We start from the raw sequence: 69,784 nt of genomic DNA, 5'->3' as shown, positions 1-69,784 counted from the left end.
TTCTGGTGACCACCCCTGTGGACAGACTGAAAAGTGTGTTAATCGCATGATGAGTCTTTCTGCCCATCAGTGATTCTTTTTGTTGATTTGCACGTGACCTTGGAGAACCCGGAGACTCCTGGTTGCCCATGTTCTGTCTGGCTAGACTCACCAGGTGGGGCTGACCGCACAAGGGGAGAGGAAGTGTGACGGCCGGTTCTAAAACAGAAACCCCCGCATAGCCGTCTGCTCACCTAGGCCGCCAGACAGTGAGGCCTTTAACACAGAGCTGGGAAAAGGGCCCTGGACGTGAGCTGCCCGCCTCCGTGGCCCCTGTGCGATTAAGAAAAGACGGGCTTCCCCACAGTGGGAGCGGTGTGCACCAGTGGCTGGTTTGACTGTCGGGAGTCCCCCCAACCTCACCACATGCACTCATCCTGGAAGTGGCTGGTCAGGTACTGCAGAGGGGCCAGCACCAAGCCCAGAGACTCACTTCTGCCAGGTACTGCTCCGTACACCACCCCATTCTGATTTCCCGAGTTCCCCTGCAGCCTTGGTGTCAGCGTGCTGACCAGATCAGCGTCCCTGTTGGTTAAGCACAGGCCTCTGTGAGTTAGTGCACGTGGGTGTGCTTTTGGTGCATTTTGGTCGAATGAGTAATATTTCAGAAGTGAGTGTGCTGTGCGTGGCCTCCACCGTTTCATACTGGGTTACTATGGCACCCATGTTTACTGGCCATGTCTCAACATGCCAGATTTTACCTCCACGATGTCCCTTCATTCCAGCGTCAGTTCACCAAGCCCTGGGGTGGTGTCCCCGTGTTAGAGATGGGGGCCCTGGAGCTCAGAGCGCTTCCTCCTGCTGAGCTCACTGGGCAGAGGCGTCAGGACCACGTCTGTGTGACTGCTGAGCTTGCGTTCTAGTTACTGGGCTTTTCTGTGTCGCGGAAAGAAATGATTTGCTGAAAATTATGAAATTGATATCCTATCCACCTGTGCTGTCAGTTCCCCTGGCATCTTCCTGGGGGAAGGGGCAGGAATGTAGGAAACTGTCCCACAGTGGGTTTCCCGAAATGCCGTTTCCGCAGGACCACGTGTTTGCCGTAGGGCTGTGGGAGTGTTTGTTTCTCCCAAAGGGTCGGTGGATTCAGACCCTGACGGCTCCTTGCCTGTGAGTCAGGGGGCAGGGCAGCCACTCCCTGCTGGGGAGGCCTTCAGGTCCGTGTCTCTGTCCGCAGGGTGTGAGGAACTACAGCGTCCCCGTGGGCTTGGACTCCAGGGTCCTCGTGGACTTAGTCATGGTGGGGTCTGTCGCCGTTTCTGAAAAAGGTGAGAATAAAAGCAGAAACTCACGGGCGCAACCCCTTCGCCTGCAGCTGGCTGCCCCACCAGCTCGCTGTTCGCCTCGCAGACGCTGACGGAAAGTAATCGCAGCTTCCTGGACGCCTGCCTGGCTCCCACACCAAGCGCCTCTACCGTTCATTTTGAGGAGGGAACGCCGTCCCCCCCACTCCTGGCCCCACTCAACACCTTTACAGCATTTTCACTCTTCTCAACGGGAAAAAGAAAGTGAGATGATCTCCCTTCAGGTGGTGAAAGGCTTTCCCTCTGTTCTTAAGTTAACTGGAACTGGAGCTGAGTTTATTTGCAGTATGTCAGTAAATAGTTGGTTTTGGAGAGCCTCCAGGAAATGGAAAAACATTAAGTACTAGACCTTGTTTTTGTTATGAAGCAGCAGCCTCCCGGACAAGACAGGGTGCCCTGAGCCTGCCCGCGAGGCCTAGGGCGTGGCCATGCAGGGTGCAGGGTGCGAGCAGCCTGGGGCCAGCGCTCTGCCAGGCCACCCTCGGGACTTGGGCCCCTGTGGTTCCTGAGGCACCTCTCCCCCCTCTGCCCTGCTCCGCCACACACCCCGCTTGGTGCTCTTGGAAAACAACCTGCTCATTCTTTGGTGGGATCGGTGGTGCCGGGTGGGATCCGCCCACCTCAAACCTGCGTTCATGCGGTGTGATTTGGGGCTCCCACTAGGAGAGCGTTCTCTCTCTTCCCGTCCTCCTAGGAGATAAAAAGAGATGCTGTCCTAAGACGCTCATCCCCAAAGCTCTCTATTTGAAAATTAATCGGCCAAAATCAGGTTCGTTCTTCAGGAGAGGTTCCCAGTAAATAGTTGGGGAGAGATGCTCTGAGTCAATCTTGAGCTTGGTGTTTTTAAATGCTGGCCTTTAAAATCTTCACTTTAAGTGTACTTTTTTTTTCCCCAGCTGTCTGAGCTAATATGTGAGGTATTGTAGTTCTTTATCTTTGCTTTTCCTGTGCACAGTTACAGGTACTTTATCTGTGTCATCAGGGATGGGTCTGCACGTGGGCCTACCACCGGCCAGGAGCCAGGCCGGCAGGCTGGGCCCACAGTGGGCGGGGGGAGCAGACACTCGCAGAACTGCCACGCGTTGTGCTTGGTGTCAGACGTGGAAGTTAGGACAGGCGTCAGTGGGGTCCGAGGAGCAACCCGTGGGCCTCCAGCTGGGTACCATCTCAGAAGTGGCACCAGGGCGAGCTCTGCATGCCCGTTGTGCTCGAGGCAGGTGGGAGAGGAGTGGGAGAGGGAGGGGCCTGTTACCCAGCAGAGCCCTCTGCTGGTGGGGGCCAGCGGTCCCAGAGCCGCGAGGCCAGGGCACGGGATGTTCTGGCAGTGGGAAGTCAGCAAAGATGTCTTCTTTCAAAAGGCCATCAGGAATTTTCTTCTTTAGCTCGGGATGTGTGAAGAAGAAACCATGTTCTGTAAATATCATCATCCCAATTAAGACAACAAACCCCCCTGGCTGGTGTAGCTCAGTGGATTGAGCTCGGGCTGCGAACCAAAGTGTCTCAGGTTCGATTCCCAGCCAAGGTACATGCCTGGGTTGCAGGCTATGACCCCCAGCAACTGCACATTGATGTTTCTCTCTCTCTCTCTCTCTACCTCCCTTCCCTCTCTAAAAATAAATAAATAAAATCTTTAAAAAAAAGGTAAAAAAATTTTTTTAAAAAAGACAACAAACCCACCATACCTACGTTTGTGAAATCCAAGGGGCCCAGAGAGCAGCCCCTCTGCCCTTCCCTTCCTGCTGTTCCCCAGTCCCCGAGGTCGGCAGTTCCTCGTGTCAGTGTACCTGATGCCTTCACCGTGGGAGGCACTGCAGGGGTCGCACGTACTCTGTGTGTGTGGGGGGTGGGGGGTGCAGTTCATCCCATGCCTGTTTTCACGGGAGGGACAGCCACAGCACTTGGGGCCGTGCCGATGACGCTCTCCGAGTGTTCTCCACGGCGGGCCTCCTTCTGTTACTGAGCCCCAGCCGAGGGACATTTAGTGACCTCCAGAGTTGGGTTTTGTTTTTTCCCTTTCAGATGGTGTCAGGATGAGGTGGTGTCTGGTCAGATAGTCTAGTGGGTGGGCCTTTGGGGACTATTCTGAGGGAGGAACTGCCGAACCAAAGGGTGGATGTTAAATCCCGATGGCTGTTGTCAGGTTTCCCCCCAGAGGGTTGCCTGCCTCCCATCCTCAGCCCCGCCTGCCTTGCCGCTCTCCCTACTCCCTGGCTGATAACTGGAGTCACCCATCTCTAATTTTTTACCCGCCTCATGGTGAACACTGGTGCTTCATTTGTCTTTGATTTGCATTTACTTAACTGGCGAAGTTGAACATTCTCGTGTGTGCTGATCATCTGCATGTTTCTTTCTGTGGCCTGTTCATAGCCTCTGCTATTTTTCTGTTGAATTGTCTTTCTCTCATTTCTTTGCATGCTCAGTTGAAGGCTTTTAATGGTAAAAAGCATGATGAGATCTGAATCTTAGAATGACGCATGAGCAGCGAGGCTTGAACTCTTCGTGGTGCTGCTGCTGCTGACGTTAAGTAGAAGTCAGAATTTCTGCACTGCCCTGGGCTTCCTACCCAGAGGAATGTGGAGGCTCATTTGGGAGCCAGAAGGCATTTTAATGTTGACTGTCTTGCCGCATTCTTTCCTCCCGCTTAGCTCCAGATAATACTCTCTTCGTTGTGCCAGCTGTTTACAGATTTGCACCAATAGCGCTGGTGCTGCCAAAGCCCCCCTCCTCCGAGACCTGTGGGTGGACTGGGTGGCTCAGTGCTTTTCACAAGGTGAGGCTGTGCCATCTTAAGTCACTTATCTCTGACTTCAGAGTTTTTATTTTTACTTCAAGGGAAAGAGGTGAAAAAGATTATTTTTATCGTTGACACTGTTGCAGGGCTCCTCCCAGCCCCACCCCCTTCCCTCAGGCTGCTGCTACACTGGTTTCCGTGTCCGTGGGCCCTGCATGTGTGTGCTGTTCGGCTAATTCTTCCCCTTCTTTCATCCAGTCCCCCCTCCCCCCCCCCGACAGCTGTTAGTCTGCTCCGTGTGTCCATGCCTCTGTTTCTATTCTGTTCAGCAGTTAAACACTATTCTTTCTTCATTTGTAAGTAGTCCTGCTAACACAAAGCCCACATAAGTGCAAGCGCAGTTTCCTTTTGTGGCACGTTGGAGAGGTCTGCAGCTCACCCCACTATGTTCCAGCCACTGCGCATGCTCAGCCTTGTTGCTCCTCTCTGAGTCCTGTGAGTCCGTTTTTGGTGGGCTGCCCACAGGGTCACCATGGAAGTTTCTGTGGGAGGGCCAGGGGTATCGGATCCAGGTGTCTCCTTTCACTGTGATGCCATGGAAAGTGCGCTCCTGAACGTCCCCCCAGACCCTGCAGAGAGACTGACACCCTGCGTTGTCTCCTAGGCTGGAGGATTGGGAAGGGAGAAGGCTATGCCGACCTTGAATATGCCATGATGGCGTCCATGGGAGCGGTCAGCCAGGGAACGCCAGTGGTCACCATCGTCCACGACTGCCAGGTGCTTCCTGTGGCCAGGCAGAGCCACTGCCGTGCTCCTCTGAGAGTGAGGGGGAGGGAGAGAAGGGCGGGGAAAGAAAGGGACAGGCAGCAGCAGGCTGGTCTCTGCCTTCCCTCCGTGCTGTCTGTGAGCGGTGCTGGTCCTCAGTGGGGCTGGTCCTCAGTGGTGCGGCGGCCAGGCCTCCTCCCCCCAGAGGGTCTGGGGCAGCATCGGGCTCCTGCTGAGCAGGGCAGAGAACAGGATGGGAGCCCCGTTCTCCGTCAGCTCCTTTACCCACCTCTGTCTGACCAGGTCGTCGACATACCTGACGTGCTCGTGGAGGACCACGACCTCACAGTGGACTACATCCTCACTCCGACGAGAGTCATCACCACAGGGTGCACGCGCCCCAGACCAGCAGGAGTCATGTGGTCTAAGGTGGGTCACTGTGTGGCCTCGAGGGCAGCCACAGCATCTCGCAGCCAGCTCTGGGCCACCGCTTAGAGGTATCTCCTCTCTTACTGTGTTCTCCGCCTGGCATGGCAGTTGTCCCCAGGCCTGGGGTGGCTGGGAGCTGGGGTGGCTGTGAGCTTTTGGATAATTCGGCTTCGGATTCTCTCTCCAGGCAAGGGCCTAAGACTCTACTTTGCAAACCTGTGGGATTCTGAGCAAACCTGTGGGATTCTGATAAGCAGCCAGGTTCAAGGTCTCCTTCTACAAGACATCTAGCTATAGACAACAGAAATGACCAGATCTACTAGGAGGGCTAATGACCCGAATTTACTTGCATACTACCTAAGAGATCCTGTCATTGGAAAGCTAGTGGGCCCTTCAAGGCACGAATGACGTCTGTGGAAGGCAGCACGTTTTCTGGCTTCATGTTCTTCTGAGTGTGCTCACCCCAGGATTTTTTCACCTTGGGCATTTGGAGGGACCTCAAAGCACTTTCCTCAACAACTAAGCTTTAGTCTCATGCAAGAGAACTAATCGTTTTGGTGAGTCGTATCTCATATTAGAAATACTTCTGGTGTTTCTGTTTATCTTTGCCTGCAGCTGCTCAAACACACCTAACTGCTTTAGAATGACAGGGATTTTAAAGATCACCCAACCCAGTCTCTTCCTCTCCAGTCAAGTAAAGTGAGAGCTGGAAAGAATGCAACTCATCCAAAATCATAAAACCAGCGTGTGGCTGATGTTAAATTAAAACCCACGTCTCTTCTTTTGGGTTGGACGCAGATGCTGTGAGAGTCAGATTTCTGGCTTATATTGTGCAAAGCAGTATTCGTAGGGGACATGTCTGTTAATTTAATCATTAAAGAGAATATATATTTATAAGTGACTGATATCTGTATGCTTCAGTAAAGCATGATTGTAGCACATAAAAAAAATCAAATTTGCTTTACATTATTTTTTTAGTTGCAGAAGAACGGAAATTTTTTTTATGTTTGATTAACAAGCAAAATCTTTCATTTCATGTGGCAAGTTGACCAAATGTAACGACTGTTCCTAATTGCCGGCCAGGAAAAACAGCAGCACTGCGTGGACCTGTCCCGAGTGTGGCGTCCAGCCTGCGCGTTTGGCTCACAGAAGCCTCTCTGGCAGCTGTGGGGCACCCGTCAGCCTTAGCCATTCTGCAGAGAAAGGGCAAGCCAGGAGCCGGAGAGTGTCCATTCAGGATGTGGCGGCCCAGTAGCCAGGGGATTTCCCCATTTAGAACTTGGGGGAGTGTGGAGCGGGGCAGGGTGGAGGAGCACACTGACGTTGTCTCTGTCATTCCTCTTATCCAGTGATGGCTTTTGAAACAAACAGCTTTACAGGAAAGCCATGCATGTGTGCACTGCAGTTTCTAAAGCTCCCTTTGCATGTGCCAGTGTGGCCACGCTGTAGACTTTCCGTGAATTTGTAACGTGAGGTTAAAACATTTTCATTATTCTTCAGCTGCTTACTACTGGTATGTGTCCTAGCTCTGTAATGTGTGCAGAAGGACATATTTTTGCTTCACGTGACATGTTTTAGAATGCAGTCTTTCCCTGACTGGTGTGGCTCAGTGGGTTGGGCATCGTCCTGCAAAGTGAAAGGTCGCAAGTTCAATTCCTGGTCAGGGCACGTGCCTGGGTTACAGGTTCGGTCCCTGGTCAGGGTTCATGGAAGAGGCAGCTGATGGCTGTTGCTCTTGTACCTTGATGTTTCCCTCTCTTTCTCCTTCCCTTCCCCTCTCCTTAAAAAAAAATAAAAATACTAACAGAAGAAATAAAACAATAAAATGAATTTCTGCTGCCTGAGCGTAGCGCCTTGCCCCGTGGGCCGGGTTTCCTGAGCGCACTTCCTTCTGCCGAGGGAGCTCTGTGGTTCCAACAGGCGGAGACGCGCAGGGGTGCCCGCCCGGCCGGGCGGCTCGGGAGCAGGTGCTGGCGGAAGCACGGTGCTCACCAGGAGGCGAGGCCCTCGGGTGCCCCCTGCTGCTGCTGGGAGTGGGGTAGCATTTGGTTCTTCACTGCACGTGTGGTCACATTTTTTCTCTGATTGTAATTGCAGTTTTAACTCAATCATCCTTTTTAAGTACTAGATCTAGTAACTTCGGAATCGAAGTATGAGCGGTTTCAGTCATTTTAAAATATTCTGAGAGAACACAAGGATCTGAGCCCTCCAGGAAGGTGGAGTGGGGCACGGGGAAGAGTTGGGTTGGCTGCGCTCAGGGCACCATTGGGGCTCTGGGACCCGGAACCTCTAGAGTGCTGGTCTGTGCACTTAGTCACCTTTCAATGAGTCAGTCTGAAAGAAGGGCCAAGGGACAGACAAGTGGGCAAAAAACTCCTTTTGATCAGAAAAGAGTAGTCACGTCTTGTGGATATCCAGAGCACAGACATGATTTTTGCATGTGTGTCTGAAAAATAGACAGCATCAGAAGGAGCCAGTCTCCTGTGCACAACCTTGCCCTGGCGGCTGCGAGCTGGTGTGCCATTCTGAAGACCGGGGGAGAGGACAAGCACTCCCCGCAGGGGCCTCGGCCACGGCCGTGCCTGGGAGCAAGGGCTCTGACCCACAGAGTAGGCTTTGCTGAGGCGGAGAGTATTATGTGCTGAGCACTGGGAGAGAGAACCAGGTACCCGCGTTCGGTTTGCAAGGAGGCCCTTGACTATGCTTAGGTGTTTGTGTTTCTTTAAACCTTACTCTAATTCATTGACTTTTAACCTGGGGCCTGTGCACTTCTTGTGGTTTGGAAGTCCTTGAACAGACATTGGGAAATTGTATACAGAGTTGCGGGGGAGTCCTGGGGAGGGAACCACAGCGTCTTTCAAAGGTCCCTGACGCCCTGCCAAAAATAAGAACCATTACTCTAAGTTACATAGGCTTCTGAATATAACAAGAACATTGATGCTAGTCAGACTGTTTATTTTTGTAGAAAAACTGCACCTGTCTCGCGTGTGCTGATCTGCACTCTGCCGTGCCCACGTCCTGGGGGGGGGGGGGGTGCCCGTGTCTGGGCCACTGCCTGCCTCTGTGCAACTGGTCATTTGCCAGCTCTGTGCCCAGGATAAAGACAGAAAGGATCATTAAAGATAAGGACCGTCCAAAGGGACAGAAGAGTGCTTTTCTGTTCCTTCTCTGCCTCCTGTTTCCTCTGATAATACTAGACCGATCCTGCCCCAGGCTCAGTCGCCGGGCTCGGCCTAACCCTATAGGCTGAGGTTCCCAGGGTCCCTGCCCCGCCAGGGCGGAGCCGGCAGGCGCCACACCGCGGGCCGGGTAGAGGACCTTCCGGCCTCTTCAGGTGGCCTCCGTGGTTGAGCCTCATTTACTGGTGTCCTTCGTTGCAGGTTTCAGGAAATGTTTTTTAATTCATTAGGCTAGAAGCCAAAGATGTCCTTTGTATAGAAGTCCTATCCACTGAGACTTAACATTTTGTGCAGTGTATATTTTAGACTCATTGCTAGAACTGTTTTGAAAGGTAGTGTTCTGTTTCAGACTTGCCTTGGTTCCGTGTTTTCACCGAGCAATGCTCCTTCAGTGGAGGAGGAGGAGAGCTGAGTGGCCGGTTAAAGACCTCATCCTGCCTGATGGCAGAGATCGGGGGAGGGGACAGGTGTGCAGGCAAAAAAAAAAAAAAAGATTTTAAAAAACACCATTGTCCTGGGGAGGCGCCAGGGGAGCTGCCCTTTGTGGCCCTGTAACCCACATCCCAGTGAGCTTAGCTGCTCCCCCTCTGGGTAGGAGGCCTTCAGTTTTCTGTTTTCTGGGCCTTGAGGAGACGGGAAAGCTGTCCGTGCTTGCCAGCTGCCATGGCATATTTTAAGCCAGGGCGGGGGCGGGGTTCAGAGCTACTGCTGCAGTGGGGGACCCACATCACAGAGGCAGGGGGGACCACTCACATCTGGTCCGCTGGCACACGTGACCTGGCGTGCAGATAGAGACTGCCGCCGAGAGCCCGTGTGGCCGAGGTCCCCGTGGGATTTCCATTTCTCCTCCCTTGGGAGCAAGTGGTGGTCCCTTTCAGACCGCCTGAGAATAGCTGGAACTGCTTTCCTTTTTCAGGTCAGCTGTGAGATGATGGGAAGAATCCCGATACTCAGGAGCCTCCGCTCCCGAGAGAAGCAGGCTGGGAAAGATGTCACACTTCAGGATGAGCACCAGCATGCGGTAGAAACCCGCAGCCCACACACAGCTCCTCCAAGACCCTGCGACCCACTGCAGCCGGAGGTAGGGGAGGACGTGCCTTCCAACTCTGTCTACGTTGGGAACCTCCCCGGGGACGCCCGAGTGAGTGAACTGAAGAGAGCCCTCGGAGAGCGTGGCGTGGCCCCACTGCGGCTCACCTGGCAGGGGCCACAACACAGGGCCTTCCTCCACTACCCGGACCCAGCCGAGGCCCAGCGGGCCGTCTCCTGTCTGCAGGGCTTACATCTGGGTGCCAACACCTTGAGGGTGGCGCTGGCCAGGCAGCAGAGGACCCGAGACCTGACCGGTGGCCATGCTGGAGAGCTACACCCGGTTTCCCGACCATCTGACCTGTAACACATGGAACTTCAGAGACCTGCATACTGGGGCGTGGTGGGGCTGTTGCTACGTGAGCTGCGTTGGCCAAGTTCAGTCCTTTTTAGGAAGTCGTGGCCTTCAGTGCCTACCTGGTGGTCTCCTGTTGAGAAGGGGAAATGAACCAGGAGTACACTTGCTCCATTTAGGGGGCAGAAAGCTCGGTGTGTTCAGTTCTGGTTTATCGTGGTCCTTTAGCCTGTTTGACGTTCCGGCCGTGCTGGTTTCTCTAGAGGCAGCGTTTGAGAGTGTTCAGGGGACCGACCGAGCAATAAACAAGCGGGAGTAAATGGGGGCAGCAATTTAAGAGAGTTTGTGTCTGGATTTGGGGGCAGTGGGGGATGAGGAGGGGATGGACAGAGGGTCCTGCCAGGAGAGGTCCTGGTGGACACCCAAGGCAGGAGCACAGTGGGGCAAACCAGAAACCACGCTTGTGCCCTGGGACCCTTGGCCTGGCGCTGCCGGAGGGGATGGCTGTGTTCGGTTCGCAGGCGCCCAGTACTTCATTCAGCCTCCTGGGGACAGACCCCCGTCTCCACGCAGTCCTGGCGTCAGACACGGAGAGCTGATCTGACGTGGGCCCTTGGTGGAGTGGCCTCACCCCGTCCCCTCCTTACCTTTTAAGCCTTTCTTCTCCCTCCAGGCTATATGCTGTGCGCTCTGGACCAGCGGCCGGGCACACAGTGGGAAGCGCTCTCCGTGGGGGGTGCTGGCCTTGGGGAGGGAGTCATCCCGGCCTACACCACAGACAAAGTCCCGCTAATGCCCCCACACTCCCGTGTGTCCAGTGCCTTATGTTTTCTGAGTTTTTTCCCACCAGTTTCTTGTCCCTAAAAAACAAGCTGGATTTTGGCTGAACTGTGCTTTCTAAACAGAAGCACTTTTGCAGTTGATCCTGGGCAGAAAGTCAAAATAAGCATTTAAGTAGAGATTTTATTTTTCAAATGTATATGCATAGGAAATTTCATTTTTTCACCAGAGGGTCTCACGCAGTGTATTTTAAGTACATTATTATGCCTCAAGAGGCTAGGCAGGCCCTGCACGATCTTTCAGAAAAGTCTTCTCAGGGTACTCAGTCCCCCTTGGAAAAAGCATTTTCTTCCCGATTTTACAATGAAAATGCTGTGGGGACTTCAGAAAGAAAGTCCATCCTGGGGACCTCAAGCAAACATCTCTCCAACGAAGTGGGCTTCTTTGGGAACAGCGAAGAAGAATCACGGTTTGGGGGGCGCGGGGCCTGGCAGACCGCGGGAAGGTCTCGGGAACAAAGGAGAGGGCTGCTAACGAAGAGCCCGTTGGAGGAGACTGGTACGTGAAAGTGTACTCGCATTTCTTTGTTCTTCCCTCCCCTCCCTGTTTTTTACCGAAGGATATGTTTTTATTGACTTTAGAGAGAACCGGGGGTGGGGGGGTGGAGAGACAGAGAGGGAAGTGTAGATTGAATGCCCCCCATACGCACCCCCACTGGGGACTGAACCCACAACCTGGTGTGTGTGTGTGCCCCGACTGGACCGGATGGACGGCGCTCTAACCCGCTGAGCGGCGGGCCAGGGCCGGAGTGACTTTGCATTGACTGGACTATGGCAGCCTCCCATTGGCTGAGCTGTTACTGGGCCAGGAGACATCTCTTCTTCCTCCTGCTGAGGCGGGAAAGCAGAAGCATGTCCTGTCATAGACGCAGGGTATCTTCTTGTTGGGGTCATGCCTCAAGGGACCCATGTCTGAGAGATCCCCCTTCTAGCCTCTGGGCTCCACTCCCGAAGAGGTTCCTGTTGAATGATTTCCACTGTCCTGAGATTTGCTCTTTAGGTGCAGGCTGCGCCCTCCTTTGCACAGCTGGTTTCTGACCACCCGTTCCAGAGCAGCAACCCGACCATCCCTACCCCTTGGTCTGTTTGCCTTTGAGTTTGTCGTTTTGTCCAGAACACATCCTGTATTTGGCATGTTTTTGTTTAGTTTTTGTTGACGTTTTTATTGTTGGTTTGCCACCATTAGAATAGCATTCCAGGGGAACAGGAAATATTTCTCTGCCTAGCCTTTTCACTCCCCACGGTACCCCAGCTGCAAGAACAACTCCTGGCAAATGCATGGCAACTCAGGAAAAACGTAACCTGCGAGCGGATCCATCCACGCCGAGAGAGGGAGAAGCTGCATCCTGCCCCTACCCCCCGCAGCCCTGTGTCCAGCGGCGCTTGACGCCAGCCGCTCGGGCTGCTGAGCCACACACGTCAGGAACGCTCCCTCCGGGCCAAGCTGGGTTGCCTGGGTTTTTCTGTCACTCGCAGACAGAATAATCTAGATTTATTGGTATTTCAACTTTATCCTTTTCATGCTTGTGGAAAATGAGAGTAAGGAACACTAATGATCACATGCCTGAAATATAGGCACCCCAAATGTAATGGCCTGTGTCCACCGTGTGCTCCTCCGTCCTCCCGCAGGCAGGCCTTGGGTGGCGTTTCCCAGAGCTGCCAAGAGCACTCAAAGCACTCAGATTGGTTCCCGAGACTCTCGAGTGCCTGTCAGGACCATAACTGTGTCACACAATGATACGGCAAAATAGTGGAAAACGACCACTGGACAAGGTGCTGAGAAATAGAGACATCTTTTAAGTGGCGCTGTCTTGGTTTCTGGGTCCGCCCTGCATGCTCCTGAACGGTGGTGAGCTTTGCCCGCAGATGGGACTCATGCCAAAGCTGCAGCTGCACAGCTTCCAAGAACTCACAGTGGACGCTGGCCCCGGGCACCCGGAAGTGCAGGTCCTGCTGGCGTCTCTGCTCACGTGCCCTGGGCAGGTCCTGTGGTGGCGGGTCCCTTCCTCATCTCTGGAGTGAAGGGGTCAAACACGTTGGTTTCTGAGGCCTGGCCGGTGCTGACATTCTGCGTTTCTTGGAGCTTTGCCAGTCACCATCACTCAGATCTTTTTCTGTCTATAAAAGTAGGCATAGCCACTGTGAAGTTTGGAATATCAGAGGTATAAAAGGGCATCGCCCATCGCCTCATCCTTTAAGCAGCCTTGATTGACATCGCCCTTCATTTATTTTCAGTCTTCTGTGCGGTTTTACAGCAGCGTTAGCAACGTGAGCAGTAGAAATGGACAGATTCGGTGGGAGCGTTGGTTCTGCCAGTGTTTGGTACAGTGTGCCACGGCGGTTGCTCATCTCCCAACGCAAACGGTTGTAGTTACAGTAACTCTTAGACTTGTGAAGGTCAGATGCAATAATGGATCAAAAATGTGTGGTCTGCACGTAGCACATGCTCGAGACTGCTCTCTGCGGAGGCCCACGGATCCTCTCTCCGACGGGGAGGAGCAGCCCCGAGCGGGGCTGGCCCAGAGCTCCTGTCTGATGCCCTTGCATCAACAGCAAGAGTCTGAGGAAGCATCAGCAGCCAGCCCCCAGCCTTCGGGCTGTCAGTCGTGGTGGAAGTGGGCAGGAGTGACTGCCGCGCTGAGCCTGGTGGAGAGCGTGTTTATGGAGGTACGAAGCAGACATTTCTGCTCCAGAGGGACCCCTGGCTGTGGAGTTTACCGAAGGCAGAAGACACAAGTCACCCACGTGCCCCTGCATGACGAGCCACAGCCAGGTTCCTTCCAGCCCTCAGGCAACTGGATCGTCGACCTGGAAACAGTACCTTCCGGGGAGATCTGAGAGGAAGTCGGGGACAGCACTCGAGTGAAAGTGCTGTCCCCGAGGAGAGCCCACTTGGCTGGCTTCTGGGATGGGCACAGTCTGGACACAGTTGCGTAAGGAGGAACCAGGTCATCGTGGGGCCTGTCAGAGACTCTCGGAGTGAAAGAACCGGACCCCGGAGATAAGAAGAAGGAGCTTTTAGGAAAAGGATTTACCCCAGGAAACAGGTAAATTTCAGGCAACATCTGCTCTGTTCTGAAAAATTTGAGAAAAGAATTTTCATTTTTCTGTGAAAAATTTGCACCAGTGTTTTACCTTCTCTGCTCTGATCTCCAAGTACACAGGGAACCCCGGGCTTTAAGATTAAAAGCCCTGCGGGGCAGGTCACTGCACTCAACAGACAGCTTGCTGAAAGTGGGCAGACGGGAAAAGAGTTGAGCAGGATAGGTAAAGATAGTTTTATAAAATAAAAGGGTATGATTTTAACATGGACATTAGTATTAGAAGATGTGGTGTGGAGGAGAGAAGGAAGTCGGTGGGGAGGGAGAGAAGTGGAGGGGGAGAACAAGCTGCCGCTGATGCAGGGGAGGCAGGGCTGCGCCGAGCTCCAGACCTGGAGGGCTCCCTGGCTGCAGCGGGCAGTGGCAGAGCACAGACTGCCAGTCCCAGGGACGTATGTGTGACAGCCCCATAGCAGGCTCCCTGCCTGCAGAGGAGCCACCCGGCACCACTCCTGGGCCCCCATCTACAGAAAACGGGCAGACAATAAGGAACCTCCAGTCACTGAGGAAAACCAGCATCTTGAAACAGCACTGAATCCTTGTGGAAACGTCAATACAGGAATCAGGAGGTGACTAGAAGGCCATGATATCTGTTAAAAAGGGAATAAACTAGTAAGAAAAAAAGCAATTTTTAGAAATCAAAAACACCACGAAATAAACTTGCACTGTCGCACTGAAGGCAGAACAGACACAGATATGATTGGAGGATTAAGCCACGTGATTCTCCCTGGACCTGTGCAGAGGAGATGGAGATGAGACACGTGAACCACTGGGGAGAGTGAACAAAACCTGATTCGGTGAAAGAAGACTTGACTCCATCTTGAAAAGTTCTCCGAATGCAGAACAAGGGGAGCATTCGGACCCATCACCCCCATACAGTGCCAGCAACTCATCAGAAACTTGGTTTTCAATGCAATAGCAACAAAAACCACTAATAACTTGGGACTACTCCTAATGAACAGCCCAGGGCTCCTACGGCTAAAAGTATAAAGTTTTGCCAAAAAAGGTGAACGAACTGCATGAAGAGACACAGTGTGTTCTAGATGAAAAGGTTCAGTACTGCATTTCTCCCTGTGTTGACGTTCTGTACATGACAGTCGCATCCCAAAGGATGTTCTCATGGGACTTGATGAGGGGGATCGTGAACGCTCACGAGGAGCTGGGAGCAAGGGGGAGGGATCTGCCTTCTGGAATCCAGGCCCACTGCCAAGCGTCCGCCCCTACAGCAGTATGGTGCTGGCGAGTCGGCACATCAAGGGGACGTAACAGAAAGTGTTGCAGCAGGTGGGGTTCCAGAATATAAGAGTAATTTCAAAGGGAGGGGGAGGATTTTCTTCTTAAGAAACGGAGTGAGAGCTAGTGGCTGTTGTTTTGAAAGATGGTTAGAGCAATTCGGTTTTCATATCACACATAAAAATAAATACCAGGCTAGATTAATAGACATAAAAAGAAACACAAAAGAAGCTGGAGTTCATGCGAGGGAATGCTTTATAACATTGGGATAGGGAAGGGCTGCACAAGCAAGACTGGAGTCAAGGAGAACTTGATTCTGGTTCCCCTCAGGATGTCAGATTTTGATGCGTGTAGGATCCCAATGACCTCAAGATGGACTATCTGGAGAATATTTGCCAGGTCAGAGAACTGACCGGTGCATTGCATGTGCTTATTTAGTGCTGTCCTCCTCAGTGCTACCTGAGGCCACAAACCGTAGCCACATGCAGAAGCAGGGCCAGCACATCATGAGGCCCCAAGCTGGAGTCGATGGAGAAGACCCCTTGCCTCTCTGTGGGCTTCAGGAGCAGGCACCCCATTTGTGTCATGCTTCTGGGAACGGGAGGGAAGTCGACAGGACCATTCAGTTTTAACATCTGGAAAAGAATTTTCACCTTTAGGAGGAAACCCAGACTTCTTGGTGTCCAGTCTCTCCCACCTTCCTTTCCTTCCACAGACTCCCCCTAAATTCTATCACACCGCCCAAGAGAGTAGGTGGGACGCATGGCCAACTGGCCAGACACAGGCGTCTTGTTGCCGACGCCTCGACACCACCTGCTGAGCAGCAGGGCTGGGGTGCAGGCACCGAGGTGTCAGGGATCCATGTTGACATCTGCAGGGTTTTTTCATAGAGGGTTTCTGTTCTGTATGTGAAGTCATTCCAGTGATGTAAGTGGTCCACAACTGTTTTCTCAGTAAGATGAACAGCGGTGGTTGGTTACCTCCAACCCTCTTGATCTTCCATCAGAGTATTGTATTGACCTGGTCCTGGCCTTTGTTGAAAAGAGTATTTGCATTGGATTCCCACCATTCTGCAAAGTGATTAAAATAGAAAGGTGCAAAGGAACTCTTAAAAATAAGCATTATAGCCCTGGCTGGTATGGCTCAGTGGATTGGGCCCTGGCCTGCAAACCAAAGGGTCACCAATTCTATTCCCAGTCAGAGCACATGCCTGGGTTGCAGGTCAGGTCTCCAGTAGGGGGCATCAGAGAGGCAACCACACATTGATGTTTCTCTCCCTCTCTCCTCCCTTCCTCGCTCTCTAAAAATAAATGTCTTTTTTAAAAAGCGTTATAGAACATTTAGAAAACATCAGGAAAAAGAGTAAACTCACCACCTTAAAGAAACATTGTGACTTCTGTGTCCTTTTCTAGTGTTTGTACTTCACATTGATGCTTTTATCTAGTATTACTAAAGTCATTTTTGGAATGATAGCCAGGATAAATATTCTTTTAAAAAATGATTTTATTTAATTTTTTAGAGAGGGAGAGAAACATTGATGTATTGCCTCTCACAGGCACCCCAACTGGGGACCCAACCCACAACCCAGACGGGGAACTGAACCAGTGGCCTTTTGCTTTGCCGAACTCAGCTCAGTCCCTGAGCCACACCAGCCAGGGCTGTCTTCCACTCGTCACACCCGTCTCCGGAATGCCCAGGGCAGTGCTTGCGGCTGCACTGCCACAGACAGGTGAGTGCGTCCACCCTGGTTCTTGGAGCCTGGCTCCCCGTGTGGACGAGCACGTCTTTCACATGTCACCGAGGGGCCAGTCCCCGCACACACTGCCTCAGCCCCGTGAGGTTGGGACACCACGCTGCCCCCACTTCTGCAGATGAGAAGACTGAGGCCGATCGGGAGGAAGTGACTCCCCCACCTGGGGTCCTACGGCCAGCCCTGGCGGAGCGGGGCTGTGCCTACTGGAGGTCATTGCTGCAGAGCCAGTGCTCCTTCCTCCTCTGCGCCCCACTCCTCCCGTTCGGCAGCCCCTACCCTGGGCAGAAGGCGCCCTGAGGCCAGGGCTGCGCGATCTAGTGGGTGAGAGCTCAGCCTGGTAAGAATTCCTTACCTGCGTGAACTGTTACAGACAGGCTGTCCTCACAGGCTTGGGGCACTCTTTCAAGGCTCCAACTCAGGCGGAGGGAGCTGGTATTTGGACCCTGGTCTTTGCCCCGAGGGCCGTCCATGCTGCTTCCCTCCATTACATTCTCCACCTGCTGTGAGCAAGAATCATGCTGTTCACACCCCTCCCCCGCCCCCAGCCAACAGCCCCTAAGCCACTGAGCAGCGCCTGCCCTCCCCTTACCCCCTTTCAGGGGAGGGGTCTTGCCCACCACTTCTGGAGCCCTGACCTGCCATTGACCTTGGGCATCATTTGGCTTCCCTGGTCCTCGCCCAGGGGCCCACGCATACCTCACCCCAGACACCATGTAAATAGAAAGGAGCTGGTGATGACACAAGACGGCACATGAGAGGCTGAGAACAAAACTGCCCAAGGAAAGCGCCAGTGCAGCTGAAATCACAGAAGAGCTCGCCTGTGGCAGAGACTGGAGAGAAGAACGAGCTGTCGGAGGGGAACACTCGAGAAGGGGAACGGCCGGGTGTGGGGATGGCGAACGCAGTGCGAGCGCTCAGCTCCCTCCACCCGCACCTCCATCCGCCTGCACTGCAGTGGACACGCGGCCGTCCTCCATCCTCCCTGCCGTCCTGCCGGGGCCAAGAACCCCCCACGCTGCATTTAAGGTGCGAGGCCCTGATGATCCCATTCGCCATGAAAAATGAGGACCCCTTCCCTTCCCCTCTTCTAACCTTGCTGGGAGCATTACCGCACCTCATCACCTGCCCCCCCCCCATGGGCCCCCAGGAAGCATCTGGCTTGCAGATGACTCTTCAAAAAATTTTTATCTTTTTTAATCCTTGTCTGAGGATATATTTATTGATTTTTGAGACGGGGATGGGGCGGGGAGAAACACTGATGTGGAAGAGAAATATCATTCAGTTGCCTTCCATAGGCTCCCCGACTGGGGATCGAACCCGCAACCTTTTTGGTCTACAGGGCGATGCTCCAACCAACTGATCCATGCTGTCAGGGCACAAAATTCTGACTCTGATTTTCACACCTGCGTCCCCCAGCACAAATAACAAAATGGGAGCTGCTGAACTCACTTCCCCTTTGTCTGGATCTAATCTAACCCACACTCCAAATAGGACAGATACCCCTAAAACCTAAGGGCCATGGACTCCACTCCCTTTTAAAATGCTTTTCCTTTGGGGGCTGGACTTCCTGGACCACCTTTCTTCAAAATAAGCCTCACGCAGGATCACCTGCATACGAGCCGGAGGAAGAGGCTGGCCGGTGTGCAGGTGAACGAGAGACCGCCTCCCGACAGCCTTCTTCAGCAGGTGCCACCTGCACAAACGCCCCGCCCCGTTTCCCCTGCAGCTGAGGCGGGAGACGGCATCCTCAGCTCCATTGCTTCCTAGCACCTGCCGGCACTTCCCTCCTTGTAACAATAGCTCACATTTTCATTGAGCTGTTTCAGATGCCGTGGAAATAGTCGAAGTTGGCCTTTAAGTTATTTTGCATTCCTTTCCTCTAGAGAAGGGTCTGTGCCCCATCTCCTTGAATCTGGGCTCTGAGGCAGCCTGGCTGATAGGCTGTGGCAGAAGTGAACTTGAGTGACACTGTGAGCTTGCATGAGGAGCCTAAGGAGGCCAGCTTCTATTTTGTCTTCAAGGGACACTCTTGGGAAACAGCCACCATGCTGTGAAGAAACCCAAGCTGCTGTGGAGAGGCCCACGTGGAGGGGACCCGCCAGCCAGCACCACCTCACCGGCCGTGTGGGTGCATGCCAGCCACATGGGTGCACCGTGGGGGCAGTGGGTCCTCCAGCCCAGCTGAGCCATCTCGTGCCAGAGCCAAGGCAGGCTGCTCCCACCGGGCCCTGCCCACACCGCTGTCAGGAGTGAAATGAATTATTTTTGCCACTTTAAAACTGGAAGATGATTTGCTCCTCATTAATAATCAATGGTATAATTTCATTTATATTACAGATAATGATTCATATACAAATGACTACATTCTTGAAGATATAGTAGTATGTAAATATAAGTTGTAAACACAGAAACAAGCACATAACTTCAGTTAGTCCTCACAATCAGTTTTGAGGGGCCCCCCATTGCATGGACATAACGAGGTACAGAGAAAGTGACTTTCCCACAGTCCCTCACTAGTTGGTAGTGAAGTCAAGACTCACATTGTAGCAGATCACGGACTAAGCCAGAATTACCCACGTGTCTTCTTTCACAGCGGAGTGTCTTCACTTGGCCACCTAGAGTAGAAGGGGGCACACAAAGCAGGAGGGACTTTCTCAAAGAGGAGCACAGCAGTGGGGTGATTTCCCAGGGCACACGGCATGCCCGTGGTGGGGATGGCCTTGGAGCCGGGTCTGCTCAGTGCAGAGGCCTGCAGGCTAGTCTCCCAGAGCAGGCGGTGAGTTCAGTCCAGTCTGGGTTTCATCTGTTCCACTCCCTTCAGTTCTGATCTGTGCATCTCTGAACAGCGACGCCTGTCGGAAACCTGCTGTGTGATGGGCAAGGGCCAGCTTTGCCTCATCGGTAGAAAGGGAACTGAGGCACCAAGTTGTAGTGGCTTGCTCCCTGGTGCATGGGAGAGCGCTGCTGGTCCTGCATCCCACACTCCCCCCACGAATCCCCATCACTTTGCCAGTCCTTGTCTTCACCCTGGGTTTTCACCTGAGCCCACCTGGGCGTTTTCAAACCAGCAGAGACTTCTCAATAGTGGAACCCACACCCCTGTTCCTCTCACAGGACAGGCATTCTCCCTGTGAATGGACCCCTTTATTTTCAATGTCCATAAATCACAAAGGTTAAAATGGGAGCTGACACGTGTCCGTGTAATGTGGATGTTTTGCACTTTAGATGGTATGCAGGCAATAAACTCAAGCCCTGAAGTGCTGAGTTGTGAGCAAACTAAACTTCCTTCCCAGCATCAAAGGGAGGCTGGACTAGTTCACATAACCCTTGGAACAACCCCACAAAGCAGGCACTATGACATCTTTCCGGTGGGAATGATGTGGCTCAGAGAGGTTATATGACTTGCTACGGTGACACAGCAGAGCTGGCCTCGGCACCAGGGTCTCACCCTGTCGGCAAGGGAGAAGCCTGTCCTCTGGACATCTCTTGACCACCAACAGGGCCTCAGGGGGAATTGGAAGCCACAGTGGCTTGTGGGGAACACCAGAGGGATGACTTATGACTGAGGAATGGGGTGTTGAAGCAGTGCATGCCAGGGTTTGCAGTAAATTCAGCTCTGGTGTGCACAAGCTGTGTGTCTTTGGGCAAAGTGCTTACTTAGCCTTTCTGGACCTAGTTGCACCTGTATGCACTTCATAGATTTCAATTAATTTAAGCCTCACAGTGATACTTAAGTAAGCCCACCATTATTCCCATTTTACAGATAGGGAAACTGAGGCAGTGAGAGGCAAAGCATCTGCCCGAGCTCATAAAGTTAGGAAGAGGTGGAGTCAAGACTTGAACTCAGGTCTTCTGACTCCCACACTTTCCACCACTACGTTTGTTATCTGCTTCTCCTGGGACCCACACAGGTGTCTGGGTGATGGGGGTGGTGTTTGCTTTCTTTTCACTTCTCTAAGGTTTATTTATTTTATTTTAAATAAGCCCTATTATTTGTGTAATTAGGAAAAGACTAATTTAGTTTGACCCTCTCCCCCAAAAAGGCAGCTACCCCTTAAGAAAGGTCAAAGGGCCTGAAACACCCAAATCAGGTTCATCTGTGCACATGGTTTGCTCTCCAGGCTCCGGTGAAATCAATTTTCCTTCCCAGGGTTTATTTTGATTGTCTTTGGTCTTGTCCCAATGCAAACTGCAAAGCAGACAGCAGGTGGCACTGCCACCTCATAGAGAAACAGCCAGCGGGGGAAATGCCTGGGGTGGGTCAGGTGCCTCTCTCACTAGGAGTGTCCCTGACCCTGAGCTCTCTCCTTGGGGAGGGCATCACAGGGATGCCCCCTGGAAAGTTAGCTGGGACCCACTGCCCTCGTGCCCTCACTGGCCACGTCTGACGCCACCTCAGCAAGCTTCTGACTATTTGCACGGAGATGGCCCACCCTCCCTGCTTCACATAAGCTGTGACCATGCAGAAACACCGTGTGCTGACCAATGTCTTGCTTCGGGGGAAATTTCCAAACACAAATGTTTTCACCCTTTTCCTGGGGACATCCGAGAACTGAGCCCGCTGCCCTGTGGCCGTAAACCCGGGACACAGGAGGGTGTGTGGTCCATGCCTCCTTGCTGCTGTGATGTCACTAGCTTACTAAGATGCTCAGAGAGGCTTGTCACCGCAGTGTCTCCCCAGGCCCCATTGCCACCCACTGGCAGTGTTTGTCCCTGCACTGCCGTCCTGCCGACGCAAAGCACTGTAGAAAATGAGCCGTGGGTGCGACCTACGTCTGGCCCCATGGACTTTGTCCACTCTGGACAGGCTCGCTCTTGTCCACCCCCCCAGCCTACACTGTAAGAGTTGGAGGGGGTACCTTGGTGACGGTGCTCACCCTGGAGTCTTTCTGCTTTGGCTCAGGTTGCCTTGACCTTGGGGACATCGCCTCTTCAGGATGCGGACATGAGCCCCACCCTCAGCCCAGTCTCCGGGGGCTGGCAATTGCTGGAAACAGCACACGGGCCTGTCCGCCCATGATGGCGTGTGTGTCAGCCGCTAAGTCTAGTCGAGTTCAATGGCAGGCACATCATGTGGGCTCCTTGTCTCTTGAACGAATGACTCTGAGGTGGTCTTTCTTGTTTCTCTGTTCTTTCATGCCAACAACATTCTACACTTACACACATCTGTTCCTCCTTCCCTGCCCATCTCCAAAGCATACAATATCATCGTTAAAGGCTCATAACTGGTCTTGGTCCTACAACAAGTCAGTGTCCAAGTGCGAATGGTCAGGTCCTCTTCCTCAACTGTCTAGGCTATTGGCCACCCTGCTCGCCCGATGGAGTCCGGCCCCAAGGCGTGCCTGTAGGGGATGCCGAAAGAGGGCCATTTGCCTTAAAGCAGCCCAGAGCCCTGAGATGTCGGCGCCCCAGAGATTCCAGAAGCAAAGCCAGGGAGGTGCAGACACACATGCAACCCCAGCTGGCCTCTCTCTCGCCGTGAGTTTCAACTTCCAAGGGTTCATTTGGTTGTTTGCTGGTCTCAGGGGGCCCAAGGAAGTCAAGAGAGCTCTCATGAGGGGCCGTGGTAGAAACCTGTGGGAGCTAGGTCCACTGTCCTGGGGAAAAGGTGAATGGCAGGGGTCTGAGCTGGGGTTGCTGCTCCAGCCTCCTCACCCCATCTGCATGAACCCCACCCCCCCACCCCCCCACCCCGAGCGCGCGCGCGCGCACACACACACACACACACACACACACACAGCTTGATGGCAATGGGGGGGGGGTGAGAGGCACTGTGTTTAGGGACCCCTGGCCCACGTGTGGACCCTGTGCCCTGCCATCTCCCCGGTAGGAGCTGGCAGCTGGTTCGTGGACTGCACTTCAGCTTCTTTTTCACTAGACCCCGTGGCTGGAGGGAGATGGGGGTCCGGGATCCACGTATCACAGTGGTCAGGGCCACAGGCTTTGGAGTCAAGAGTCCAGGGTCACAGTTTAAATTCCACCACTTACCAGCAGTGTGCAGAGCAAGTCCCCCGGGCTGTCCAAGCTCCCTGTCCGCATCGGGAGGGCGGGAGTAGTGCTAGGACCTACCTGAGGACTGCCGAGCCGAACCGGGGGGGAGGGTGTGTGTGAACGGCTCAGGAAGGACTCACAGCAATATGCCTGCCCGCCCGCCTGCCTGCCTGCCCGCCCCGGGAAACATTGGCGGCGTGTGTCTGCTGGGCTCCACCTTCTCTCAATCAGCTCCTTTTTAGACTCACAAGCCACCTTGGGCAGGAGGGGGCAGCAGAGGCCACGCTGAGCTGCCTTCTCTGGTGATGGAGGAGAGACTTCAGACTTGAGCACTCACCAGGATCACTTGGGAATCTGTAAATACTGTGCATTCCGGGGTACCCCCTCCAGAGATTCGAATCCCGCAGTTCTGCATGCCCTGCCACACTGCTCTGAACTCTGCAGTTTGAGCAGACCACCCAAGTATTTCTGATGAGGATGGTTTGGGGGCTGCCCTCCGAGAACCACCATCAGACGTGAAGCCCTGTGGGGCCCAGGGACCTTCTGACCTGGAGGTCAGAAGATCCTGGGGGCGAGTCCATGTTGGAGCCCCAGGCCCAACTCCACTGTCAAAATTCCATCTCTCGAGTCTTACAGATGCCCTCCTCCTCCCTGGGAAGGGAGGGAGCACCCCAGTGCACCATACCAGAAGATGGGGGTTCAGTGGTTCCCAAAGTGGGTGCTGCTCCAAAGTCCCTGAGCAGGAGGCCTTGGAAAATATGGATTCTTGCACCTGGTATACCACCCACCCCACCTGCTCACACTGACTCACCACCAGACTTCTGGGGAGGAGGGTAAGGCATGTGTGGGTCGCATGGCCACTCCTGTTGGTGCCACCATCCTGAAAGGTCCTTGAGGACAAGATTGTTAGAGGTGACAAAACTGAGGTTCAGAAGTGACTTTGCTGGTGATGCTCGGGGGACGGCAGAGCCGAGAGGAGGCTCTAGCTCCATATTTTCGCTAACTTGAGAGATCCGCCTGCCAATGGGGGGCTCGCATGCAGGGAGCCCGGCGCTGGTGTGACCGCACTGCCTTCCCGCTCCCAGCCCTCTCGCCCCACAGGGAAAAAACAACGGGTGGCAGTGGGTCTCTGTGGGCCAGGGGCTTTTCCATCAGAAGTGCACACCCGGAGCGCCTTCCAGCCGCCCGAGTTTCTACCCGACGTGGGCCCTGAGAGCGAGCTCCTTGCCGTGGCCCGCCGCCCGGGCTGCAGTTCCCACCCGCCTAGGGCTGGGGAGCCTGGAGGCCGCACCTAGGCGCTTCTGCTGCAAGGGGGTGCGATGGGCGACCTGCTAAGGCTCAGGTGCACCCACGGCGTCGGCTCTGCGTGGAGAACCACAAAATCTGGGCATTTGTGTTCCGTGAACAGAACTCTGTCCCGTACATCCTTGCCGCTTCCCTGCCTCTGGGCCTTTTATTATTGGGGAGGGGAAATACATACATCCAAGACTAATGCCCTAAAGGTAGCGCAGCGATTTTACCTTAATTCTCTCGGAGATGCCCCTATGCTAGAATGATTCCCGATTATGCACGCGGGGCCAGTGATTTTGCACCAGACTCAGAAGGGCCTTTACATTTTAAGCTTGCAGCTCTTGACGAGCACACTTTTACCGCCGCGCACGGCTGTGGAAACTTCGCCCTGAGGCCTCTGGCTTGAGCCCGGGCCGAAACGCGCCCTGGAGGGGATACAACCTAAGCGAGTTGGGTCTCCGCGCAGCAGTACCGGCAGCGGCGGCGGTGTGAAATCTCCGCGGGTGCGGAGGCAATTTCGCCTACGGAATCCGGCCCTTCCAGGTTTGCTCGGAGCCGAGCTCTTCTCGCGCGGAAGGCTGGAGTTTTCAGTCATCCCCAGGCCTCAGGTCAAGCTCAGAGACAGCAGCCAGGCCCATCCCAGGGCTCCCCGGGCCGGTTTTCCTGTACCCTGGACGTGGGCCGCTGGGAGGTCCTACTGAAATTCAGGCGCCACCAGGAGATGAACAGGAAGCCACGGTTCGCTGCCGCCCTGGTCTCTGGCACAGCAGCGGCGCCAAAGCCGCGCACAACCGGGGCGCCGCACCTAGGCCTCTGGCGCTCCAAGGGTCCAAGCGAGCGGGCGAGGGGGCTGGAGACGCGGCAGGAGGCCGGGGAACGCGCCGGCTGGGCTGGCATTGAGTTTCTCCTAATCAGCCCCACTTCCCCGGGCCCCCGACCTAATTGGGGCTCAGTCTCCGACGGAGGGAGGAGGAGGCTCGCCGCCGCCTGCGGAGGTTGTCTGGGTGAAAGAGCGCTGGTCCCGCGCTGGAGGCCTGAGGGCTTTTCCCGGGCACCGGTGGGAAGCCGGGGATGCGGAGAGGTGGTCTGCCTGAGACAGTGCCTTCTCTATGCACCGCGAACCTACTCGCTGAGCGCAAGGCCAGACGCGTGCAGGCGACAGCGGGCTTCGCCCAGAAGACCCCGGCCCGACGCTTTGGCCCGCCCGAGACCCCGAGGGACGCGGAGTCACCGGTCTTTTCCTGTCCCCTTTATCTCGGTTTTATAGACAGCTGTTAGGCTGGGACATTAATTGCCCGGGAGAGTTTATTGATAATTTTGATGTAACAGAGCACCGGAGAAATTACCCTCACGTCCAAAATGTCAAATTTGAGAAGAACCAGGTTCAGAGACACTGCGGTGGGTCTGGAGCGGCCGCACCGACAATGCGAGTTTATCGTGTTTGTTTTCCCAAACAGCGGGGACGGGAACAGAAAGAGGGTGATCAGCGGGAGACGCGAGCTTTTAAAAACGTTTCTTTGCCCCTAAGGATTCAGGGGGAAATGTTCGGGGAGTGGAAACACGTCTATCACCTTGCTCTCCCGCCAACACCTTTTTTTTTCTCCCCCACAAATTATACTCGCGTCTTGATTTGGGAAACACAAGCACCCGGCGTGCGCACACAGAAGAAAACCCTACAAAAAACCTTAGAGAGTTCTCTTATCATTGACAACCGATGAGATATTGGACGGTAAAGCTTGTAACTCACAGCAAAAGCCTCACTGGTCCTAGAGTGGGGGAAAAAAGTAAAACTATAATGTATATGTATTTATATATTTTTACATACATATGGTCTTCCCTGGGAGGAGGACTATATAGCTTTTCTTTAAACATTTGATTATTTCTTTAAAAAGAGAAATGACATTCAGAGGGGCAGGGGGCTCTTCTTTAAAAACAGAAGCCAAGAAAAATAGTTACTCACGCCCAGATTTCACTACAGTGTAAAACGAAGAGTGAAAAGAAGCAGATTAGCAAAAAAGAAAGAAAGAAAGAAATGAAAATAAAGTAAAAAGAAAGAAAGAGAAAATGGGAAAGAAAAAAGTATTCAGAATCACCCATATTTTAAATTTAAAAAAGTCCACCTGTCTCAAGCTGATTTTTGTCTACATTTTTGGAGTTTGGAAGATATTCTACAACCCCAATAAAATACTCATGCGATTTTATTGCTAGTTGATACAATGTTAAAGGCCATGTACAAATGTTATACATTTTTATTTTTGTTCTTTTTTTAGGAAAAAATACACAAAAGGCAGAACATCCTCAAATTGTCATTTTATACAGTGCAGAAGGAAATTTAAAATATGTGTCACAAATGCTGCACCCCAGCAGCCAAAATACTAGAGAAAAAGGGGGTAGTCCTTCATTTTATATATATATTTATATAAAACATATGGGAATTTGTTTTTACACAAATCGGGCTTTATTTCAAATTTACAATGGACATCTAAAAAAACTCTACGCGGCAAATATTGCCAACAAAGTTACACCATTAATACTGATAAACGGAGGAGCCTATGCGGTGTGTCGATTACTAGGGAAAGAAAGAATAAATAACAGGATGAGCCTTGCTATAGTTTTAAAAAGTGCCTTAACCTTTCCGCCGCCGCAATCCTGGATTCGCGCGCTGGCCGGGCCACCCCCGTGCGCGCCGCGCTGTGTTCGCCTTGCTGTCGCACCAGAAAGTTTACAGTAGAGGTCGGGAGACAGCCGGGTCTCGTGAGAAGAACACCCACCAAAAAAGTCCAAGTACAGTTCAAAACAAAACCAAAAAGACTGCAGAGAAGGAAGAAGAGGAAGGCGGAGGGGGATGGCAGAGGCCCGGAGCGCCGCCCGCTTCTGGACTCCATTGGTTTCTTTTTCAAGACGAGCAGTGGCTTCAGAGATGCAAGTCGTCAGCACAAAGATCCACCTGTGGCTGCTGCAGGACTTCGGAGAGGGGGGGAGGCAGAGCGCGACTGTTTGCCCCCCACTTCCCTGCAAAAGACGGCTCTAAAAAGAGACTTGCGCATTCCAAGACATTCTTTCCAAAAAAAAAGTTAAAAATAAAAAGATAAATACTCAACCAAAAAATAAAAGTATTTGATAACGATGGTCTCACATGTTTGCCTTTCTTCTAAAATATCTGCCCCCAACCTTGTCCACTGGAGGGGAGGGTGGGGAGAGACCTCAGCAGAATTTTTGTTTAGATGTTGAGGGTTTTCCCCCAACACAGCACCTTCTCAGCCGGTTTCAATCGGATCAAAAATAGATGTTTATTTACCAACAGCTGCAGTCAGATCAGGCCCTACCGCCACCATTTTTAAAAATTTTTGAGGGAACAGGGGACGAGGTGCCGACCACTGCGCCTGTGTCTTTGCCCTGGGAATTCCTTTTCAAATAATCCGATTGGGGAGGGGTCAAACCCTGTTCTTCTGCCGATGGTTATACCTCGAGAATAAAGCAGTTTCTTGCAATGGGTTCCCAGGCCCCCGAGCGGGCGGCCGTGCCCAGGGGGCCCGAGGGCTTCCGGCTCGGCTCACATCACACAGGGCTTGATGTCTTGGTAGGTGACCTGCTGGTGGTAGTAGGAGCCGCCGCCAGCAGAGTGCATGGAGGAGGACGCCATGGTGTTGAAAGAGAAGACAAACTCCTTTCGGTCACACATGCTGGGCGACTGGGAGTGATACCGAGGAATGCCTGCGAGGGAGTGACAGGGACTAGATAGAGTTCAAGGTGGAGAAGCAGAGCTGCCCACTGCCCCGGGGTACAGGGCCCTCTCCTCCCCATTCTTTGCCCCAGCGCCCAGATTCCCCGAGTTCGCGGCTCTCAGTCAGGCCCGGGTCTGTGTGCCCTGGGGGTAGGTAGATTCCCGCTATCATCCTGCTCCTGGGAGCAACCGCCACCTGGGCCTCTCTCTCCTTGGACACTGAGCCCAGGCCGGGGGCTTCCAGGGGTGCTGAAGAGGAAGGGGTGGAATAGGGGGCTGAGATGGGTCTTCAGATGCCAGGGAGGGCCCTGGCGGCCTCCACCTCCTGGGCAGCCACCTCCCAACCCCAAAGGCCTCTGTGCCGGCAGAGGCAGGCTCTGGGAACAGGGAAGTGCCCCTTGGAGATCTGCCCCCCCCCACCCGGACAGTTAGAATCCAGGAGTCTGAAGCTGACCAACCAGGGCAACCACAGACCCCCACGGAGAAGCGACCTTTCAGCCAGCCGGCCCAGCTCTTGCCTCCCGCAGGCTGCTGACAGCTGACCCCTAAGAGCCCCCTGCTATGCTCATTCCATGCTCTTTCCAGAACTACACCCAAAGGGCTGCTGGTGGGTGCCCAGCTGGAGGAGCTCAGAAGGAAAGGTTGTTCTGTGTCTTCTTTCTGAGGGTCTCAGGGAAAGGATGACGGGGCCAAAGACCTGGACCCCAGGAAACAAAGAATCTGTGGGGCATCCAGCTAAGGCCCTCGTTCCGAGGCTGGCCACAGACCCTCTCTCTGTCTCTGTGACCACAACATGCTTCCGACTCAGTGTTCCTGAAGCCAGGCCTGGTTCCCTGGCAGGCCAGGGCCCTGAGCCTCTGCGCACCAGGCCCAGGCGGCTTTGGGCCTAACTCTTCCGTTCTGCCCAGGCAAGGAGCAGAGGTGACTCTCCCACAGCTTTCTGAGTGACTCCAGGGAGGGTGAGCCAGCTGGGACTTGTTGAGGTGTGAGGGGGCCTAAAGGACCAGAAGTGACTTAGAATACTTGGGTCTGAGTCTTCTTGGTGGGACCTGGCCATGCTCTGGAAGGCCAGCAGCCTGCTGTTGTAAAAGAAAAGGAGAAACGACATGTTGGCCCAAGTCGGGGACCCAAGCTGCGTTCACTCCCTCAAACGGAGAGAGGTAGGGCTGAGAGACACCACAGTATTGGGGCTGACACCCCACAGAAGTGGCTGCAGGCTTTCACCCAAGGGCAGTCAGCAAATCGGGGTGCTGGGAGCACCGTGCACTCACGGAAGTCTGACTTCCCCGGGACTAGGACCGCCCAGGCTCCCCACTCACCTTGCAGCTCGGCTGGGGCGTTGTGGCTGTTCTGGTGCAGATAGGGCTGGTCCAGGGAGTGCGTGGAGAGACTGCCGGACAGGGGGTTAGCCGCGGGGTTGCAGGGGGACAGGGGCTGCTGCTTGATGTAGGAGGCACCGCTGTTGAGGGCTGCGGAGGCCGAGGGCGGCCAAGCCGCGGCGGAGCCCGAGTAGACCGCGTGAGGCTCCATGACCCCACCGGCGGCAGGCAGCAGCGGGGAGGCGGGCACCGAGCTGTCGTGGTGAGGGTACTCGCCCGCCGCTGCGCCGCCGCAGCTGCCCATGTACGAGTGGCCGCCATTGGTGGGCAGGTGGGGCACCGAGTGACTGGGCAAAGCCATGCCGTCCACGTTTCCCGGCAAGTGGCCGTTCATCATGCCCAGGCCTCCCTCGAGCGCCAAGCTGTTGGGCGGACACGAGAGGCCGCCGGCCGAGCTCTGGAAGCCGTAGGTGTCCGGGAGGTGGTTGAAGCCCAGCCCGTTCATCATGCTGTACATGGGCTTGAGTGCTTGGCATTTCCTTCGGAAGCCGCGGGGTCGGCGGCGGAACGAACCCTCCTCGAACATGAACTCGCTGGCCGGGTCGATGGTCCAGTAGTGGCCCTTGCCCGGCCGCCCGAGGCCCTTGGGCAGTTTGATGAAGCACTCGTTGAGCGAGAGGTTGTGGCGCACCGAGTTCTTCCAGCCCTGGTAGGAGCCGCGGAAGAAAGGGAAGCGGCTCTGCAGGAACTGGTAGATCTCGCTGAGCGTCAGGCGCTTGGTGGGCGAGCTCTGGATGGCCATGACGATGAGCGCGATGTACGAGTAAGGCGGCTTCTCCGGGCGCCGGATGCCGGCGTTCGTCTTCTTGGCCTTGGACGGGCCGGACGACGCGGGGTCCATGGCCGCGCCGCCTCCCCCGCCGCCGCCAACGCCGCCGCCGTGCGGTGGCTGTTGCTTCTCGGGCGCCGAAGACATCGGGTGGCTGCTGCCGCCGCTGCTGCTGCCGCTGCTCTGCGAGGCCAGCGAGCCGGGAGGAGGAGGAGGAGGAGGAAGAGGAGGAGGAGGGGGAGGAGGGCGAGGGGGAGGGGGCTGCGCGCGCGGGGCTGGCTGCGGCTCTGCCGTCATCGGCGGCCACTTCTCCGGAGCGAGCCTTGGCGCGCCCTCCCCCGCCCTCCCGTCCGTCCTCCCGGAGGAGCTGCTGGAGCGGCCAGCGGTTGGCGCGGAGCCCCCCTCTTTCTCCAGCTCCCTCCTCCCCCACCTCTATCTCCTCCCTCTTTCCCTCTCGCCCTCCCACAAGGGAAGGAACAGAGCGGAGGCCGAGGGCAGCCTCTTGGCAGCAAAGGGCGGAGGCCACGAGACAGCCCCCCCACCGTTTTTTAGGGGGAGGCACCCACTCTGGGGCCTGCAGCGGTGCGCTCCCGCAGGGAGCAGCGCTTGGTCCCCGCCACCCGCAGCGCTCGGCTTCACTACTCCAGCGGAGGCTGCTCTCACTGCACCTTCTCCCCGCGGCGTCTCTCCGGCCGGTGTTAGACCCTCCAGGAGTTTCCTCCCCACCCTGCCCCCCTCCGGCCCCCACGTTGGTGGGCGCTTAAAGGGCCGTCACTCTCACCGCCCAGAGTCTGCCAGCAGAACCCGCCCCGCCTCCACCAACCTGGCGAGCAAGTGTTAATGCGCCCTCCGCCCGAGGTTCAGCCCCGCTGTGCACAGGCCTCCGCCTTCCTTGCACGGGCTGCGCGACGGGAAACGCACCCCGGATCTCGGGCCTTCCCCCGACGCGTACAGACCAGTGGCAAATCGCAACTGCAGCGGCCTCCAGGTCGTGGCCATCACGGGCACAGCCGGCTCCGCTACGATATTCGCGGCCAGCGGGCGTACGTTCCCGAGAGGGACCGCCTCCCCACTCTCCCCGCCCCGGGAAAGACAGCGCCGCGCCCGGGACTTTTCGGACTCGCCCAGCAACTCGCGAGCAGGCGGGCAGCCGCAGGAGCCGAGCGCGGGCAGAAAACGAAAGCGCAGGGCGGGTCGCTACGACTTTGTCTCTGGAGCCGCGGGGCCCGGCGGGAGCTATTGAAGACGGCTGGTCCTCGCGGACCCAAATCGCACAGGCTCCTAGAACAAGCGGCCGCGCGCATTCACTGACTCACGCGCTGGGGCACTCATGCACACGTATGCATGCATTGATGCACATGCAAACCGGGTCAATGACTAGATCCAGATGTGGAAACTCACTCCCATTTGTGCATTTCCACTGAGACATACGGCGCTTCGGCTGTGCGCGCCCACTAATGCGCTCATTCGTGTACATGCAATAGCCCCTTGGAGCTTAAATTTGCACCAACTCCCACTCATGTGCATATTGGCCACGCTCGGAACGCATACGTGGCCCAGTTGACTCCCCACCACACGCACACACACTGAAAACCCGCCTGTTATATGGTCCTGCGGCCCTGAGGTCCCCACTTTCCAAGAGCAGGTTCCGATTTCTCACGGATGGTCAAGGCCCTGGCAGGAAGTTTATGCGGTTCAATGTAAACATGTTCTGAGGGATCCTTTAATAATAATAATAACAACAACAACAACAAAGAATTCCGCGTGCGCCGGGGGAGTTGGCCGAATGCCGCTGTGGGCTGGCCTGCCGCCGCAGCGAGGCCTCTGACACTGTGCGCCAGCCAGGTTCCGGAAAGCTGTCTGCGCGGGCGGGGAGCGCAGGCTCAGACCGCCCTCAGGCGCTCGGCTGCCCTCAGCAGGGGGCTCACACCGCTCTTCCGCCCCCGCCAACCTTGCAGCAGTAGTGTGTGGGCTAGGGCTAGGGCTGGGGTGGAGAGACTGTGGCGCCGAGTGCAGGACCGTGCAGGAGTCGGGCGCAACGCCGCACACAGGGACCCAGGTGAGTGCTGTTTGAGCGCAGATTGAGGGGCACCAGGCCCGGCCTCTCCCGCCGAGGCCTTGGGTCGGGTGGAGGGAGGCGCGGGGTGTTTTCGCGGGTCATCTCGAGAAGACGAGACGCCGTGCCCTGGCTCGAACGGGAGTGAGAGGCATGTGCCGGGCTCAGAGAGCAGCCCGCGGCGCTTTTCAAAGCCCACGGGCCTCTAGCTTTTCTCTGACTGATGCCCCCTCCTTGTCCGCTCAGCGGTAGACGCGTCGTCGCCATCTGGGCGCCTGGCATGTCTTTGCGAGGAACTGAGGGGCTCGCTGGAGTAGTCTGGCCAACGATCGTCGCACGATTCGGCAGAGCCGCGCTCCAGGAGACCCGAGTCCCCTTTCTTGGTCTGAGCTTCCGCCTGGCTCCCTTGCCTAGGCTATGCGCGCAGTCAGCCCAGCGGGCCTGGGGAAAGTGGGGGCGGGGGGTGGTGTGGGACGTGATTGCGTTGTGTGTCGTTGTGTCATCGCGCAGGTAGACGCTCAGTGACAGACTCACCTCCACTTCATACAGCCCAGCCAGCCACCGATACCCTCAGCACCTTGCCCGCCTCCAAAACACTTCTGCCCCAAGCGCACACCTCGCACACAGCTCAAGTGCCGCCACCCTTTCACAGAGGCACAGACCTGCCTCCCCCCCCCCCCCCCCCCGCAATGAGGTCGCGCTTTCGGTTAAGGGCACATACTCCTGCACTGCGCGTTCTCCCATTCACAGCCAGCCGCACATGCACACGCAATCGGACGCACAGCCGCTCCGCACGCGTGCGCGCGCTCCCACGCCCACGGACCACGGCATTCTCATATTCTATCCCTCCATCACTTTTCCCCCCTCCGCCAAACGGCAGCTGCAGGCAAGGAGGCCCAGGCGGGAGGGAAGTTCCCGAGAAGGGGTCGCTACCACCAGCTGCTGGGAGCACATCTGGCCTTTAGAGGAAAAGCGAGCGGGGGAGGCTGCTGCTGGGAAGCCAGCGAGGAGTGCAGCACACCCCACGGCTCCCAGAAAGCGATAGGAACGCCTCCCTTTCTCTCGCTCCTCCTCCACTGACCGGGTGCCTCCAAAGTGAGGGGGTTCCACAGAGCATGAAGTTGGGGGCTCCTTTCCAGTAGTCCCTTACCTCTGAGCCCCTCTGCATTTGGAAGGGCTGCAGATTCTATTTGGCTAACCCCCAGATCAGGCTCCCTCCCTCCTGCACACTCTTGTCGCTCACTGGCTTGCCTCGGAGGCGTCTGTGTGTTTTGGGGTGGGGAGCTTATACCTTCCTGGGCGAGAGGTGTGGAGCTGGGGCCCCACCTGGCCTCCACTTACCCCTCAGGTTCTGACAGCTGGTTTGCAGAGGAAGGACAGCAGTTACCATGCCCTCGGAGAGCATGGTGGCCTTAGAGCCTTAGGAATGTGGCAGATGGAGGCTCTCCCCAATCTCTAATCTCCACCCAGGTGGGGGGTGGGTAAAGAGGGGCATGAGAAGAACGGGAGGGGGAAGTGAGCTCCCAGCGCTGTAAATTGGGGGAAACCCCTCTGTTCTGGGGGGAGGACACACAGCCATAGCAAGGAGGGCTTTTCCACGTGCCCAGGAACTAAGCCCTTGGCTGGTAAGATGCCCCTGAGAAGTCCTGCCTGACCTTGCATTTGGAAGGTGGGAAAACTGAGGCCCAGTGAGGACCTGTCCTGAGTTGGCCAGTGCTGATAAGTAAACACCTCTTCATCTTTCCTCTCCATCCCCAAGGACAGCCTTCACTGCATTTTACCCTCCCAGGTGCCTCCTCGCAGGCCAAACTGGAGAGAGTGGGATTTAGACACGCTTTACCTCCAGGCATGCCCTTAGCTTCCCAGGGGCACCAAGAGACCTGTTGGGGAATTGATCGTGATAAAATAATAACAACAAGCACAAACACAATGTTAATAGGACTCACCAATTACTGAGCATGCTCAAGTCCTGATCGTCACCTTATTAACACCCCCTTGGATGTTCTCTGGGCTTGTGAATCCCTTTGACAAACTGTTGAAAACTACATCTTCCCTTCCCCCCAACACACAGAAGGCACAGACCTGTGTGACATTTGTAGAATAACTTTCAAGGTTTCACCAAACACCTTGAACTCTCCACAAATACAAGACCCTGGCTAAATGCCCCAAAAGATACTTGTTTAATCTTCACAGAAGCCCCTACAAGGTCAATTATCTCTCCTTTTACAGATGGGCTTAGTGAAGTTATCCTATGTCCTAGGGCACCCTGCGGAGCCAGGACACAAACCCAGGTCTGACGGCAGGATCAGGGGTTAAGCGCCAGCCATAGGGAGAGGGTCGGCAGTGGACAGGGCAGAGACCCTCTGCCTGCAGATCTGGAATCGTTGTTACCGGGATTTGAATCCAGCCTCCACCATGTAAGGATGTTGCATGATCTGTTTGAGCCTTAGTTTTATTTCAGTGGGGGTGGAGTGGCGGGGGGGGGGGGGATTTTTGTTGGTTTCTTTTTTTCCTAGTGGTATTGATATAGAATTGAAATATAACATTGTTGAAATTTCAGGTATATGATGTATTGATTTAATACATTTGCATGTTGCAAAATGATCACTGCAATAAAGTTAGTTGCCACCTCCATTCCTCCACATAGTTGACTTTTTTACTTTTCTTTTTTTTTGTGGTGAGAGCATTTAACATCTACTCTGTTGGCAACATTCAAGGATATGGTACAGCATTATTAGACACAATCACCACGCTGTGACTTACTTTTGTCATCTGAAAAACCTGACAAATAATTGCATCTTTTTTCTCAGGCCCGTTGGGAGCACTGGGCAAGACTGTGCAGAGAAAGACTTAGGCTATCCAAACAGGCAAACAAACGAAATCAGCTTGAGGGGCAGTTGGAGAAAGTGCAGACTGGGATGTGGTGGCTTTTTGCTTTTAGCTTCAAGATCCTCAAAGAACTGCCCTCACATCCCAAATTAAGTATGCACCCCAGTGCCAGCCCCAGGAATCCCAAAATGGGGGTTTGGGGTGTAAAAACAGACACGCCTGCCTTGTCTCCCACTCCCCAAGCCCAAGGTATTTTTACTGGCTAATTGCTTAAGTGAAGCCGCCCGGGCAGAGAGCGCGTGGTAACCCGAGCAGGGAACCAGATCCAGCTCGGATTGTGCCCGGGCTGGCCTGGGGGCGGGGGGTAGAGGCAGCCGCCGACCACCCACCGTGAGGGCAGCCCCCTCGCCTACCGCCACCCCTGCTCTGCATTAGCGCCGGGCCAGCGCCTCCCTTGCCTTGCTCTCTCCAGCCCCTTCCAGAGGACGTCCAAAGGCGACCCCAGGTAGTGTGGGCTGGTAGTGTGGGTTCCCAGACCTGAGGCAGGCATGGGCAGTAAGGGAAGCTGCCTGGCCTGGGGGCTGAAGGGAGGCTGGAGGGGCTGGGATGGGACACTTGTAGATGAAAATGCAACCTAGGGACAGGGGATTGTGGGGATAAATGTCAAGGTCAGGAAGAGAAAGGGCATTCCTCCTCCTCCCCGTCATAAAACCATCTGTGCACAAAGGGGTATTTCTCTGCACACTCGGACTGTGCACACATACCATGCACGCCAGTTTGCAGAGGGAAGAACTGTGGGACTGGAGAGGCGCCGGGCAGCCCTGGCAGGCACGCTGGTGTCAGGCGGGTGTTCACTGCCAGGGCTGTGCACAGAGTAGCGTGAAGCATGCAGATATGCTGTGTTCCCTGCACTGAACATGTGGGTAGTGTGGCGTCTTCCTGTATGATTGGTACTTTAAGATGTGAACAATATAACACATTATGTGTGTGGAATATTTGAACACAATATAAGGTGTTCCACACACAGATCTTTAGAGACTGGGTCTAGAACAGCAAGTTACACACGTGGAACAGTCTGAGGGCACAGACAATGTAATGTACTCTAGACACAGAGCACGTAGGCTCTGAGGACCACATGATATAGAATCATACATGGTTGTAGGGTGTCTGTAGCATAAAGGGTTATGTCATACATGAGATATGGGATTCACACGAACATTGTGAAATGTGTACAATCCGATGCCCATGGGCACAGAGCATCATGGGGAATGTGTTGACAATACAGCATGTCGCAAGGAGAGGGGTCTACACTGGGGAGCTCTGTCCACTCAAGCTCCAGGCAGTGTGTTTGCCACAGAGCATGGCCGTGCATGCAAGACCGTCAGGAGGTTTGCATGCAGTCTAACATGCAACAGTAAAAATGCAAAGACCACACAGCTCATGGCCCCTGAGACCTTGACTCTGTGCTCTTCCAAGTCCTCTCTCGAGGCAATCAGTTCATGCATCCCTGATCATGACCCTGTCAGGCAGGTCCTGTTTTGATCTCAGGTCCCAGGGAAGCCAAGTGACCCTCCTACTCGATTTCTGTAGCACTGGAGCACTTTGTCTTGCTGGGAAGAGTGGGCAGCTCTTGAGGGGCTATGGAGACACAGGGAGGATGTGCCCCTGTGTGGGTCTTCGTGAGGCTGTGAGCATGGGACCCCATAAACCTCTGTCTGTAGCCAGCGCAGAGAAGATACAGGGACAAGAGATGTGTGTACTGAGGACCCTGATGTCTGGGTGTGCTGGGGCCATTGGGAAAGCCCCCAGTCCAATCCTCACACCCATGTTTTGGGGTGCTGAACCCATTGCTGTCCAACTAAACTCCAAACCAAGGCAGTCCTGTTGTCAATAGGAAGCTGGGCTCTAGGCACCCCCCAGACTCTTCCTGGGGGTACCCCAATGGGAGACGGAACTGGGGGACTCAGGAACCCCACGTGTTTGGACTGCCAGGGCCACATTTGGGGAGCAGCCGGGGAAGGGGTTCCCCCTGCACCAGGCCCTGGCAGTTCATCTCCCCTTGTCAAGTGTACGTTAGGGAGAGGTTCATATTTTGGTCAAGAAAAAAAAGAGAACTCTTGCTTTCGCTGCTGCCGCCCTGAGCTTGCCCCCCACTTGGCCCTTTTACCCCAAAGCACGAATTTTCCATGACGTTCTTCAGTGAAATATTTGACAACATTGCAGCCCAGGAATTTACAGCCTTCTTCCCCTGCGAGATTTTTGGGAGTTTTCTGGCATTAGCCATGCGCGCTGCTCTAAGGAACATAGACTGCTCTGGACCTGGAGCGTCCTGGCGCTGCCGTTCCGCTCTCGACGCCCCGCCGGCAGCCGGCCGGCCGGCAGCCCTCGGTCTTCCCACAGAGACGAGCTCTGGAGCTCCCGATGCTCCTACCCCCCCCCCCCCGCCTGGACGGCTGCGCCCAGAGAGATGGAGAGATGTTCCTCCCAGCCAGAGGGTGTGTGGGGGGCCAGGTTTTGTTGCCGAGAGGGTGGTGCCCAAACACTGTAGCAGAAAGAATGAGGCTGTTGAGCTCGTCTTCCCCGGGGGGGTGGGGCTCCGGTGGAAATCAGTTCTTCTGAGGTGGTGGAGGGGGGACCGTGTAGAGAGAAGATGAAAATGAATTCTGAGTTTCAAAAAAAGGAAAATATGAACGACACTTCAGGGGCCAGGTATTTTCTACCTCTCCAATGTGAGGGCGAGATGAGAGACAGACGGCCACGCACATACACACAGCCCATGGGGAGAGGGAGCTGGAACCCGGGGAGATCGGAAGGGAGGGCCCGGCCAAGCAGGGAGCTGGAGGTTCTTTCTCAACCGGAAGCAGCAATTTGCCCCCAAAACCTGCACTCGAAGGGTGCCTGTCAGTCCTCCTTTAGAGCTGGCAATGCTCCGTCTATTCCCACGTAGAGGGCATTGGAAATGATGAAAACAAGTGATATTTTTATCAAGAAAACAAAGTCCACTCAGACACTGCAGGACTCAGGAAGGAGGGAGGGAGGGAGGGGCTTTGCGTGCCCGAGGGTGCGGCCCCCCACCCAGGGTCTGCTGAGAAACTGGAAGTGACGTCCTCTCCATGCCTCCTCCCCGGCCCCCAGGTTTGGGTGCTTTGCTCCAGCCGGGTTGCTCCAGGCACCCCTGGAAGAATCCACATTTGGGTGTGTTGGGCAAGCACAGCTTTGCTGGACCCATTCTTGGCACGATTTACTGGAGAGCTAGTCGTTGTGTGTACGTGACACGGGTGAGGGGGACACAGCTCCTGGGAAGTTGGAGCCGGGAGGGGTGCTGGGCAGCCTGCCCTGTGCGGAGAGCAGAGAGGTACTGGTGGCCGGGAGACACAGACATGCTCCCCCTCGCCGGAGCAGACCCAACATGTGGTCATCAGAACCCAGAGACACCTGGAGTCGAAGACACAAAGAGTGAGGCCTTGAGAGAGACAGGCACACACGGATGGCGAGGGTGTCGGGCGTCTGCATGCTGAGGTGGCAGAGAAGGAACAGAGGGAGAAGAGGCAGCTGGGGGTGGGTAGAGAGAGGTGTCACGTGGATGGACAGTTCCTTGGTCTGCTGCTTGGAGGTGGGGACAACACCTGGAAAACCATCCGCTGTTGATGGGGTCGGGCAGGGAGCCTCAGACTGGAGTGAGGAGTGTGTGCGAGGGGGAGCGACACAGGACGGGGGAGAGGAAGAGAGACGGAAAGAGAAAGAGAAAGAAAGGCAGGGAAGAGACACCCTGCCCTTTGGGGCTCCAGGCACCCGGGCAGGCCGTGGCTCCGCTGACACCCAAGTTTCTCAGCGTCCAGTTCTCCTGAGTGTGGGTCCCGGGCCTGCTCGCATTCAGGCCGGGAAGGGTCTGGGTGGCAGCCGCTCTCGGCATTCGTGAGTAAAGGGAGGGACGAGGAGAGCCCTGGCAAGTGATCTGACCTCTAGGTGCCTTAGTTTCCTCATCTTAAAATGTGAATGGATACATTTAGTATCCACCCAGAGGAGAAATGTCGGGAGTACTCCGTGCAGGGTCTGGCTGGGGGGAGCGGTTAGGTGAGGGGGTGCCATTAATATGGGCCATGGCAGAATCGTTAAACAATGACAGACAGACAGACAGACGCACTGGGGAGTGGTTGGGGGCTGGGGCCCCTGACGGGGACTTGGCTCCCCTGCTGGGTGAGCCTGGGCTGGCGGCCTTGGCTTTCTCTGGGCTTGGTTTCCTCAGGGGGCAGGACAAGGACAGTGATAGCACCTCCTTCTGGGCAGGCAGAGGATTACACAAACGGGTCATTGTTGGCCTGGCTGTTGTGGTTGGGGGTGCTTCCTCACTGGAGTTTGGGATGCTGGGGAGATTTCTCATGCTCTTTAAGCCATCCCGGAAAGCCTTCGGACTTGGACAAGTCCCTTCCCCTGTAGATCCTGTTTTTGCCATCAGTGAATTCCCGTCCCACTGCCCCCCCCCCCCCCCCCCGCCAGAGTGGCCGGGAAAGTAGCTCAAAATCCCGGCACCCACTTCAGGCAGCTTAGTGTCGGGTTGGAGGGGAGCCTCCTTGGGCCATTTAATGACTCACAGGGGACTTTCTGACCCAGGGAAGGATGGCGAAGTCTCAGGTGTGCCCTGCCTGGCCCTACCAGCCAGGCACGGTCCCTGCATCAACAGAGCTCCTTGTGGGGGTGGCCACGTGGACCAGGGCCCAACCTCTCAGAGACCTGGGTTAGAATCCCACCTTGTGCCCTATCTGTTCTGTGGCCTCTGTGCAGCTTCGTAACCGCTCTGAGCCCCCATCTCCTTTGAGTGATGGTGAAAATACAGGCACCACTGCCCTAGGGCTGCATGAAGACTAACTGAGAACAGCATTCTTGTTAGAGAGCCACCAAACTCCGACGAGGTGCCAACGCCGTGCCCAGGAGCTGCTCTTACCGAGCCCGCTTCTCCTGCCCAGAGGCGAGCAAGGCACAGCGCAGGCACATGGTGAGGGCACATAAGTGTGGGACCTTTGTACGGCACTTGCCTCCCTCGTCCCAAGGGTGCGTGCGTGGTGCCAACTCTGGGCTGCCGTTGACAAATCCAGGAAGAAGTGGGGAGACTCTCAACCCCCCAAACTCAGAGGCTTTGCTTAGTGCATCCCCAGCTTTCCACCACCAATGATAACAAAGTAACGGACTCTAACCTGTGATGAGTCCTGCCCTATCACCTCACGGGGTGGGGGGCGGGAAGAATTGCAGGCCTCTGGGGAGGCCCCACCAACGTGCACCCCTGCTTCCGGACACGGGTCCCCAGCCATCCAGTTTCTGAGAAATGCCAGGGAGGGTGGGTAGGGGCCTGAACTCTCAAAACAGGTTTCCACTCGCTGGAGGTGGGGAGCTCATTTAGTCCCTAGACTGGCCCCCCACCCAGGCTGTTCAGGAAAAGTCTCCACGGCTGCTCTTCTTGTGGCATGAAATTTGGGCAGGAGGACTAGCAGCAACGCGGCAGGGAGCAGGCCCCTGCCCCCGGAGCGGGCCACCAGGACGGTTCTTTGGAGTGGGGGCCCCTGCCCGCCCAGGCACTAAATCTCTCCCCGGGGCAATTACAGAGCCCTCCACCCAGCAGCCGCGCCTCGCATCTTATGGTTAGTAAACGCCTTGCAGTTTAAAACTTGGGTCTGTTCCTTTTTCCTTTTCTTATTTTTGCCTCTTACTCAGTGTTCACCTTGTTATCCACAAACAGCTTCCCACCCTGTGGAATTCAAAAATCAAATAGAGGTGAAAAAACATACAGCTGGACAGTCAAACGGTCTGGTCCTTTTATTTTGAAAAATAGTTTCTCAGTGCTGGAGACACACCAAACCTGCGAACGAGCGGGCTGCACACAGAGGCTAGTGCGGGTTCGTTCTAAAAAGTGATTTCCTCGGGGCACTCGTTTCCATGCATGCGCTTCGCCCGCTCTACCCCAGCGCCAGTTAATTCCTATCCTGGGTGTTTTTGTCTCAATCATGAACAATTCATTACCTGCAAAATTCTCTCCCTGACATGGGAAGAAGTATGAGACCTGCTATTTTAAGAAGCATAAACCTCAAAATATTTCAAACATTCTGTTATATTGCCAAGGTCAAAATCGATCCTTTTATCTTGTTTCTCCTCCCACCTCCCTTTTTCGCTTTAAAGTCTGAGAATGAGTTAGGTCCGCATGGCAGCTGAGAAAGCTTCCACCGGCCCACCCTCTCCTCCAGTTAAATGGGGCTAAGACCCATTTAATTCGCCATGAAAACTAACTCAATTAGGAAGCAAATTCGCTTTTTACAGAGACCAGTAATAAGTGTTCCAACACTCCCCTCGCCACCGCCCCCAGTTCTCCTCCACGATTTTGCAAAGCAGCATTTTCCGAAGGACTTCGCTTCAAGGTAGCTGCCCTTCGCCACCCCTACCTGCCCCTCACTTCTCTCTTCTGTCTCTCAAAAGCAGCGAGACTCACTCGGGTTTTTCGAGTCTGACTCGAGCATTCTTTCTGTCGCCTCCCAGAACAGAATCGGCGAGGGGCTGGCGTTCGGCCGAGGCGGTGCCTCTCGGACCTTCGTAGGAAGCACGGGACCGGCTTCTTTCCGAGAGGCCGAGCCCAGCGGGGCTCTGGGTGCCCCGACTCCACCCTGGCTGTGATGTGGCTCGGCGTCCGCAGCAGAGGCCCCAGCGGCGGCGGCAGCTGGAGGGTTCCAAGCAAACCCTGCTGGTTACTGCTGCTCTCATAATTGCGACGAAGCAAGCAATTATTTAAACCGCGGTTTGGTCTAATGACGGGTTCTGCTTGCGTGAACGCGCCGTTTATTTTACCTCATCCACCTCCGGAGAGGCGGTGCGCTCCTAGGCGCCGGGCGAGGGGCGCTGGAGCTGCTAATCCCAAAACCCTCCCGCTGGGGAAGGGCCTGGGGAGGTGGGCTTGGCGAGGGCCCCCTTCTCACTGGCGTGGCCCTACCTCGGTGGGAGCAGATTCAGCCTTCTCCCGCACGTGTCTGAGAAGGGGGCCTCGCGCTCGCGGAGAGGTGCCTTCCGCAAGCCAGGTTCGCGCGCGACGCGGGCCCGACGTCCCCCGTCCCACTGCGGTGGGAGTGCCCAGCCTGGGATGCCGCCGCTGCTCGGGCGCTCGGGGGCAGCGGGGAGAGTAGGGAGGGTCTGGACTCTGGACGCAACCTAGGTTGCCGCTAGAGGGTGACGCCTAGATCGGAAGCTAAGGTCCCTGAAACTGGGGAGCCTCGAGCAGGTTTTTTCCCTTGGCAAAACCGGGAAATTTAAATTGCAAGGTTGCTTGGGACGTGTCTGTGTAGGCTACAGGAGACAGCGGACGCCAAAGACTGTGCAGCGACGTGAAGGAGGAAGCACATCGAAGCTCGCTGCTTTGTGCTGTTCCAGCCACGTTGTCGGGGGCCTGGATTATGCGGGGAAACCAGCTCTGTTCCCCCCTTGCCTGTGCCCGTTTAAAGCCAAGCCTGGAGCCAGGGCACTGGATGGGTCGTGCTTGTACCCACTGAAGTCTCCAAAAAGCCGCCTTTTAAGGCGGGCGGAAGGGTGAACTGGGGGTTCAGGGGGGCGGAAGAGGGAGAAGCTCAGACCCAGGACTCCTGGACGACTCTGGTGGGCTCTGATCCCAGGTGGACCCCGAGGGCCACGCGCACCCGCGCACACGCTGGGTGTGTAGGGGGTGAGAACCAGGCACGGCAACTGCGGGAAAGCGGGCTCTGGAAGCCCGCGCACCAAGGAGAGCCCCGGGCAGTTGCTGTGTGGACTTTGATGGACCGCAGAGACACCCCCCTCCCGCCTCCCATCATTGCTCTTCTCTACCAAAAGCCCACCCCAGCAAGCCCGGGCCTCCAACCCCAGGCCGGAAGTTTCAGGCGGCCTGTACCCCCGCCCCTAGCTTCTTCCTTCACCCCGACAGGCGTCCGGCTGAAAGACCTCGCGGCTTCCAACTCAATTAGCTCTCTGCGGAGGCCGCCGCGGGCTACAAGATCCTCCTACAATTAGGGCCGCGCCGGCGTGGGCGGCTGGGCGGGGTGGGGGTGGGGCGCAGGTAAAGAGGAACCAATTTGCCCCGAGGCTTTATCAACAAGTGGCTTAACTAGGAATTTACATGACAACTCAGCACCTCGGTCGGGGCTCAGGCGGGGGCGAGCTGGGAGGACTAGCTGAACCGTGGGGGGAGGGGGGTGTCCTGAGAGCCGGGAGGATTGAAACTTCAAAGCCACCCAAGGGTGGCCTGGGCCTGGGTTTCGCGCGCCGTCTGGGCCCCGGCAAAGGCGGGAGCGCCGCGAGGGCAGGGCCCCGGCCGGCGGCCGAGCGCGGGCTGGTGGGCGCTGGGCCGCCTCTCCTGGCGAAGTAGGTGGCCGTGTATATTTTTGTTCAAGTGGTGTTTATGTTAATGAAAAAAGGATGGAATTACAAACAGCCCACCGATCCCGCTGCGGCCACCGGGGATTCGCGTCCCGGGCCCAATCAAAGGGCGCGCGCGCTGGGCCCGCTCGGGACCTTCAGCAGAAGCCCCACTTCGTCTAACTGGGTGAAATCGTGCCTCCTTCCTCCACCCCCTCCGAATCTGGAACTCTCTGCAATCACCCCTCCTCCCGACCCCGTCAACCGGCAGCAGCGCAATCAGATTTCTGGGTAAGAAAAACCCTAATTTAAGTCCTGCAGCGCCTGTTTTGTGAAAGAACATAAGTGTGGGCACAGAACCGGTGTCCCCCCTCCCCTTCACCGCCCGCCTTTCACTCGCCTCTGCTCTTTTCTTTTTAAAATTATACAATTCGCCCCGGCCTTGACATTTGCTTCTTTGCCCTGATGACTCCCCAGCCCCACCCTCGACCCCCCGGGGAAAAGCAGTTGGTTTTCCAAAGGCCGCCCTAATTTCCCCACCCCAAGGTAATAATTTATTTCTTTCTCAACACCTACATCCCTCTTTTCCGCCGTTGACTGGAAAGGACCGTGACAGCGCTTGTCGGCTGGTGCCTCCTTTTCGTTAGTTAAATGAAAACTTCGGGAGGGAAAAGCGGGCCACCGCTGGAGAGAGCGCCCGACCGCAGCCAGCGGGAGAGATTTTGACCGTGCGCAGGAGAGGGGCCGTGGCCGGGCCGGGGCCGTGGCCGTGGCGGCGGCGGCGGCGGCGGCAGCGGCGCTGGAGGAGCGCTGCCTGGGCCAGGGCCGAGGCGAGCTCTCCGCCCCGTCGTGATCACCGCCTCGCGCTTCCCCTTGGAAATGCAACCCGCCTCTTTCCAAATACTGTGCGGCTGTGTCTCCACTGGCAATGAGAGACGGAGACCGGAGCATGGCTAGGCTAGCTCAGTGGAAAGTTCGGGGCCTTTTCTCGACAATGCATTGCCGCAGCTCGTCACCACGCTCTGCTCGTGTAGACGCTGCTCCTGCCCTTTTGGATCAGTTAGTTCACTTCCCGTTTCAGGTGCGCAGGGCGCCGGGCCGCGGCTGCCGTGCAAGGCAGAGGCCTGGAGAGCACCGCCGCCGCGGCTTCTGACCAGGCCAGCTGGGTCCGTAGCAATGTTGGGGCACCACCTTCCCGGATTTTGAATCTCTCCTTCCCTCCTCACTACAAAAGGGACTCATTACTCAAAAAGGGTTTGAAGGCCAGGCTCACCCTGACCTGGTAATCCTCCTGGCATCCCAACGGGGAACCAAAGATAAAAAAAAAACCTCTCGAGGAAAAGTAGGGGATAACTACCTGGCTGCAGGAGAGTTCTGCACGTAGACTTTTCCTCCCAGGGAAAGAGAGTTCTTAGGATGGCGCATTCTAACCCCGAGTTTAGGTAGAGTTTGGGCACGTGTAGGGGTGAGCTACAAGGAGAGAAGACATCAGTCTGAAGAGTGTGTTCCCCTCCTCCAGGTTGGGGCTCCAGGCCAACCCCTGGACACTGCCGAGGGCCCCTTCCTGAGGGCTGGGAGCTTGGACTCTATGCTTCCTGGGTCTTAGGTGATGGAGTTAGTGGAGGTGTGCCGGGGAGTGTTCTCAACTCGAGATCAGAGGGTCTTGAGGCGGGAGGTGCCAAACTGGGCATGTGGGAACATTTTGGGAAAGACCAGCGCCACGAATGCTCAAAGTCCCCAACGCCTCCCCTCTCGAATAAGAACCACCACGGAGATCCAACAACTTGGGCCTAAGTCGAGGTTTTTGGCACCCCCTTCTTTCAAAGAGCTGCCATTTGTCAAACCAGTGTGCTGAGCTGACACTCCCCTGACGGATATTTGCAGCCTTGACATTGAGCAGCGGAGAGAAAAATCCAAGAAGAAAGCAGGACTGTGGGTGCGTGCAGCACCCTGCACTGCCGCAGGCCAGAAGCCAGCCCCCTCTCCTGCAGGCCATTGGGGGGGGGTGTCACAAGATCCAGCTGGGACGTGCTTTTTATGCAGAAGGGCTGGGGTCGCAGGCCCAGGGATGGGAGACTGGAGCAGATGCTTTGCTGAGTCCCTCCCTCCCCACTTGCCACCCTGCTCCGCTCCACGTTGCCAATTTGTCTGCCAGCGCGTGCTTTACTCTCTCAATAGCCTTCAGCAGGTGCCTGGCCATCCTCCTCTGGTCCCCTTTCCTGCGCCCTCGCCAGTCAGACTGATAGGAGGTTTGTGTTGGAAACACTTCAAGCTGGTGTTTAGTCTGTTGCGATTGGTGGTGAGGCGCCTCCTGAGTGAGCTGAATGCCCAGTTATTGGGCCTTGCATTCTGCCCGTGCTGGTGGTACGGGTGGCTTTTTTTTTTTTTTCTGGGGAGTTTTGGAAAGCAGGGGGCCAGGCACAAAGATGGAGTGAGTCTTGTGAGGGCTTCTCCACAGGGTTAGCAGTCGCCCTCATCCACCCAGAGGGAAGGTTTCCAGGGCAGCCCCCGGCTGAGGACTGCACCAGCCACACTTGGCCCCTGCGCATTCGCTGGTCTTGGTCGCTTGAGCACCGCGGGAGCCACTTTCTTCACTGGCACCACTTTCTCTGAGTCTGGTGGATGCCAGAGCTGAGCCCAGAACCGCCTTTGAGCTGGCAGAGTCCCTCTGCGCGTCCCAGCCATTTATTCCATCCTGCAATTAAACCCAAGGTCAAATATCTCCTTAACGACGCTATCAGGCCAGCGGCTCATTATGGCGTATATTTAGCCATAAAGTATGGGTTGTAGCGAGGAGGAGATGAAAATTATTGTGTTCTGGGAATGAATCCTTTTAGCAGAAACCAGAGCTGTTATTTACCAGGGAGAACTAAGTACAGGCTCCAGCTTCCAGGCGACCCCAGGCAGGGCTTTCCAGGTCCTTTCCTGTTCTGCTTGTGCCCCCACCCCAGGCCTGGCGCAGGGCGCAGCCTCCCTGCTGCTTCCCAAGGTCCCAAAGGTGTTGCCTCGGGGCACACAGAACCGCCAAGGAGCAACATTGCTAAGCAGCAAGAGGGTGCTCATATCTGCCGGCTGGGTCAGCTCCCAGATTTGGAGTTCCCCTCGAACCCACTTGCCTGGTTTGGAGCGGAAGGCTTTTGGTGGGGCTGTGAGAAGGTGGCACAGCAGCCGTGCACTGCAGTGGTCTGGAGCTCGTGCAGGGCCTCAGCGCATCTGGCTTCCAGAGTGGTTTTATTTCTGCTGTGCGGTCTCTCTGCACCTCCGTAGCCATGTGGATAAAACAAGGGAGAAGTCATACCTCCTCCCAGAAAGCTCAAGAGATTAAATCAGATATTAATGGGGAAGCTGCATCCTAGCTCCTGACCCAGGGTGGGAGAATAGTAAATGATAGCCGAAGGAAAAACCACGAGGATGCTGATTTGGAAAAAAAAAAAAAAAAAAAAAAACCTTATAAGCTGTTAGAGTGAATAAATGAATGAAATCATTTGTGTAAGAGGCTGTGGGAGGCTTGAAGTCCACCTGCAAGTCTGAATGGGGCCCAGCCCACCACCAGCTGTGCCTACCGGTTCGGGTAAATTATTTCCCCTGTCGAGGCTCCAGGGTCCTTATCTTTGAACACTACTGACTCAGAGTTGCCAGGAGTAGCTGAGATACGCTCCATGGCGTCCTCCGCAGGGCTCCACGGACGAAAAGATGCTTGAACATGCTCTCACGCCCTGCCTCCCGCTCGGCAGCACCCTGGGTGTCCGTGTTTGGGACCAGAGCTTCCACACACACTGATGCTGCTCAGCTTGGCCCTGGCGGTTTTCAGGGGATGGGAATTTTGTGGGCTTGGACTACCCCAAATTCATCCTCATAGGAAGTGAGTAGGTGACCCACAAGTGACACATTTTGGGAGAAGGGAGTCCCCAGTATAAATGTTTGCCCAAGGCCTCTGAGGGAGCGGATTAATTACAAGGCTAATGGGCCGCACCCAGGGCAGGTGTGTCCTAGAGGAAAGAGGCCGTGACCCCACTCCTGCTGGCCCAGGTCCAGCTTCCCTGGCTTCCAGGCTGGGCAGGGCACCAACATCTCCATCCGCCTCCCCCCGCATGGACGTCCTGCCCAGAGGCTCCGGGGGCTCCTGCCAGATAGATGTGGGTTGTGTTGAGGCAAAAGCAGAGTCCCCAGGCCCCTTGTGCAGAGCCCCCACCCCCACGTACACACACAGATGCCCAACACTGCCTTCTTAGGGCTGCCTCCCACTGTCCCGGGGTGCTGTCCTTTCAGCTCACCCATCTCCTTTCTGCCACACCACCCACCTGAAAACACCTGGCAGAGAGTGCAGGGGTCCTTTGGGACTCCAGCCCTGGCCAGGAGAGGGGTGCCAACTGTCCTTCTTTTCCTTCTTTGTCTATGGTCATTTCTGGAGGTGTTTGCAGGAACAGCTGGGTGGCATGATGACGCTGTGCTGTCACAGCTGTGTGACATTGGCCAGGTCCCACCCACCCCTGAGCCTCTGTTTCTTCTTCTGGGAGGTAGGGGTTCTGTGTCACTCTGCAGAGGCCAGGCCTTCTACCTCTGACATTCATGGGGTGACCCTCCTTCTTAGTTCGATCACCTGGTCTCTTGATGGCACACCACCCTCCCATGGCCACGCCCATCACAGTCGAGAAGTCCGCACCGGGGGCTTTACAGGCATTTAATCCTGAGGTGACTCTGGGATCCAGGCTTCTCTGATGGCTCAGTGGCTGGGGGTGGGGCACAGGGAGAAATTTAACCGATTCAATAATAGGGAGCTCCTATTAAATGATGTTGCAAGGTGTCATTTTTGTTCATTGGTTAATGTCAATACGCCTGTGTTTATTGTTCTGACACAATGTGCATTAAGGGCTTGAGTTTCTTTGGGCTGCACATGCATTACCCAGGAACTCCGAGGGGTGAAGACAGGAGAGAATGATGCAGGCGGCCAAGGCAAAGGCATCACTGGGTGATTCCGCTCGGATTCATTCACCTCAGGTGAGCCCCAAAGCGCCGCCTTAGACAAACTGTGGATTGGATCAGAAGCAGGATTCACCGCGCACGGCTGGCGTCCTTGCTACTGTTGCTGGGAGGGTCTCCCATCAAGATGACAAATGCTCGTAGCCTGACATCCTCTTGGACGCACAGTACCTGTTGCTCACAGGGAGGGAATCTGTGGCCCAAGACTTGTGTTTCATTGGAAGTGTATTTACCGCCCGGCGAGCCAGCTGCTCCGACGGGAGCCCCAAGCACAACACTGTGATTGTGTCCTCGGGGCCTCGAAATTTCAGCTCAGGCACAGACTAAGTTCTTTCTGTTCAAAGATGTTTTTTTTGCACTTTCTTTCCCTCTGAAAATGAGATTGAATGCCTTCCTTGTATCAGGCATACTCAAGCAGTGGAGGAAATCACAGAAAATCCAGAAGGATTAGGCTAACTAAGACAACTTTTTTTTTTCCTTTTGGGATCATTTTTGGGCCTCTTCTCTGGGTTTAACGGATTTCTCCAGCTGGCCTGTCGGGAGACCGACGCCAAGTCCAGCCGGCATTGGGCCACGGCGAGCCCTCCCCTCGGTGTGGAAAACAGGACGACGATCGAGGACAGCAGTGTTTGGGGAGCACTTCCTATGTGTCGGGCACCGGGCGGAGTGTTCTCCCATCTCACTGAACCCCCAAAGCAGCCTTAGGAGGGAGACTTGGAGATTGTTATTCCCCTTCTGCCGATGAGGTCATGAAGGTGCTGAGCAGTCCCGATGTGTCCACGGTCACACATTTCCGAGCGGTAGAGACAGGGGTTGACGTGGCGTCTGGTCCCAGAGCCTCTGTCCTTAGGAGACCTGGTTGTCCACTCATCTCCACCACTGACGCTGAACATAGATGCAGTGTGGGGAATTCTGCGCATGCGGGATGAAGGGCCGTGGTCGACTGTGCAGGGATGTGGGGCCTGGCTTGGGTAGATGTTAAAGTAAGTTGCCTAATTTCCATATCTGAGTTCGTGGCTTTCTGAAAATGGTTGACTTCAGACCACTCCAGAATCACTCCTGAAGTTCTGAAAATTGCTTTCTAATAAGTGTGTCAGGGGATGTTCTTATTTGTGTTTCAGTGTTTGTGAGACACCTGGAACATCTATTCTTGATAAGGGCACTTTTCCAAACAGGATCACAGTCACCACCAGCTCCATCCTTGTCTTTTTTTAAGTGTGTTTTATTGATTATGCTATTACAGTTGTCCCAATTTCCCCCCTTTGCTTCTCTCTGCCCAGTACCCCCCTTTCTTCCAGCCACCTACCCCCCTTATTTCATGTCCATGGGTCATGCATACAAGTTCTTTGGCTTCTCCGTGTCCTATCCTATTCTTAACATCCCTATGTCTATTTTGTACCTACCAATTATGCTTTTTAATACCTGCACCTTTTCCCCCATTCTTCCCCTTCCCCCTCCCAGCTGATAACCTTCCAAATTATCTCCTCGATTCTGTTCCTGTTCTGGTTGTTTGCTTAGGGTTTTTTAGTTGTTGTTGTTTTAAGATTCAGTTGTTGATAGTTGTGAACTTGGAATTTGTTGCCTTTTTAATGTTCATAGTTTTGATCTTTTTCTTTTTCTTAAATAAGTCCCTTTAACATTTCATGTAATAATGGCTTGGTGATGATGAAGTTATTTAGTTGTACTTTGTCTGCCAAGTATTTTATCAGCCCTTCCATTCTAAATGATAACTTTGCTGGATAGAATAATCTAGGTTGTAGGTCCTTGCTTTTCCTCACTTTGAGTACTTTTTGCCTGCCCCTTCTTGCCTGCAAAGTTTCTTTTGAGAAATCAGCTGATAGTCTTATGGGAACTCCTTTGTAGGTAACTGTCTGCTTTTCTTTTGCTGTTTTTTAGATTCTGTCTTTATTTTTAATCTTTGGCATTTTAATTATGATGTGTCTTGGTGTGGTCCCTTTTGGGTCCAACTTGTTCGGGACTCTGTGCTTCCTGGATTTGTATGTCTGTTTCCGTCACAAAATTAGTAAAGTTTTCTTTCATTACTTTTAAAAACAAGTTTCCAATTACTTGCTCTTCCTCTTCTCCTTCTGGCATCCCCATGATTCAGATGTTGGCACATTTGGAGGTGTCCCAGCATCTTCTTATGCTATCCTTGGTTTTTTTTGAATTCTTGTTTCTTCTTGCTGTTCTGGTTGAATGTTTATTGCTTCCTTATGTTCCAAATTGTTCATTTGAATCCCGGCTTATTTCCCTTCACTGTTGGTTCCCTGTGGATTTTTCTTTATTTCACTTAATGTAAACAGTTTCTTCCTTTATGTTGTTGCTGTACTCAGTGAGTTATTTGAGCGTCCTGATAACCAGTGTTTTGAACTCTGCATCTGATAGGTTGGTTATTTCCATGTCACTTAGTTCTTTTTCTGGAGTTTTGTTCTGTTCTTTGATTTGAGCCATATTTCTTTGTCTCCTCAATTTGGCAGTGTCCCTGTGTTTATTTCTGTGTGTTAGGTAGAGCTGCTTTGACTCCCTGTAAAAGGCACCTGTAAACTGTGTGGAGTGGAGCCACGGTGGGGCAGCCGGCTCCGACACCTTGTGGCTCCGTGTAGGGGAGGTCTGGGAGAGGGGACTGTGCTGCTGCCTGGGTTCTGGGGGTTTGCCCAGCGCTCACCCCATTTCCAGCCACTTCACCCACTCACCGTACATGACTGGCTCCCTTCTAACTGCTGCCCTGGTGCTCATTTCCAGAAGGGGTGGGTTTGCATGCGTTTTAAGACCCTGCAGCCTCTTTAAGTGAAATTTCCTGAAAATCTGGCAGTTTCTTCTGCCACCCCAACCCCCACTGGTTTTTACAGCCAGAACTTATGGGGATTTATCTTCCTGGTGCTGAAACCCTGGGCTGTGCGGTCTGCCCTGGGGCTGGGCTCACTTGCTCCCAAGGTGTCCCTCCCAGTTTTTATCCATCACACGTGAATGTGGGACCGCCCGTGCCAATTCCACCACTGCTGCCACCTCTCTGTGCCACACCGCGTCTCCTTGCGTCTCTGCCCTCTTTCTGAGTCCCCACCCTTCCTATCCATCGGAACGATTGGGGCTTCTTTAAATCCTTGGTTGTCAGACTTCCATACAGCTCAATTTTCTGACAATTCTGGATGATATTTGTTTTGAGATTTAGTCGTAATTCTTTTTGTGCTTGTGCAAGGAGGTGAAGCATGTCTACTTATGCCTCCATCTTGACCAGAAGTCCCCATTGTCTTTTAAGGTACTAAGTTAAATAGGTACAGATGGGGTTTACTTCAAAACAATCCAGGGGTAAGGGGGCATGGGAGGGGGTAGAGAAGAAATGAGATTGAATGTGAGTTGGTAAATTGTTGATGTTGGCAATGGGCAGATGGGGATTGGTTATAGTAATTTCTGTCCATTGGTATGCTTGATTTTTTTCCATGGTAAAATATTTTTTCTAAAAAAATTAAAATCACTTTTCTCAAGCTCTTAGGAACCAACATGGCAGGGAGGTGGATGGGAGAGAAAGTATGCAGAATTCACTGGTCAGAGGATGAGCATAAACACACACATACACAGAAGAACAGGCATGTCAAGGAATCCAGGCATTTGAAGCTAGAAGGAAACTTGAGATGGTTGTGTTTCTTTCTCTCATTTTACAGTGAGAAATACGAAGACCAGGAAGGCTAAGTGGCTTATCCAATTTGGCACAGCAGCGGTAGTTATTATGCCAGGATGAGAGTGCAGAATGACATAGATTTCTGGTCCCCTTTTTTTTAAACCATGTCAGGTGGCAGAAGAAAAGAATTTAGTACTTGCTGGTCTGTGAAAGCATTGAAGCAGGCAGTCCACCAAGCCCCACACTCACCACTTGGGTGAAAAGGACGAGCAATGCAGTGAGTCATGATACCAGGGTGCTTCGTGGTCTTGTGGCTGGAGCTTGTAGGTGGTGGGCTGGAGTTGCCTGTTTTCTCAGGATGTTTTGGGACCTGCTGAAATATTTGTGAATGCTGTGGCCAGACACTGCACAATTCTACCCTCTTTATCTTTTCAGACATTCCCATCCTGGCGGGTGATATGATGCCCTGGAAGCATTTTCCGTGGAATGGGACATAATGCAAGGGGTTAGAGGCTTCCAAACCACCAGACAGGCTGAAGAGGTGTGTTCTAGCTGTGCCTCCAGAACTGACTCTGTAACAACATGGACTTGACCTGCCAAGGGAGTGGGGAGCAACGTGTTTATCTCAAACAGGAAGCAAGGGGTTGCCACTGGACCTACTGGATTCGAGAATATAGCTATGCCTGCAATCCCACATCAGGACGTCACCACTCACCTGCTTCTTGAGTCCCCAGTGCAGGTGACTGGCCGCTGGAAAACTGCTGCAGAAAACCCGGAGTCTCCTTGACTGTGTGACTGTACGCACTTGCAGAGCCCTATGGAGCTCCACTCCAGGCTGCCTCCCTTCCACATATGGGTTGTGGGCAACTGCATTTCACTGGCTCAGTCTCATTCACATCCAACACTTGGGCTCCAAGGGAGTCTGGGAAGGCAGCTTTTTACTTTCCAGATCAGGAAGACACATGAGCAAAGAGGAGTGGATGCTGGGAGCCAATCATATGCAACACACAACGTAGGACCCTTTCTCTGTGTCCAGAGAGGGCTCTGTTCGCAGCACCTGCTGAGCACCTGTCCAGCTGCCTGTCACCAGCTGCAGGAGCCAGCCTCTGTCTCCCTGTGCCTTATCCATCTCCTGTCCCCAGCACATAGCACAGTAACAAGTGCATACTCAAAAAGGACATATTAGTTTTGTTCTTTAAAATCCTCACCTGAGGATATGTTTATAGATTTTTGAGAGAGAGAGAAACATTGATTAGTTGCCTCCTATACATGCCACGTCCGGGAATTGAACCTGCAACCTTTTTGGTGTATGGGATGATGCTCCAACCAACTGAACCACCTGGCCAAGGCAAAAAGGGCACATTAGCTTTGTTTTTAGTGTCATTAATTCTTCCATGATATACCCATTTATTCATTCAACAAATATTCACTAACATCAGGCATTGCCCTGGTGGTTAACAAGGGGCTTCCAGTCTGGTTGGAAGAGGCAGACAATTAGCAAAAAGAAAGAATGAATCAACAGGAAAGCTAGTTTCAAACAGAGTGAAGGGCCATGAAGAAAGTGAAACCAGGCAGTGATATAGAGTGTGAGAGAAAGGGGGTGCATCTGAAGTGGTGCCATGTGAACCAAGGCTTAGATGATAAGGAGTGGGACAGGCAAGGGGGAACAGCACATGCAAAGGCCCTGAGGTGGTCTTCCAGGATCCGGGGGAGGCCAGTGTGGCTGGGATGGGGGAAGTAGAGAGCAGAGGAGGCGGAGAAAGTAGAGCAGGATGTGGGAAAGGTGGGCAGGGCCCAGGGTGATCCTACTGGCCTGGTGGGCCATGAAAAGTGGATTTTATTCTAAATGTGATGGTCAACCATGGAAGGTTTTTGATGAGGAGAATGACATGCTTTGTTGGTTGTTTTAAGACACGTCTGCAAATTCTTTGATGCTCTTTCTCTCAGAAAGGCTGCAAGGTCTATGTGTCCCTCCCTGGAACCCAGTCAGGCCCTTGAGACCATCTCAACACATAGAATGTGGCAGACGAGACACTATGTGACTTCCAGGGCCAGGCGGGAAAAGGGGGTTGCTTCTGCCTGCTTTTTTGAGGACACGCCTTTGAAACCTCAACTGGCTTTGTAAAGAGTCTGGGTATGCAGAAACCCCACGCTGGAGAGACTACATGGAGAGGCCTCATAAAGATGAGAGAGGGGCCCGGAGTCCCTGCCACTCCAGCCCCTGCTGTTCAAGTCTTCCCAGCTCAGATGCCAGACATGTGGGGGAAGAAGCCTCTAAATGACCCCAACCCAGTCCCCTTGTGACTGTGACCACATGAGAGACCGTGAGCCAGAGCCACCCAAGCCCAGCCCCACTCAAATTCCTGACCCACAGAGACTGAGCAATAATAAAGCCTTGACGTCTCTTTCCAGAGAAAGGATCTAGAAGCTTCCAGCCTTCTTGCACGAATTGTTATGCAGCAATAGATAACCAGAAACAATCTGATTTGCATTTTTAAAGTAAACTTTTTGTTGAAATATACCCTAGATACAGCTGGACGAGTTTTCTGCAAGGCAATGTGCTCTATCAGCAGCATGAACATAAGTCACACTGTCCCCATCCCCCAGGAGCCCGTTGTCCCTCCTTCCAGTCACTGCCACCCTGCAATGGACCGAGTGTCTGTGATCCCTCGAAATTCCTGTGTTAAAGTCCTAACCCCCAATGGGATGGTATCTGGAGGTGGGGCCTTTGGAAGGTGACTAGGTCAAGAGGGCAGAGTCTCTGTGAATGAAATGGGTATCCTTATGGAAGAGACCCAAGGGGCCTCCCTGTCCCTTCCACCAGATGAGGACACACGAAGCAGGCACCAGCTGTGAACCAGGAAGCTGGCTGTCACCAAACACTGAATCTGCTGGCACCTTGAGCTTGGACTTTCAGCCTCCAGGACCATGAAAAATAAACGTTTGTTGTTTAAGCCCACAGTCTATGGCCGTTTTTACATTTTTAATTTTATTCTTGATTTTAGAGAGAGGGGAAGGGAGGGAGAAAGAAAAGGAGAGAAACATTGATGTGAGAGAGAAACATTGATTGGCAGCTTTCTGAATGCACCTCGACCTGAGACCGAACCCGCAACGCAGGCGTGTGCCCCCACTGGGAACCAAACCAGTGACCTCTTGGTTTGCAGGATGATGCCCAACCAACTGAGCCGCACCAGCCAGGACTATGGCATTTTTGTATAGTAGCCTGAGCTGACTGCGACACACCCAAAGGTGACCACTCCTCTCACGGGTCACAGCAGAGTCCTGCCTCATTTTGACCACGGCGCAAATGGCATCATACAGAATGTGCTCCTTTCCCTCTGTGCTATGTGCATGCGACTCACCCAGGGAGTCATGGGTCATTCATCTCCATTGCTGTGTGGCGTTCCATCACACGGTGTGACTCATGATACGACACAAGCTCCTTATCCATCCCACTCCTGAGGGACATGTGCTTGTTTCCGGTTCAAGACTATCATTGAAAGTTCTGTTACGAATATTTTAGAGTGTCTTTTGGTGAATACAAGTGTGCATTTCTGTTGCATATTGTTTCTGTATCTCTTTTTTAAAAGATTTTTATTTATTTATTTTTAGAGAGGGAAAGGAGGGAGAGAGAGAGAGAAACATCAATGTGCGGTTGCTGGGGGCCATGGCCTGCAACCCAGGCATGTGCCCTGACTGGGAATGAAACCTGCGATGCTTTGGTTCGCAGCCTGCGCTCAATCCACTGAGCTATGCCAGCCAGGGCTCTGTATCTCTTAACATGTAAGAGACCATCCTAAAATTTAGGCTTGAAACAACAACCCTGTTCTTTCTCGGGATTCTGTGGGTGGCCTGGGCTCAGCTGGGTAGTGTGTAGGCTCTGCATGATGCTCAACCCGCACCCACTGGGCTGGACATCTGCGCAGCTCACTCTCTGGGCTGACAGCTGGCGCTGGTTGTTGCTGGGAGCTCAGCTGAGACTTTTGACCAGAGCGCCTCAGTTCTCCCTCCTGGGGCCTCACCCTGTGGCTTCAGCTTCTACAATTAGGGTGCCTGGATTTCCAGAGAAAGGAGGTAGAAGCTTCCAGCCTTCTTTTTAAAAAAATATTGTATTTATTTATTTTAGAGAGGGGAAGGGAGGGAGAAAAAGAGAGAAACATCAATATGTGGTTGCCCCTCGAGTGCCCCCTACTGGGGACCTGGCCCGAAACCCAGGCATGCGCCCTGACCAGGAATCAAACAGGTGACCTTTTGCTTCACAGTCGAGTGCTCAGTTCACTGACCCACACCAGCCAGGGCTCCAGCCTTCTAAAGACCTGGTTCAGGTGTCCAGCCATCATCCTAATGGCCAGAGCAGGGAGAGGGCCTGCCTGGACTTGAGCTTGAGAAACAAGCTCCATCTCTGGATGGGAGTGAGGGTTTAGCAGGTGCCTCGGGGAGGGGGGGGGTGGCATTGTGGGGGACCATTTTTGGAGCTCAGGAAGTTGATGGCCACTAGAGGAAGACCACTCTCATTGCTGTGAAGAGTGGATTGTGTGCTCTGAGTCCACTGGCCCTTCTCACCCTGACCTCAGCCCCTGCGTGAATGGCCTGCCCACTCAGGGCTTCTGGGTGTGAGCACTGAGCAAGCAGATTCAAGACCACCCTGTGGCCTGCATCCTGATAAATGGGCCAGAGAAATCGGCTTCCTTTGGATCCCTGGCTCCTGCACAAACCAGAGTGTGGCTGCTCTATAGAAACGGTCCACGCTCTTCCCCAAGTAGAGATCCTGCAGTTCAGCACTGATGTGAGCAGTTCAGTGCCAACTCTCACATTTGTCCAGTGTGGTGCTGTGAGGATATTCATCACCATGGGGCTTGCAGAGTCTAGAATGAGGTCACCTAGGTGAGCCTCTTGTGGAATAGACAGGAACACTGTGGGGTATGTACATGGTGGAGTACTATGCAGCACCGAAAACTGAACGAAGATACAGCAACATGAAGAGATTCTAGACATTAGACCTTTAGAGCCAGGGTGGGGGCTGTGCAAGCCAATGGTGCAAGCTGAGGTTCTGGAGCTGGTGAGGGTTCCAATCCCCACGTCCCCAGTGGCCATGACCTTTGACAAGTGACGTACCCTCTCTGGGCATTTGCATCCTCAAAAATATTCAGGCAGGGGCTCACTGCATGGATGTTGGTAACTACTAGCCTTTTCCAAGTACAAACAAGAGGGGCAGAGAAGGTGGCTGGACCCCAGTGGGGACAGCACAGCTAGGTGACCATATGTCCTGGGGCAGAACAGATCCATGCCTAGAGTCCTGGCTTCTTATCCAGCTCAGACAAAGATGGACAAAGAAAGTGGCTTTCCAAAAGAGAGAAACAGACCCAGGGAGGAGAACACCACATCAGGACCCCGAGACACAGAGAGAAGCCGTGTGACAAGAGAGGCAGAGATCGGAGTGATGACTCTATGCCGAGGATGCCAAGTGACACCAGCACCTGGAGGAAAGCTCGGGGTGGATGCTCCCCTGAGTCTCCAGAAGGACCGACCTGCCGACACCTTGAGTCCAGGCTTCCGGCCCCCAGAGCTGGGAGGGAGTCAGCGTCTGTTGTCTGAAGCCCCCCGGTTAGCACTGCTCTTTAGTGTCAGCCCTAGGACGTGAGTAGAGGCTTAGATGATCTCAATGCATGTGCTTGTTAAATAAGCGATGTGACAGTGTATAAAGCAGCAGGCAGTGAAGACAGTGCAGTAAGTTGTGGTGGTTAAAACAAGATAGCTATAACATCTATACCTTTTATGTTCTCATAAAGATAAAGGTCTGAGCCTATGTGGGTTTCTCTCATTTTATTTCATTCCTTGAAACAACAAACAATGTGGCTAAAACAAACTGAATTTTTTTTTCATGAAACAAACAGAAAGGGTTCAATGACTTAAATGGATAAACCATCCCACCAGCGTGGAAACGGCTTGGGCTCTAGACAGCTGTGTGTGTGTGTGTGGTGTGGTGTGTGGTGTGGTGTGTGTGTGTGGCAGTGTCTGTGGAGTTTGGGGTTTCGCTCATTTTGCGGGCAGGGTGTGGAAGGCTTTTCCGAGAAGCGCTCACCAGCGTGCTCGGTCAGGGCTGCAACATCGGCTGCTCCCGCACTGGCTCCGGGTTCGAACCCCATGCGCCAGTGGCTTTGCCTCCTGATGGCTCTTGGAACCCAGTTACAGCAGGAGCCTCCCCCCTTGGGGACAGGATTCCATCCTTGTGGCCTGATTTGTCCCTGAGTCTCAGGACCTGTCAGTTGGAACCTCAAGCAGCTGACCCTCCTGCATGGAGCAAATAGCACCCATGTCTTTGAAAACTGACCAGTGCTCCTGGGATTCCTAAAACGCTGGGGGTCCTGATCTCAGCATTCAGCACAAACTGATTCATTTAGTCCCCTCAGCAGTTCTAGGGGGCCGGTTATTTTCTTCATTATCCCTGTTCTACAGAAGAGAAACTGAGGCACGGGAGGTTGAGTCGCTGTCCCCCAGTGGTACTCGCAGGACCAGAGCTCAGAGCTCCCACTGCACCCAGCATGCAGTGCTCAGCTCTGCGGCTTCTCAAAGGCTGGGGAAGGGGAGGTGGCAGCACAGAGGGCTCAGAGCTGCTGAGAGGCAGCAGCCCAATGGCCGCATCCTTGGCTGCGTCCCCACGTGTCCTCAGGCCCAACTCCTTTCCAGCTGGACTTCAGCTGAAATGCTACCTGAGCAGAGAAGGCCACCACATCTCCAAGGCACCTGCCCCAGCGCTCACCATTTTGGTGCACAGTTTTGTATAGCGTTGATGCCCCCTCTGGGAAGGCCATGTCCTGAGGGCTGGGAATGTTCTGTCTTGTTCCCCTTGGAGGCCACTTCCCTGGCAGCTTGGCCGTGCTGGTTCTGATGTCCTGGTCCTGCTCCTCATTGAAGGAACAACCACCCCGAGCCATAGGGAGCTGATGGAGGCACAGGGGCAAACCAGGTCCTGACCTCGGGATTCTGCGGAGGACGTGTGCAAAAGCAGCTTCGACAACTGCTGCCACTCGTGTGGCAACTACTAAGTGCCAGGCACCGTGCGTGTTGAATTGAACCCTTGATGAGAATCCGACAGTTGGGGTGTGGAGAGGCCATCACCTGGCTCGGGCCCTCCCTTGGACTCTGGGCGGGCTCTGTGATTTCCTCTATCAGGAGGGGACAACAGAAGTAGTAGGATGTGATTCCTGAGGCTTTGGGACGTTCCTTCTTGGAACCCGGCCTCCATGCTGGAAGGAAACCCAAGCAGCCTCTTGGGAGCCCACGTCGGGAGGCCCCCCACACCCCTGGCTGCGCTCTCAGCCAGCTTGCCAGCCACGTGAGCCTACCATCACGGAAGCACGTCCATCCTGCAGCCCGGGTCACCTTCCCAGCAGAGGTGGCAGAGACAGTGAGTTCTCCTACTGAGTCCTGCCCAGATGGCCCATGTGTGAATGAAATGCATCATGTTGTTTTAAACGCCACATTTCAGGGTGAGTGCTTATTACAGAAGCCCACACAGTCTTTCCACAGCCTCTCACCGGGTCCCGCAGCGTTCCGCTCTGCGGTGCATGCTCACGGGAGAAGTCACAACCAAGGACAGAGATTCTGAAAGGTTCTTGTCTGGAAGGTTGAAACCCACAAAAATACCTCTTTTTCTTATCTTCCCCAGAGGATATTTTTTAATCCATTTAGAGAGAGAGGAAGGAAGAGAGAGACAGAAACACCAACGTGAGAGAGAAACATCGATCAGTTGCCTTGTTGTGTGCATCCCTACCGGAGATTGAACCCACAGCCTGGGTGTGTGCCCTGACTGGGAACAGAACCTGAGAACTTTTGGTCTGTGGGACAGCGCTCCAACCAACTGAGCCACCCGGCCAGGGCCTCAAACACATCTTCATGTCAAAAAGCAAAGAGTACTTCACTTCGGCCCTCAGCAAAAACTGAGTGCAGAAGAGAGAGCTGGACGGGGTGGGACAGAGGGTGCCCCACCTGGAAGCGCGTCTGTAGTTCTGTGGGCGTTTTCCCCTCTGAGTCTGACACACCCCACCTTAACAGACACGCTGTAAAAATTAGTTCCATATCATGGTGGATTTGGTTTGCGATCATTCCATTCAGATTAAGGTATCAGATTTATTTTTACATTAAGACATCCGCTCCCAAAATGAATATACATGTATGTAAAAGGGAAGGGTTATGTATACATACCTTCCATCAGAGCTGTGTTTTGGTTGGGCTTCGGCAACATTTTAAAAAAAATGAGGCACCGTAAGCAGGTGCTATGAAAACAGCTTCTATCTTTCCTTTGCCCACAGCCAGCCCCAGGTGGTCCCGGAGCAGAGGGCCCCGGAAGCATGTGCAGAGCAACGTGGTTTTCATACGCTTTTGACGGCAGCCACCTGCCCATCTTGGGACTCTGTCCCACTCCCCTGACACTGAATCTCAGTCCTCCAGTACTTCACTTCCAGTGGCCAGTCTGGACAACTTGTCCCTGACAGCCAGGCCAGTTAGACCCCAAACAAACATTCAGAAGCAGCTGCCAGTTTTTATCGTGCTGTCACTGTGTAGCACGCACTGTGTTAAGAGCTTTGTGTGGCAGAAGGTGTATCATTCACCCTCATTTTATTAAAAAAGAAACTGAGGCGCAGAGAGATGAGTAGCGTGCTCAAGGTCGCACAGCTGGGAAGGAGCAAGACGAGAACCCTCCTTCACGTCCTTCCTCCCACACCCCAGGCAAGGAAGGAGGGGGCAGATGGGAGAGGCGCTTTTCTGTCCTTAGGGAAGAGCGGCTCTCTAAGAAGCCCAGCCAGGACACACAGGAGGGTTCGCAGGGCTTTGCGTCGTTGTGGTGAGCCCTGGTTCTGGAGACAGATTGGGTTCAAACCTCTCTCCACCGCACACTATTTGTGCGACTGTGGGCAAGCTCTACCACCCACCATGTCTGCTTTCTCCTCTGCACCACGGGGTCGACTCTGGAGGGTTATGAGGATTAAGTGGGCCAGGATGAGTGAATTGTCTGGCACAGGGAAAGCCGTCACTGTTGCTCTCAGCTTCACCAGCCGCCCTGTGACATGCAGACTGGTGTGCAAAGGGGAGCAGAGCAGGGGGCGAGAGGGCCCGGGTCCGAGAGCCCTGCGGTGCCTCCAACCCACCCTGGAGCCATCCATCCTGGACTTGCTTTCGAGGGTGTGAGCATGTGACAGTAAGGCTCTGGTCGTTCAAGCCACCACGCTCTGTCCTCCCCCTAGCAGCTTTATGTGACTCGCAACTGGGTGTGTATGGGTGCCTGGCCTCTTCCACACTTCCTTGAGAGGCAGCAGATCCGCAGAGGAGGGATTAGGATGCTATGGTAGGAATGCAAGAGAAAGCTTCTGAGTTCCAGAACAGGCCCTCGGAGTCCGTGGCATCCAGTGGTCTGGAGGCTCTGAGACCAAGTTCTTCCTCTGTTCTAAGCACCCGCCCTCACATACCATGCGCAAGACTGCTGAGGCAGGCATGGAGGGCCCCCCAGTTCCCAGGCTGAGGGACTCACTGCTCACACCCAGGACCTGGGCATGGAGAAGAGACACCTGGAAGGAGTGAAGAGGCTGCCTGGGATGCGGGCCAGGGTCCTCAGCGTGAGCCGGGTGGGTGGGTGCCGGTAGGTGCATTCATTGAAGCAGGGGCATCGGAGGACTTTGGGGCTGGAAGCAACTACCCTAGGTCACTGGTCCATTCTTACACGGAACCACGCTCCTCAGCAGATAGAAGGCAAGGGTCTCTGAGAAAAACACAAACCCTAGTGTATGAGAGTCTCGTGGCTGCCCACACAAATGACAGGTGACTTAAAACAACAGAGATTTATTCCCAGAGGCCAGAAGTCCAAACTCAAGGACTCAGCAGAGCCAAGTCCCTTCCGGAAGCTTTAGGGAGGGTCCTTCTGCCTCTTCCAGCTCCCTATGGCTCCAGGTGTCCCTGGGCCCGTGGCCACATCACTCCAGTCTGCTTGTCTTCATGCAGCCTTCTCATTTTTCTCTGTGTCTTCTCCTCGCCTGCCTCTTAGAAGGGGCTGTCCTGGGGTTTAGTGTCCACCCTCACTCAGGATGACCTCATTTCAAGATTCTTAAGACCCCCTTCCCAAGTAAGGTCACACTCTCAGGTTTCAGGAGTGAGAACATGGGCGTATCTTTTGGTGGAGGGATGCCATTTAGCCAGCAACAGCTCTCAAAGACCTTCCTCACCTGCGTTGAGATGGTAGAAGCTGTAGCTGAAAACTGTTCTGTCTCATATGCCTGGAAAAAAAATAGAGTGTGAAGGGGAGGGAGAGGATGGAAGACGTGTGGGTCTGGCTGCTGCAGTAAAGGTCCAGAATGACATGCATCGAAACAAGAGAAACTACACATATATTGTGGTTAGATAGATAGATAGATAGATAGACAAGACAGAGAGATAGAGACCGAGGTAGACATATAGAGAGATTTAATTGAAGGAATTGGCTCATGCCATCGTGGCAGCTGGCAAATCTGAAACCGGTGCAACAGGAAACTTAGGCAGGAGCCGATGGCATGGTCTTGAGGCAGAATTTCTCCTCCAGGAAACCTGTTTCGCTCTGAAGGCCTTCACCTGATTGGGTGAGGCTCACCCGGACTAAGGAGGGTCACTTCCTTTGTCTAAAGCCACCTGACAGCGGATGCTAACCACGTCCACCAGGTGCCATGGAAGCAACACTGGAGTGTGGCCAAGCCCTGATCATGAACCCGATCATTTCGGGGTCCATCACACCGTGCCTAGCTGTGTCCTTCTTCCCTGCAGGGACCTGGGGACCTGGCAGGGCTGTGAGCTGCTCTGCTGGCGTCTTCCTTCAGGCCTGTCCACTCAGACCAGCCACTGAGAATTATCTTGAGACGAGGATACATCAAGGTTGTAACCAATCATTCTCCAAGTCTGAGTTTGTCAGTTTGACCAAAAAAAAAATTAGAGATGTGACAATTGGCTGGCCTTTCCGCCACCAGGAAAGTCACACGTGGACTGACTTCTCATTAGAGCTGGACCCCGCCTGTGGGCTGATGGTGGGGCCAGCGCGCACACGCAGAAAGAAGGAAACCAGAGCCATGCTTACTGAGCACTTAGTATGCGCCGGGAGCCTTTAATCACACCACTAGATACTACCGTGCCCATTTCAGAGATGAGGAAACTGAGGCGCCAACAGGTTCAGTACCTTGCTCAGAGTCAGGTAGCCAGCACATGAGGCAGCCAAGATTCTAACCCAGACCCTCTGGCTCCAGAATCCATTTTCTTGAGCCTGTAGAACATACCCTCATAGGATGGCAGTCTCCGCCCCTGGGTCGGACTCAGGAGTGACAGCAGGGGTGGGACACACACCTGGAGCCTCAGCCCCGGCCCGAGGTTTCTCTGCTGGCAAATTCTTCCTCTCACTCTCAAGGCTGCGTGTCCTTCTCCAAACGGACCAACCCTCCTCTCTCTTCTCTGGAATGTTTTGAGAATTAATATCTGTCAAATGCTTTGGAGAAACAGGAAAAGAATTTTTTAAATGGCAGGCCTTTCTTTTTCCTTTTAATCAATTATAGATTTGCCTTGGGGTAACCCTAAGACAAACTTAAATCCCCGACTTTCATCCCCATGGAGTGAACAAAAATAGTCACTTCGTTAGCCTTCCAGTGGTCAGGCCATTACTTTGAGTTTCACATTCAAACGCCATCAAGGAGGAAACTTAGACCTTGGGAGGAATTTTGGAGAAATGCATGCCGCGTGTTTTCCACGCGGAACTGTATGGCTGGGGGGCCAGCTAAAATGTTTGCAAGTGGCATTTGCACCGTCAAAGCAATTTTGACAGGTCCTCTTGAAGGGTCTCGTAACTAGACGCTCCACAAACTGCAAGAAATTAGCCCCAATCACAGACCATCCAGCAGACTCGTATTTAATAATACTTCCCAAATGTGTGAAGCACTTAGTTTTAGAATAACAGGAAGAAAGGACTCGCCCATTGGATTTTCGTCCTCAGGGAGAGCCTTGCTTTCTCTGGCCAGACCCGTCCAGCCTCCCCAGGTCCCCCGACCTTGGGGCTGGCATGTCCCAGGGAGGGCGAGGTCCCCATGACTTGCGCTCTTGGCCTTGTCTGTTGAGAAGGAGCCCAGGCTCCAGCTCAAGCCTGGAAACGTGAGAGCCTCCACCAGGTCCACTGGGCCACGGAAACCACCACAAAATTGCTCCCTTCCTTCTACACTGCCCGCCGGGCTGCCTGCCTCATGGCAGCTCCAGGAGGCCCTTCTGACAAGAGAGCATTGTGACTTGTGTCTGATCCCTCCCCTGTCACAAAGGAGGCCTTTCACGGCCGCTGATCTGGGTGGGTGGGGACCGCACCGCCTGCTCATTAGCCAGCGCTGGGCACAGTGGCCACAGTCTGCCATGCTGTACCTGGAACTGCCCTCGTTGGGACAAATCCTTTATTTGATTTCCAACAGGGAGCTCTTCTGACGGCGGCAAGCGTGTTTGTCTGGGAGAGAAGTGTTGGCTATGAACTGCAGCAGAGACGAGGTAGAAAGCTACATACATCCCAGTGTCGGCAAAGCTATTTCCTTCTGGAGGAAAGACGACATATGGACGGTGGGTTTATGATGTCAGTGGTCTCAGAAGACGGTGAAAGAGATGGGCAGCCCTAGTTGCTTTCAGGGAGCTCGGTGGCTTGGTGAAAGGGTGGGAGGGAATGAAATTTCATGCCCTGTCCTTCTAGACTCTTGGAATATGGGACCACCTGAATAAATAGCTAATTCAAAAATATCTTCGTCCTGCAAAAGGCATCTCAGAGAGGTGGAGGATTGGAGAAGTCTTGCTGGCTGCTCGGGGAGAGCAGGGTGTGTGGGTAGGGCAGGGGTGTGCGGGTGCGTCTGCAGTGGGGGAGGAGCTGAAGTGTAATTGCTTTCAGCAGAATACCACCCCACTGTGTGATTAAGCAGAGGGGCCTGCCAGCTTCGAGAGCTTTAATTTCATGTGCATTTGGTGATTGCACTGCTCTCCTCAGGTAAAAGTGCTGCTTCCTTTCATGCTGTACAAGATGGTCCCGGCGCAGGATGAGGGGACAGCATTCCCTGCCCCCTCGCTGGGGCCGGCAGTCCTGGCAATGCGAAGGAGGGAGCTCACAGATGAGGATAAACCTGGGCCATCCTGGCCTGGGTGACCATGCCAGCCCTGAGTTGGTCGGAGCTGACGGGGCCAGTGTATTTGCCGTCACTGGAGGACACAGACTAGTCAAAGCCAGTATTTTATTGTTGGAAATGTGATGTGAGGGTCCCTGCTCCTGGATCCACCTAAACCCTTTAAAAGCAACCAGAATGACCCAAAAATGTAAGGAAAGGAGTGCTGGGCAGGAGGGAGACTTCCGGATGCCACCGGGCTGCAGCGCTGATGCAGACAGAGGGACCCCTCCCTGAGCAAGGCCAGCTCTGCAGCGCACATGGGGGATTGGAGTGACTTCCTGGTGAAAACCCCCACAGGGCAGCCTGCTCTCCTCTCGGCTGAGGCCACTCATCCCTCGTCAGGACGGGCAAGGTCTCAGTCCTTTGTGGGGGTGCCAGGTGAGCTGAGCCAACTGCCCTGAGTCTGCGAGCTGGGATTTCCGGCTCCTGGTCTGCAGGCGTCTAAGTCTGGGCCTCCAAGGAGCAGAGGCTGAGAAGGACCTGGAAGTGGAAGGTCTACTTGGGGGGAGATTCCAGCAAGTAGGAGTGAGGGAGTGAAGACGCTGGACAGGGAAGGAGGAAAAGAATAAAAAGGATGTGTTATTCACGTTGGGCACAACCCCACCGGAGGAGACCCTCTAAGAAACCTGGTGCAGTCACCCCACGGAAAAAGGGAGGGCTGGACAGTTATCCATGATTCTCATCCCCCACTAGACCCCTTACCCCCAGGTGGGGAGGACGAAGCACAGGTACTGGAGGTGGGATGCTGTCAGTGAGCTGGGAATGTATCTGCAGCCCCAGGTACACTCAGGAGGTCCAGGGGGTCTGGGCAGACGCATCAACCACCCCTCTCCATATATTCATATGTAAAAGATGCTGGTTCTTTGCAAGCCTCTGACTCCCATTGCCTCCGTCTTCACCTCATTCGCGCCTTTTTGCAGTTGCCCCCCCCCCCCACCACACGGTCCCCCCACAGGGAAACAATGTTCTGATTCCTGTCGCCATGGTTTAGTTTTATCTGTCCTTGAACTCTAGGAAATGAAATCCCAGAGCATTTACTCTGTGTCTGGCTGCTTTGGGACCACATGCTTTTGAGGGAGCTTCATCCATCAAGTTTACATGAAAAAATGGTCTCTCGTTCCGTTATCTAAATAAAATGTGTATGTCCGTTCACCTGTTGAGGGCATTCAGCTTGTCCTTCGGCAGCGTGACTGAAGCCACTCCACACACGCTCACTTGTGTGACACTTTTAGGGACCTCTCGTTTCTGTCCTCTGGGTGAACGGCCGGGAGCGGGACTGCTGGGCTGGAAGGCAGGTGCACGTTTGACTCGGTACGTCTCTGATGAGCCAGCTTCCCGAGCGGCCGTGTTCTGTGCTGTCAGGCGTTTCAGTGCCAGCTGTTTGAGATGTGCGGTGCTGTGGTATTAATTTGCACTTCTGATGACTGACTATGCTGAGCCCACTTTCATGGGATAAAGGGCTGCCCGTCTATCTTCTTCTAGGAAATGTCTGTTCAAATAGTTTGCGCATCTTTAAAACGGAGTTGTCTTCTTTATTATTGAGGTTTAGGAGTTCCTGCATTTTGGATCTGAGCCCTTCCTTGGATTGATAGTTTGCGAATATTTTCTCACGATCTGTAGCTTGCTTTTATAATTCTTTTTAATCTTACCTGAGGATAATGTTTTAACATTGAATAGAGAGAGAGAGGAAGGGAGGGAGGAAGACAAACATCCACAGGAGAGAGAATCACCCATCGGTTGCCTCCCACGTGTGCCCCAACCAGGGATCGGATGCAGAACCCAGGTGTGTGCCCCGATTGAGCTGGGCAACCTTCTGGTGCCCGGGATGACACTCCAGCCCACCGGGCCACGGGCCAGAGCTGCAGCTTGCGTTTTTATTTTCTTGACAGTGTCTCCTGAAGAGCAAAAGTTTTAAATTCTGATGAAGTCCAATTTAGCAGTTTTTAACTGAGCTGTTAGTGCTTTCCAGTTCCTCTCTGGCGCATGGTGTCTTGTCTGCGTACTGTGGCTATGTTGGATGTGCGGTCCGTCTCTGAGGTTTCCGCGGTGTCAGAAGGGGGCAGGTTCATTTCTCTCTCCCCAGGGCTGTCTGCTTGTTCCAGCAGCATCAGGCTAAACAGTCAGCCTTTCCCCCACTACATTAATAATAATTATTGATTATTCAATTGATACAGATAATTTGGTTTTCTCTATTTTTTTGCTTGTACAGTTGTATTAGAAGATTATCAATTGTATTAATCTTTTCAAAGAAATACTTTTGAGTTTTCATTTTTTTTATTTTAATCATTGTTCAAGTACAGTTTTCTCCCTTTTACTCCCATCCCAGCCCACCCACTCACCCTTCCCGAGTTTTCATTTTTTTTTCTGACTTGTTTTTTTCTCTCATTTCTGCTCCTACCTTTATTATTTCATTCTGCTGCTTGTTTTGGGCTTACCCAATCTTCCTCTTCCAGCTTTCCACAGGAACGTTTAGACCAGTAACTTCAGACCTTTCCTCTTCACCAACCAACACAGGCATCAAAGCTCTAGCTCGCTCTCTCAGAATCACTTTAGCTGCACGCTGCTAATTGTAATATGCTTTGCTTTCATTGTCACTCATTACAAAATATTTTATAATTTCCCTGTAATTTATTCTGCAACCCATGGTGGGTTATTTAGAAGAGTATTTCTTTATTTCCAAGTATTTTGAGATTTTCCTCGCTATCTTATTGTTATTTCTAACTCGATTCATTGCGGTCAGAAAGCCTGTTTTGCATACTTGGTCCTTCACGACTCATCTCGTGGTCCAGCACACGGTCTGCCCTGGTGAACGTTCACGCTCGCTTGGGAGTGGGCGTCCTACAGTTGTTAGAGAAGGGTTGTGTCAGCGTGATTAAGTCAGGGTGGCTGGCAGTGCTGTTCAGATCCTTTATATTCTTTTTTTTAAGATTTTATTTATTTATTTTTAGAGAGGGAAGGGAGGGAGAAAGAGAGAGAGAGAGAGAGCGAAACATCAATGTGCAGTTGCTGGGGGTCATGGCCTGCAACCCAGGCATGTACCCTGACTGGGAATTGAACCTGCAACACTTTGGTTCACAGACCGCACTCAATCCACTGAGCTACGCCAGCCAGGGCAGATCCTTTATATTCTTACTGATGTATTCTGCCTACTCATTCAATCAGTTCCTGAGAGTGGGATTTTTAACTCTCCAATTATGACTGTGGAGTTTTTGTTTCTCCTTTTTTGACCATAAAATTTGCTTTGTGATATTGTGAATCTGTTATTAGTTGTATACATATTTACCTATTCACATAGTTTAGTATCTAGCTATTAATTACTACATATAATATATTATGTGCAATATATGTAATATACAGTTAACTAATTAGTACATATAATTACTATATAAAATAGTATATATACTATTATTATATATAATAACTATATGTAGTTATTAATTACCATATATATTTACCACAGATAATACATAGTTATTACTATATATAATTACTATATACACATATACTATATATACATATATACTGTATATGTAAATATATGTAATATATACACTGTAAATATGAACGTTTTACATTATATATCCATTTACACAGTATATGTGTATGGAGATACATATATCTCTCTCTTACTTCCATCTCTGTCCAGTTTTCAGCACCTCTTACCCTGTTCCCTTGATACAAAACCACTTTTTCTTCCAGAGTTTCTTACGCACAGAAGAGAAAATGCAAATATATGTGATATTATTCCTCTTGCGCAGAAGTCAGCATATTGTATATACTCTTTTGCAATTTGACTTTTCCCTGAAACAATATATCTTTGCACTGCTTTCCTGCGAGTGCCTGGCCAGGTTCCTCTTGACAGCTGTGCAGTATTCCGGTGCAGTTCATGCCCCGCCCTTTCCCACCGCAGGCACCGTGGCTGGTCACACCCATCGGCTGTCACACAAGGCTGCCTCTCTCCGTCCAGAGTCTCCATTTCCCTTTCCCCCTTGCCCACTCTCCACACACCAGCCCAGGAACTAACCAGGCAAACAAAGCTCTTCTGTCTTTTAGAAGGTGGGGCAGGGAGCGACCACAAACACTCCTCAGTTAGTATTTGCCTCCTTGCACAGATGGCATTAGTTTGGCCCTTCAGGAGGCTCAGTATTTGCCGCCCTTGCATGCAGATACCCCCAGCAACCAATGAACAGTGTTTGTGTAAGGAGCACTTTCACACAAATGCCCCGAAAACAGTGATGGTGCCTTGTAGCTAAGCTTTCTGCAGACAGCACTGCGGTCCTGCCAAAAGCCCGGGCTCCCAGCTCTGCCACTAATTTACTGGGTGCCTTTGGGCGATTACCCTGCTTTAGGACACTTGGGATAGTAATTACACATTGAGGGGGTGCTTATTACGCATTTAGTCCTTCTAAGAGCATTGCGTATTTAATCCCATTTACTTGGCAACATTAAGAGGTCAGTCACATTGTTTTCCCAGTAGGTAAGTCTTTCTGAGACACAGAGATTATAATGAACTTGCTTAGAGTCACACAGCCCAGCAGAGCTAGGATTCAATTCCAGCAATCTGGTGCCAAGTTATTGTGAGGATTTAATGCATCAGGGAACACAGAGCATTTCGACAGAGTATGTGCTCATTGAATATTAGCTGTTGTCATCATTCATTACATGCCCAAGGCATGGGAATGGGATATGGCTAGGTGGAGAGGAGCGGGGACTGGAAGACATGGTGCACACTTAGAAAAGTCAGATTCAAGTTTGCCCTGTACAACTTTTAAGTGCATTAGTTCCAGGGGCGAGGAGGGGTGGAGGAGCAGCTGCCGCTGGGATCAGGTGGGAAATACTGAC

At 53.7% G+C, this 69,784-nt stretch overlaps 2 protein-coding genes and 1 long non-coding RNA gene across 7 annotated transcripts in view; 2 read left to right on the top strand and 1 right to left on the bottom strand.

Moving 5' to 3' along the window:
• MTHFSD (methenyltetrahydrofolate synthetase domain containing) overlaps positions 1-10,018 on the top strand; it is a 19,700-nt gene extending 9,682 nt beyond the window's left edge. For 4 of the 5 annotated variants that reach the window (XM_036012312.1, XM_028501972.2, XM_036012311.1 and 1 more), the window contains exons 5-8: positions 1,217-1,307; positions 4,739-4,851; positions 5,143-5,268; positions 9,364-10,018. In XM_036012312.1, coding sequence (XP_035868205.1) covers positions 1,217-1,307; positions 4,739-4,851; positions 5,143-5,268; positions 9,364-9,843 — 810 coding nt within the window. In that variant the 3' untranslated portion in view covers positions 9,844-10,018. Of the gene's footprint in view, positions 1-1,216; positions 1,308-4,738; positions 4,852-5,142; positions 5,269-8,233; positions 8,537-9,363 lie in introns of those variants that run through there. The other variant, XM_036012314.1, reaches the window with a different exon arrangement.
• A 16,474-nt stretch (positions 10,019-26,492) lies between these two features.
• On the bottom strand, positions 26,493-31,075 carry FOXF1 (forkhead box F1). Its single transcript, XM_028501886.2, has 2 exons — positions 29,082-31,075; positions 26,493-27,752 (listed from the first exon to the last, which is right to left on the bottom strand). Exons 1-2 carry the CDS (start codon positions 30,205-30,207, stop codon positions 27,592-27,594), a joined length of 1,287 nt encoding a protein of 428 aa, XP_028357687.1. The 5' UTR covers positions 30,208-31,075; the 3' UTR covers positions 26,493-27,591.
• A 10,741-nt stretch (positions 31,076-41,816) lies between these two features.
• Positions 41,817-62,047, top strand: LOC118497567. The gene is made up of 3 exons (XR_004900092.1): positions 41,817-42,143; positions 49,032-49,038; positions 62,036-62,047. It is a non-coding gene; the product is annotated as an uncharacterized LOC118497567 (long non-coding RNA).
• The last annotated feature ends 7,737 nt before the right edge of the window (positions 62,048-69,784 follow it).

This window comes from Phyllostomus discolor, chromosome 12, assembly GCF_004126475.2.
Source record: "Phyllostomus discolor isolate MPI-MPIP mPhyDis1 chromosome 12, mPhyDis1.pri.v3, whole genome shotgun sequence".
Classification (NCBI taxonomy): Eukaryota; Metazoa; Chordata; class Mammalia; order Chiroptera; family Phyllostomidae; genus Phyllostomus; species Phyllostomus discolor.
The sequence above is the reverse complement of the archived record's forward strand: the minus strand, read 5'-3'. Positions and strand labels throughout refer to the sequence as shown.

Excerpts from the sequence above, each read along its gene's own strand:
- FOXF1 (XM_028501886.2), bottom strand. The coding sequence starts at position 30,207 with ATGACGGCAGAGCCGCAGCCAGCCCCGCGCGCGCAGCCCCCTCCCCCT. Across the intron at positions 27,753-29,081 it reads CGCCCCAGCCGAGCTGCAAG|GCATTCCTCGGTATCACTCC; the intron begins GTGAGTGGGGAG and ends ACTCCCTCGCAG.